This window comes from Schistocerca piceifrons, chromosome 5 (assembly GCF_021461385.2).
Source record: "Schistocerca piceifrons isolate TAMUIC-IGC-003096 chromosome 5, iqSchPice1.1, whole genome shotgun sequence".
In the NCBI taxonomy this organism is placed as follows: domain Eukaryota; kingdom Metazoa; phylum Arthropoda; class Insecta; order Orthoptera; family Acrididae; genus Schistocerca; species Schistocerca piceifrons.
In genome coordinates, this window is record NC_060142.1 from 450436764 (window position 1) to 450508852 (window position 72089).

The window sequence follows — 72089 nt, forward strand, 5'->3', positions numbered from 1 at the left end:
AGCTGTAAGTGGCTCTTCAACCGACACGGTCACCCGTCGCGGTGCAAACAGTGTTACCATGAACTACACAATTAATAAAACGCAAAACTGTAACTGATAAATTCACAAACATGCACGAAAATCAGAAATATAACTAAGGAACACAGGAGACATTCTTTGTATGTTTTGTTTTATGAGAAGTTGTGTCAACTCACAAACGAAATGGTGTGCTTCGGTGCTCTGCTGCTGTGACGAAAGTGACCACTCAAAGCTGAAGAGTGCGACCTCTGCGGAACGGTCGTTGCTAGGCATTTGAATCGCCTGGTCCTAATCCCATAGAGGTGCAGGGGATCTGATGTAGCAGTCAGCATACCCATAAATTGGTAGCTTTGCAAAAATTTAATCAGCTACTGTCTTCAACTGAATACAGGATACCTCAAGTAACTTGGGAATTCCCTTTCTTGCCGAACTGAGGCCATTATCAGGGTCAAATCTAGTATACACGGTATTAAGTGGTGTCTTCTGGAGGATGACTAATTCTGTATTGTGTGCGTTCATACAGCACTGAGCGCATCACCTGCGAGTGGGATTTTGTCTGATACAAGCATTACAACAAATTCTTCACACTTCTGTTACATTTAGGCGCTTTTGAATTCACTAATAGTGTCCCCAGTAAACGTCTATAAAATTAAAAGTAGATATCACAATCATGCTCTAGAAAGCTGATGCTAACCGAACAGCCCTGGAGGTCTGCGGCAGGTGTCTCCTGGGCGTTATGCAGTCCCGCGCCACACTCTCCTGCCGTCCGCATTAGGCGGCGCCAGTCGAGGCGACGGCGCTGCCTGTGTGCGGGAGGGCCGGGTAGAATTTAATAAGAGCGGCCGCCGCACGGCTATCGGCCATTACAATAAACAGCAGTTAGGATGCGCGGCCTAATCCCTCCGCCAGCGGAGCGGACCCGCATCAAATATTTAGGTGCGCAGTAATCCCGAAGCCGCGGCTCTTGCGAGGTCGGTGGCTGCCTTGATTCCCCGTCTAAGTGGCACTCAGCAAGCCTCCGCTCCGTGGACTTCTATGCCGGAGGGAATGTATACTCTCCCGTGCCACCGAATATCCGTACGCTTACACGTATGCATAGACGCATATGTGCAAGTTACATAAAAATAACAGAGTGTCGTTACAACTCCTCCCCCCCATGAACCATGGACCTTGCCGTTGGTGGGGAGGCTTGCGTGCCTCAGCGATACAGATAGCCGCACCGTAGGTACAACCACAACGGAGGGGTATCTGTTGAGAGGCCAGACAAACGTGTGGTTCCTGAACAGGGGCAGCAGCCTTTTCAGTAGTTGCAAGGGCAACAGTCTGGATGATTGACTGATCTGGCCTTGTAACAATAACCAAAACGGCTTTGCTGTGCTGGTACTGCGAACGGCTGAAAGCAAGGGAAAACTACGGCCGTAATTTTTCCCGAGGGCATGCAGCTTTACTGTATGATTAATTGATGATGGCGTCCTCTTGGGTAAAATATTCCGGAGGTAAAATAGTCCCCCATTCGGATCTCCGGGCGGGGACTACTCAAGAGGATGTCGTTATCAGGAGAAAGAAAACTGGCGTTCTACGGATCGGAGCGTGGAATGTCAGATCCCTTAATCGGGCAGGTAGGTTAGAAAATTTAAAAAGGGAAATGGATAGGTTAAAGTTAGATATAGTGGGAATTAGTGAAGTTCGGTGGCAGGAGGAACAGGACTTCTGGTCAGGTGACTACAGGGTTATAAACACAAAGTCCAATAGGGGTAATGCAGGAGTAGGTTTAATAATGAATAGGAAAATAGGAATGCGGGTAAGCTACTACAAACAGCATAGTGAACGCATTATTGTGGCCAAGATAGATACGAAGCCCACACCTACTACAGTAGTACAAGTTTATATGCCAGCTTGCTCTGCAGATGACGAAGAAATTGAAGAAATGTATGATGAAATGAAAGAAATTATTCAGATAGTGAAGGGAGACGAAAATTTAATAGTCATGGGTGACTGGAATTCGAGTGTAGGAAAAGGGAGAGAAGGAAACGTAGTAGGTGAATATGGATTGGGGCTAAGAAATGAAAGAGGAAGCCGCCTGATAGAATTTTGCACAGAGCACAACTTAATCATAGCTAACACTTGGTTTAAGAATCATGATAGAAGGTTGTATACATGGAAGAACCCTAGAGATACTAAAAGGTATCAGATAGATTATATAATGGTAAGACAGAGATTTAGGAACCAGGTTTTAAATTGTAAGACGTTTCCAGGGGCAGATGTGGACTCTGACCACAATCTATTGGTTATGACCTGTAGATTAAAACTGAAGAAACTGCAAAAATGTGGGAATTTAAGGAGATGGGACCTGGATAAACTGAAAGAACCAGAGGTTGTACAGAGTTTCAGGGAAAGCATAAGGGAACAATTGATAGGAATGGGGGAAAGAAATACAGTAGAAGAAGAATGGGTAGCTCTGAGGGATGAAGTAGTGAAGGCAGCAGACGATCAAGTAGGTAAAAAGAAGAGGGTTAGTAGAAATCCTTGGGTAACAGAAGAAATATTGAATTTAATTGATGAAAGGAGAAAATATAAAAATGCAGTAAATGAAGCAGGCAAAAAGGAATACAAACGTCTCAAAAATGAGATCGACAGGAAGTGCAAAATGGCTAAGCAGGGATGGCTAGAGGACAAATGTAAGGATGTAGAGGCTTATCTCACTAGGGGTAAGATAGATACTGCCTACAGGAAAATTAAAGAGACCTTTGGAGATAAGAGAACCACATGTATGAACATCAAGAGCTCAGATGGAAACCCAGTTCTAAGCAAAGAAGGGAAAGCAGAAAGGTGGAAGGAGTATATACAGGGTCTATACAAGGGCGATGCACTTGAGGACAATATTATGGAAATGGAAGAGGATGTAGATGAAGATGAAATGGGAGATACGATACTGCGTGCAGAGTTTGACAGAGCACTGAAGGACCTGAGTCGAAACAAGGCCCCCGGAGTAGACAACATTCCATTGGAACTACTGACGGCCTTGGGAGAGCCAGTCCTGACAAAACTCTACCATCTGGTGAGCAAGATGTATGAAACAGGCGAAATACCCTCAGACTTCAAGAAGAATATAATAATTACAATCCCAAAGAAAGCAGGTGTTGACAGATGTGAAAATTACCGAACAATCAGTTTAATAAGCCACAGCTGCAAAGTACTGACACGAATTCTTTACAGACGAATGGAAAAACTGGTAGAAGCCGACCTCGGGGAAGATCAGTTTGGATTCCGTAGAAATACTGGAACACGTGAGGCAATACTGACCTTACGACTTATCTTAGAAGAAAGATTAAGGAAAGGCAAACCTACGTTTCTAGCATTTGTAGACTTAGAGAAAGCTTTTGACAATGTTGACTGGAATACTCTCTTTCAAATTCTAAGGGTGGCAGGAGTAAAATACAGGGAGCGAAAGGCTATTTACAACTTGTACAGAAACCAGATGGCAGTTATAAGAGTTGAGGGACATGAAAGGGGAGCAGTGGTTGGGAAGGGAGTAAGACAGGGTTGTAGCCTCTCCCCGATGTTATTCAATCTCTATATTGAGCAAGCAGTAAAGGAAACAAAAGAAAAATTTGGAGTAGGTATTAAAATCCATGGAGAAGAAATAAAAACTTTGAGGTTCGCCGATGACATTGTAATTCTGGCAGAGACAGCAAAGGACTTGGAAGAGCAATTGAACGGAATGGATGGTGTCTTGAAGGGAGGATATAAGATGAACATCAACAAAAGCAAAACGAGGATAATGGAATGTAGTCGAGTTAAGTCGGGTGATGCAGAGGGTATTAGATTAGGAAATGAGACACTTAAAGTAGTAAAGGAGTTTTGCTATTTGGGGAGCAAAATAACTGATGATGGACGAAGTAGAGAGGATATAAAATGTAGACTGGCAATGGCAAGGAAAGCGTTTCTGAAGAAGAGAAATTCGTTAACATCGAGTATAGATTTAAGTGTCAGGAAGTTATTTCTGAAAGTATTTGTATGGAGTGTAGCCATTTATGGAAGTGAAACATGGACGGTAAATAGTTTGGACAAGAAGAGAAGCTTTTGAAATGTGGTACTACAGAAGAATGCTGAAGATTAGATGGGTAGATCACATAACTAATGAGGAAGTATTGAATAGGATTGGGGAGAAGAGAACTTTGTGGCACAACTTGACCAGAAGAAGGGATCGGTTGGTAGGACATGTTCTGAGGCATCAAGGGATCACCAATTTAGTATTGGAGGGCAGCGTGGAGGGTAAAAATCGTAGAGGGAGACCAAGAGATGAATACACTAAGCAGATTCAGAAGGATGTAGGTTGCAGTAGGTACTGGGAGATGAAGAAGCTTGCACAGGGTAGACTAGCATGGAGAGCTGCATCAAATCAGTCCCAGGACTGAAGACTACAACAACAACAATGTTACAACTGCACTGTAAGCCACCTAACAACGAGAGACGGCGGAATCTTTTGGCGCCACCGTAATTTTCCCAATTTTTGTTCAATTTGGCTGGTACCTCCATTATGGCCATTTAGCGAGATGAACATCGCAAAAGGTAACAGATTTTATATTTACGTTACATGGGGTGTTCAATATACGCCTATGATGTTCATCTCCAAGATGCGAGTACAAAGAAATTTTCAATCACATCAAGCGAACACTCGCAGATGTGTCAAAAAACTTGGAAACCACTCGCGGATTAGGCTTTAGGCCTATTCCGACTGGCCGTCTGAAGCCTGGAAGGCAGTACGTAGAGTGATTTCTGATCGCGCGACATGTGAACAGCGTGTCGCCAGTCCCTCTTGCTGTTGCTGCTAGTTGATCATTCCTGATGATGCCCCTGCTTTAAATAAACAGCTTTCTATTTGACACTCTTTGGTTTGCCTATTTAATTCCCTGGTTTTATTTTCTGATTTACTGTGGCAGCACATCTTGTACACAGGGTTTCTGCTTTAGTTACAGACAAAAATACTTCGAAAACGACGCACCGTACGAGAAAGATCTAGGTGAAAAGTTAATATTAGTAGACAGACACATTTCTGTCCGTCTTCTAACCATCCCTTCTAGCTGGGACGGGGGGGGGGGAGACAAATTAATATTTTCAAATGCAAACCCCCCTAGTTTTATTGTATATACGGTCTACTCAGACCATCATTTTCCATTGGGAGAGAGAGCAATGCAATCGACAAATATCAAATGAGTCTGTTTTTGCAATTTAGAACCGAAGCATTTGTTTCTACATTTCATTTACGATGTAAATGTAATAGTGATGATCAAATGTTACTTGATTGTTACAAATGTGATTGTACAGTAGACATAATATGGCGAGACATTGACATTTCTGGTAAATAAGCTATTTGCGTAGGATCTTTGATTATTAAGCAAAACGTCCTCGGTCCCGATTTGTAGCCACGGCACCTCTTAAAAGCTGAATAACAATCATCAGAAGTGGCGGTGGAAGACTTCCAGCATAAGAACTCACCTCCATTCATCTAACGGCCTTTTCAGAGAGGGCAATGGAGTGGACTGAGGTTCAGGGCATTCTCTTGCCCTTAGGGTAAGAAACCGCCCCTAAAGGTGGAAGAATCATCAATGATCAACGGCATGAGGGTCAGACTGCAGTTGAAACCAGTGCATTAAAGACATATAATGTGTATCCATTGGAAAAAGTGCCATGATTATCTCTCCAATAGCAAAAGACACCGGAATAGGTCATCATTCGGGATTCCGGGAGGGGACTGCCAAGAGCGATGTAATTATGAGAAAAAGACTGCACAATCAACGAAAGTTAACCTTCAACGAGTCGGGGAGTGGAATGTCAGAAGTTTAAACGTGGTACAGGAGCCAGAAAATCTGAAAAGCGAAACGCTAAGGTTCAATCTAGATATAGCGGCGGCCAGTGAAAAATGGGAAGAAGATAAGTATTTCTGGCCAGATGAGTATAGATTAATATCAACAGCAGCTGAAAATGGTATAACGGGAGTAGGATTCGTTACGAATAGGAAGGTAGGGCAGAGAATATGTTACTGTGAACAGTTTAGTGATAGGGTTGTTCTCATGAGAATCGACAGCAAACTAACACCGACAACGATAGCTCAGGTATACATGCCGACGCCGTAAGCCGAAGATGAAGAGATAGAGAAAGCGTATAAGGATATTGAATGCGTAATTCAATACGTACAGAGAGATGAAAATCTGACTGTCGTAGGGACTGGAATGCGATTGTAGGGGAAGGAGTAGAAGGAAGGGTTACAGGAGAATATGGACTTGGGACTAGGAATGAGAGAGGAGAAAGACAAATTGAGTTCTACAATAAATTTCAGCTAGAAATAGCGAATACTACGTTCAAGAATCGCAGGAGGAGAAGGCATATTTTTAAAAGACAGCTAGGTACGGGTAGATTTCAGTTAAATTACATCAAGGTCAGGCAGAGATTCCGAAATGAAGTATTAGATTGTAAGACCTACCCAAGGGGATATAGGCTCAGATCACAGTTTAGTAGCAATGAAGAATACACTGTAGTTCAAGAGACAAGTTAGGGAGATATGAATTATGGGCTCCATGTGGTTCCCAAGTTGTGCAGCGACCATAAACCATAAAATCACCAAATAAGCAGCAACCACTCGCAAAATTATGTTTTAGTTTTCACTTTTGCAGTGTGAATAAATAAAACATAATTTTGCGAATGGTTGCTGCTTATTTGGTGAAGTTAGGAAGAATCGATACGCAAAGAAGTGGGCTACGGAAATACTAAGGAATGAAGAGAAACGCTTGCAGTTCTCTGAGGCTATAGACAGAGCAATAACGAATAGTTCAGTAATCAGTTCAGTTGAACGCGAATGGACATCTCTAAAAAGGGCAATCATAAAAGTTGGAAAGAAACCCATATGTACAAAGGAGGTAACTTGCAAGAAACCATTGGTAACAGGAGAGATAGCTGATCGGTGAAAGGAGGAAGTATAAAAGTGTTGAGGGAAATTCAGGAGTACAGTAACACAGATCACTTATGAATGAAATAAATAGGTAGCTTAGGGAAGCAAAGGTGAAATGTCTGCATGGAAAATGTGGAGAAATTGAAAAAGAAATGATGATCGAAAGGGCTGATACATCATATAGAAAAGGGTAAATAGCTTTCGGTAATGTTAAGAATTCCTGTTAAATGCAGGGGAGAGAGCGGATGGAAGGAAAGAATACATTGAAGGCCACTATGAAGGGCGAACATGTCTGGTGGAATTACAGAGGAAAGGAAGTCGATAGGCAAAAGATAGGGATCCAGTATTAGAATCACAATTCAAAAGACGTTTAGAAGACTTAAAATCAAGTAAGGCAGAAGAGGTTGATAATATTGGATCAGAATTTCTGAAATCATTGCGGGAAGGGGCTACACAGCGACCATTCACATTGGTGTGCAGAATTTATGAGTCTGGGCATATAGATTTTCGAGAAACCTCATCCACACAATTCATAAGTATGCAACAGCCAACAAGTTCGACGATTAATGGCACAGCCAGCTTAACAGCTCATGCATTCAAGTTGCTGACATATACAGAAGACTGGAAAAGACAGTTGAGGACGTGTTAGATGAGTAGAAGCAAGACTAAGAGTAAATCAAGACGCGTTCATAGCATCTCACGACCTGGGAAAAGCGATTGACAATGTCACATGTGTCAAGAGGTTCGAAAGTCTGAGAAATGTAGGGTGAACTATAGGAAGGCGGGTAATATACAATATGTATAAACCAAGAGACTGATGATATTGCTATCCTCTGTAAAAGTGAAGAAGAATTACAGGATCTGCTGATTGGAAATAATTAATACAGAATTTGATTTGAGAGTAAATCTAAGAAAGACGAGAGTAATGAGAAGTAGCAGAAATGAGAACACCATGAAACTCAACATCAGAACTGGTGATAATGAAGTAGATAAAATTAAGGAATACTGCTACCTAGGCAGCAAAATAACTCATTATGGACGGTGCAAGGAGGACATATAAAGCAGAATAGCACTGGCAAAAAGGCATTCCTGGACAAGACAGGTCTACTACTATCAAACATAGGTCTTAATCTGAGAAAGAAATTTCTTAGAACGTATGTTTGGAGCACAGCATTGTATGGTAGTGAAACGCAGACTTTGGTAGTACCGGAAAAGAAGACAGTCGAAGCATTTGGGGTGTGATGTTATCAAAGAATGTTGAATATTAGGTGGACTGATAAGGTAAGGTTGAGGAGTTTCTCCGCAGGAATATATGGAAAACGCTGAGGAGAAGAAGGGACAGCATGATAGGACATCTGTCAGGACATCAGGTGGTACTAGAGGGAGCTATAGAGGGAAAAAAGCGTGGAGGAAGACAGGAGACTGGAACACATCATGCCAATAGCTGAGGACGTAGGCTGCAGCTGCTAATTCGAGATGAAGAAGTTGAACAGGAGAGTGTAACGCCGGAAATGCATATACTCCTATTTCCATCTATTGTACTATTATTTTTTTTCCTTGTTTTGTTACCTCAAGATATGACATTTCTGTCTCTTTATATATTGTAATTGTTTTACTGTTTGTATATATATATTTATGCACTCATGTCGATGTATAATTGGTTTGTTTCGTAAATATTATTTGTATTTTTACGCTGGGTCTTGCCTAGGGAAAACTGCTATCGAACGATTACATCGATAGGTCGTGTGAAGAATCAAAGTGTGTAGGATCTTTGGTAGTGTTAACTCTGCCGCGTGGAGCGCGGGCAGAACAGTCGGAGTCTGGCGGGAGTAGCGAGTGGAGCAGGTGTTGTGTGACGCTCCCGCGAGTTGCCGCGCTTTCGGGGTTTGGCAGCATGTAATTGCGCTCGACTCGCGATGATAGTTTCTGACATGGTGTCGCGGACGGGAAGCATTAGCTGGCGCACATCAAGAGCCCATTTCGCCTGGTGACCGTGTCGAGAAGAAGGCGCGCCAACATCCAGCTTCTGCAACAGCGACGGCCGACAATGAGTGACTGTCGCCACCTCCTCGATCGACGGCTTCAAACCTTCAATCAACCAACAAGGAAGACTAAAAGCACGTAAAGTTTCAGAACTGTATGGCAGACCTCAGCTTTTCAAATTGTCCATTTGCCTTGCAAAATTACAGCAACTTAGCATGAACCTTTGTTGCTCATTGTCCCAATTGCATTGCCAAGCAGGGTCCCTTCCTTTTCCGAAATGAACCCGAGTGTCGTTGAAATTCAAACGCCAGCATTAAAATAATATAATTAGATTTCACTGCTTTAATTTCAAATTCAGCTGGCTACAATATTTAGATTGCACAAGCACGAATTAAGAGTGCGAGCTTTGTTACCGTATTTTAGCTTACCTGTGACTGCAGCTCAGCTTGGTACGTACTAAATTTTACTATTGTTAATTGTTCAGAATCATTTAATTCAAGTTCAAAGTTAAATCTCTTCTTTCTAAATTGCGTAGATTCAAGTAGCTTTTGAAATGATTGTTGAGGTAGTCCAAGACTAACCGTATTTTACTGGATTTCGATGTGCTTCAGAAAGAAAGTTCACTATTAACTTCAGTCACTAAATTAACTTTCGATTTTCCGGTTTTATTAATTCTTTTGCTAAATTAAGTCAGAGTGTAGCGAAATTTATTACTTCTGACAAACTTTCAGTTTTCACACTACACGTGTCAACCTTCAGTTGCCACGCTTCTAGTGTTAATTATATGTGTAATAACCTTTCTTTTTCAGTTACTATAGTAATTGTCCTTAGGACTGGCGACCGTGATTTCCCCCAAATCTCAAATACCTAATTACCGCTAGTTAATTGTTAACGTAACGGCCGCACATTTACTTTCTTTATTAACTTTACCCCTTTTCAAAATTAATTTCCACCAGTTTCATTTGCATTTTTCCTTTCATTTAGATGTAACCCTTTCCTCCCTCTTTACCGATAGATTAACTTCGGTGACGATTGCTTTTCCCAAATTTCCATTAGGTACACGCGGTTTAACTTTTCACTGTCATTAAGGTCGATAAGTGAGGGGGGAGGTTACACGTGGCGACCTGGTGACAGGACAATCTTCAAATTTGAGGTTGTTCTGGACACGAATTTTGCATTGTGCAAATCTCGTAACAAAGTACTGGTTACGAAATGGTCGATACGTCAGCGAGAATATTCGTGTGAGGAATCCTAATTAGAGTTGAGATTTTGCATTTATATTGAAAATTATTAAAATGAGTGAAGGCAACAATTACCAAAATTTGGTAGACTTGGATACGGAACAATCGGTCGAACAGTGGGAAACGCGCACAGCGGTACCCATTGTTCCGGGGCAGGCGGCTAGCATGAAAGATGCGACCGCCGAAACGCAACAAAGAGCAGAAATGGAATTCCAGACTTTAGAAAATGTTTCGGAATCGGAAGTGAAAATCAAATCTGAATCCCTTGATGACGAATACGGGGGGACAATGAAAGAGGAAGCCGCTACGGAAGTAAAACCGGTGGTTTCCGGGAATTTAACTGATTTATTGAATGTTTTGATTAACGAAATTAAGAGTCAATCGGCAGAAATTAAAGATCAGGCTGCCAAGCAAGAAGCTCAGGCTGCCGAGCAAGCAGCTCAGGCTGCCAAGCAAGTAGCTCAGTCTGAAAAAATTGAACGAATGCTACACAATCAGAACAAAGCTATTAATGTTGTTAACAAAAATGTTGAAGTTGTTAACACAAAAGTTGATAAAATCAAAGACGATATTGTCGTGATTAATACCGAAATCGGTAACCTTAAACAGGAAATGATAGGCGTTCAGGCGGAAATTGCGAGCATAAATACTCGTTTTGATTCCGAAATTAGCAGAATCGAGAAAAGTGTAGGAGACGCAGTTGCTCCGATCATCGAGAATAAGGTGACGGAACAAATTCAATTAGTGAGAAAAGAGGATCAACAGAAGGTGGAAACTTTAAAGGCTTTAGTATCCGAAGTAGATACCAAAGTGACGAAGCAGGCTAACACCTGCGAAGAGAAAAAGAGGGAAGTGGAAACGCTTGCGACAACCACTTGCCAAGTGATTACGAGGGTGTCGGAATTAGAAAGGAAACTTGACGAAAAACAGAGCTATGTGCCAATCTGTGCACATAGTTCGGAGTTGTTGACGAAAGAGGAGCGGTTCGACCCCTTGAAAAAAGGCGGTATACACCCGACGGATTTCATTAAAAATTGTGAAAGAGTTTTACCCAGATCATGGACTAATGAGAGAAAAATTAATGCGGTTATTGATGTGTTGGCTGGTGATGCCAAGCGTTGGGGCCTAAACCTCAACATTACGAACCTGACTTTTGACGAGTTTAAAAATTTGTTTCTGGCTGAATACTGGTCAGAGCAAAAACAGCAAAGTGTCTGGCGCGAATTTGTCGTATCGAGGCCTTTCGATGCGAATTCGCGCGGCTCGATGAAGGAGTTTTGTGAGGGCTGGATCCGCAAGTTGGAATATTTGCGTGATCGCCGCACGGAATCCGAAATAGTCTGGGAACTCTACAAAAAGCTTCCAGATGATACAAAACGATACGTAGGAAGCAATTACAGGACAATCAATGATTTCCTGGAAAGAGTGGAGGACGAGGACAATTGGCGCAATAATCGCGACAGTGGCAGAGGCCGTGGTGACAACAACGGGTACCACAGCAACCACAACAACGATAACCACGGGAATAATGCATACCGCAACCATGGCAGCAATAACAATAATGGTTCGGACCGTAATAACAATCGGTACAATGCAAATAATAACAGGAATGACGGAAACCAGTATCATACTAACGTGATACGGGCTTCACGGAATAGTAATAACGCCAGAGGGTGTGATCAGCCGCCTCAGCAGCATCCGGGGAGCGTATCTGCTGGGACGAGACAGGGAAACCATTAGCCGCGCCGGTGAGGGGCCGACCGGGCGTGGAGAAATTTTGGCGGCCCAATAGCAGGAGAAAACCCAGGTGTCGTCGGTATGAAAATTCCGTGTGGAATAATCAACGGCGGGAGAGTGTGCCAGTGTTAAGAGAAAGGAGTGCGCCCACAAGTAGTAGATCAGCTGTATACACGGCAGTAGAAGGTACATTCACTGTCAGTGAGAACAATTTAAGTAGTGTTCCGGAAATCGATTATAAGGTGCCAGCTGTAATACCCACAGCGGAACTGGAGATTGAGTTTAAGAATGATTCGCAATTGTTGAGAGAAGATCAGATGTCGGATAAAACGTCCGTCATCGTGCGAGGGGATGCAGAGAGGGATGAGGTCTGGTTAAGGCAGTTCGGTCGCTTATACGACGAACTAAGAGATTATAGGGGCCTGTACGGGAGGAGTGTTTATAGGGAGCGCGGGCAGGATTTGCCGCGTCTCGTCCCACGGGAAGATAGTATTTGTGAAGTGATGGAAAGTTCTGGCCCTAACCGGCAGACTTTACCAGAAATAGTTGATGTTAATGGGGAGCACGAGCACGATTCGTCGTGTTTCGTCCCGCAGGAGTTAGATGTTGACGTAGTAACGGAAAGTTCTGGCCCTAACCGGCAGACTTTACCGAAAGTTATAGTGGTAGAAGTAGCCGACCCATCCGACGCAAACCTCCAGTTTAAACATTGCGAGAGTATTAAGGAGAAAGATTACGAAAATTTTAGTGATAGCCGGACACGATTGGTAGAAAAGCACATAGATTACAGCGTGTATGAGGTTAGAGCTGACATTATACAGTCAGACGATAGCAGTGTGGGTTGCGCAGATCCAGAGGAAGTAATTTCAGATGCTACTGGGCACATTCCTCCAGGTAGATTGGCAGATGAGATCAATCTGACCAAAGTGGAATCAACGAAGGTGACAATTTGTGAATTGATAGCAAAGCAACACTCACTAGTTGACGAGTTACAGGAAAAGGTTTCGGTATTGGAGGCGAAGCTAGAGACTAAGCCTCAGGACAAACGTGTTGAAATTAAAACTGTATGTGAACAGAGGCTGAAAAAGCCGCCAGATAAACCGGATTTAGGATCAAAGCCGGATGGTTTGTTCTGGAATGACCTGGATATAGACGAGGATTTACTGTGGGAAAATAAAGAAACAGTCGAGGACAAGTGTAGACAGATAGTAGTGTCTGTTAATATGCACGACCTACAACTAAACGTGTTGATTGACACCGGTGCAGAATTGAGTGCTGTATCTGGGAAAATATTTGAGTTACTGAAAGACAGACCTGGCATCGTAGTTATGCCAGTAACAGGAGTGAAAATTATCGGTGCTACTGGGAAGGCCAGTAAACCGGTCACAAAACAGACTTTTCTCAACTTCGAGATATGTGGGGCACGATTTGAACAAGAGTTTGTCGTCGTGCCAGACTTAACTACGGAAGTAATTATCGGGTTAGATTGGCTATTAAAGTACCGTGCAGTGATTAACTGCGAAAGCAAAACTTTGACATGTAAGTCACTAGATAAAACAATGATAGTTAGTTTTGACGAGGCAGGAGACGGTGTGCATAGGCAATACCAGCCTATACACATTGTTAACTGGCCGAATGACATTGACGTAGGAATGGGTTTGAACTGCCGTAACATGAGGAATTTCGGCATTGACAAAAGTGTAGAAAGTGAACTGGAAGAGATAATCAAATTCCCTCCACGAATTAACATTAGTATTGGTGTGAAAAAAGATCGTTTGCGAGAAGTAATGAAGCTTTAAGCCGATGCTCGCATACGTCGTCATGACGCTAAAGCGCGTTTTGCTAAGTTTGCGATCGGAGACTTAGTACTTGTAAAAGCTCATGAGAAATCGAGCGAGATAGACAATGAAATCTCTAAATTTAAGTTTGTTCATAATGGACCATATAAAGTCATTGGTATACCTCACCAATTTAAGGATGTGCCATGTTGCGATGCTTTTGCCTGACCAAGAGGACATTATAGAAGTTGTAATTAATAAGTAATTAATTTTGACTAAATGATTTAAGAGAAAGTGATTATTTATCAATTGAAAAATCCAAGCTGCTAGTTTAAGTTTTCAGCTGAGTCACAGTAGATTAAGGAATGTAAATATGATTTTGTAAATAGCTGTAAGATTCCATAAATATGTGATTTACTAGTCATTGCCGATGTACTTAGACGCTGTTTTAAGTTTCAGGCTAGTACATGCGTGTGATGATGGACAGTGTTGAGTTATCCACTGTGATAGTGTTTATGGACTCCTTGAGATTACTCGGGAGTGAGTTTTTCCGAAAGAATTCAGTGAAACGGACGTTCTGGAAATGCCGTTACACAGGCGAGTGAGATCAAGCGTGCCGCACAGGCGGGCGCAACAATACTGGCGAGGCGGTGCCGCTGCCGGCTCTTGTGCCGCTGTCGGCATTCTTTGTACTTGCGAGTACGGAAGGCGGAATTGTTTTTCTTCCTGGACAGCTGAAAGAATTCTACTGTCAATATTTATGTTTTTTTCGATCTGATGTGTGTTATTTTCTTGTTTAGCGTTTAATGGACTCCCATGACGAGAATATTAATTATGAAAAGGTTATATAAAATGTGTATTCTATTTAATTATTTATTTGCGTATTTTGATCCACCTGTTTTTATGACCATGCAATCTGATTAATTTGGTAAATAGTATTCCATTTCTTGATACTGTTAGGAATTTAGATTTTTAGAATAGCTAAACCATTTTCTATGTTTTCTATGAATTTTGATATGTTGTCAACCTGTTTTATTTTGTGCAAGATGACAGAGTGGAATACGATTAGGAGTGTCTCCACTCAATTATTATGGTCTAAAAATTGATTTATGGTTAATTAGACGAATGCTAAATTTTGTTGATGTTTTGAGCATATGCATTTCCGCTGTTTTTTTTTTTTGGGACATTTTCTGAGTCTGTTTACGTTACACGAACATCCTCAGACATAGTGGGGCACGTGTAACGCCGGAAATGCATATACTCCTATTTCCATCTATTGTACTATTATTTTTTTTCCTTGTTTTGTTACCTCAAGATATGACATTTCTGTCTCTTTATATATTGTAATTGTTTTACTGTTTGTATATATATATTTATGCACTCATGTCGATGTATAATTGGTTTGTTTCGTAAATATTATTTGTATTTTTACGCTGGGTCTTGCCTAGGGAAAACTGCTATCGAACGATTACATCGATAGGTCGTGTGAAGAATCAAAGTGTGTAGGATCTTTGGTAGTGTTAACTCTGCCGCGTGGAGCGCGGGCAGAACAGTCGGAGTCTGGCGGGAGTAGCGAGTGGAGCAGGTGTTGTGTGACGCTCCCGCGAGTTGCCGCGCTTTCGGGGTTTGGCAGCATGTAATTGCGCTCGACTCGCGATGATAGTTTCTGACATGGTGTCGCGGACGGGAAGCATTAGCTGGCGCACATCAAGAGCCCATTTCGCCTGGTGACCGTGTCGAGAAGAAGGCGCGCCAACATCCAGCTTCTGCAACAGCGACGGCCGACAATGAGTGACTGTCGCCACCTCCTCGATCGACGGCTTCAAACCTTCAATCAACCAACAAGGAAGACTAAAAGCACGTAAAGTTTCAGAACTGTATGGCAGACCTCAGCTTTTCAAATTGTCCATTTGCCTTGCAAAATTACAGCAACTTAGCATGAACCTTTGTTGCTCATTGTCCCAATTGCATTGCCAAGCAGGGTCCCTTCCTTTTCCGAAATGAACCCGAGTGTCGTTGAAATTCAAACGCCAGCATTAAAATAATATAATTAGATTTCACTGCTTTAATTTCAAATTCAGCTGGCTACAATATTTAGATTGCACAAGCACGAATTAAGAGTGCGAGCTTTGTTACCGTATTTTAGCTTACCTGTGACTGCAGCTCAGCTTGGTACGTACTAAATTTTACTATTGTTAATTGTTCAGAATCATTTAATTCAAGTTCAAAGTTAAATCTCTTCTTTCTAAATTGCGTAGATTCAAGTAGCTTTTGAAATGATTGTTGAGGTAGTCCAAGACTAACCGTATTTTACTGGATTTCGATGTGCTTCAGAAAGAAAGTTCACTATTAACTTCAGTCACTAAATTAACTTTCGATTTTCCGGTTTTATTAATTCTTTTGCTAAATTAAGTCAGAGTGTAGCGAAATTTATTACTTCTGACAAACTTTCAGTTTTCACACTACACGTGTCAACCTTCAGTTGCCACGCTTCTAGTGTTAATTATATGTGTAATAACCTTTCTTTTTCAGTTACTATAGTAATTGTCCTTAGGACTGGCGACCGTGATTTCCCCCAAATCTCAAATACCTAATTACCGCTAGTTAATTGTTAACGTAACGGCCGCACATTTACTTTCTTTATTAACTTTACCCCTTTTCAAAATTAATTTCCACCAGTTTCATTTGCATTTTTCCTTTCATTTAGATGTAACCCTTTCCTCCCTCTTTACCGATAGATTAACTTCGGTGACGATTGCTTTTCCCAAATTTCCATTAGGTACACGCGGTTTAACTTTTCACTGTCATTAAGGTCGATAAGTGAGGGGGGAGGTTACAAGAGGAATAAAAGGAATGTGGTAAAGTAGTTTTCTGTTTCCTTCTTTTGATTATGGAAAGTCTCCAAACTATCGGAATGGTTGATTTCGTTTGCCTCCTCGAATCCCGCCATCAGACTGTGTGATTTCAATATCCGTATCAGTCAAACCGCCTTATTCCTCGAGCTGGCCGCTACACGGCTACCGGCGAAATACAAACCACAACTATTGTAATAAGTATTATTCTTGAAGAATTAAGTTTGCCAGAACTAGTAATTCTTTGCATATTACCGGTTTCGACAGATCTACACTGTCATTAGCGGATTCTGTAACATTATCAGATATTGTAACATGTATTATCCGATGATGCCAGAGTAGATCTGTCGAAACCGGAAGTAGTAATAAAAAGAATTACTACAGCTCTTGGCAGGCCTGACTCTTCAAGAATAATGTAACCTTCAGATCGACCCCAATGATTGACGGAGTATCAATCAATTACAAGACTGTAATAAGGTAAAATGTCAGTGAAGTGGTATTGATATTCGAATCTGCGATGGATACATACATACTCACACGATCGCCCCATCGCTCTGCGTTCCATCACGCGGCACACCTCACTGCTGCACCTGGGACTTTAAAAGCACGAACATCGAACGTCTCCGGCACCAGTACTCTCTGGAGCCTGTCCTTCCATAGCAGGAGTAATGTTTGTTGTATCTGTTGCACAGAAAATAGAAATAATTTTAATACGTCGAGGCTGCAAGAAGCACCGCAATGGTGAGAGGCAAGAGGCCTCACCGAAATCAAGCACTCCAATGATGAGAGGCAAGGGGACTAACTGCATTAAAGCATCCCGAAGGGAACAGGCCATATCGTTGGTCGTGGATCACGCTAAACGTAGTTTCTAAAGATACACTGAAAAGGCTAACCATACTGTATTGTACTGTACAATAAAATTTGCAACACTAAAGTAGATTTCGAAAATAAATATCAACACAGAGGGATACGTCGGTTCGTAACTGTAAAAACAGGCACACATGATATTTGTCTATTACAGCGGCATCAACCACGAATGGAAAACAATGGTTTGAGTAAATCGTACTTTTTTTGGTGTAAAATCGAAGATACTATAAAAATGGTGGGTTCCATTTTGAAAATATAAAGCTGACCATGTCCACTCAGGGGGTGTGGTTGGGAAGTAGCCAGCTGTAGCATAGACATATGTTCCCTTCACTAATATTAACTTTTCATCTAGAAATTTTTTTCGTACTATGTGTCGTTTTCGAGATATTTAGTTGCCCCAAGTGAAAACAAACACCTTGTATACTCTCTTCATCATCTGCTGCTTAAGGTTTACAGGCGTGAACTGAACGTATATTTTTAATTTTATTCATGAAGTTGTTCACTAGAATATTGTTGATTTCAGTGTACACTTTTTTTCATTTTCTGGGCGAATTTCTGAAAATGGCTACTGTAAAGGCCTTAACCAGACAAACTCTAAAACAAATAAGAAATTGTACAATAAACGTCAGTGGCTGTTCTCCACGGACAGAGTAACGAGATTTTACGAAACACTCTCGTGTGAAGAATATTGGAAAGGATGTGAGAAAGTTGAAATCAAATGCCTCAGTATCTGTATTGGTGAATTTTTAAATGGCTAATGTTTCATTTGTTATTGTCAACAATATCATCTGTACTCTTTAGGCAGATCAACGTATAAACGTAGAATTTATCACAGCCTGACAACGCAAACTATAGAGTATTTATAAATTAGTTATACAAAAGTAACCATTAATTGTGAAAGGGTAAATAATTTACCGAAGTATTCGATGCAGCATTGAATGCAGTATATCTTCAAATTTTATTCAGGCCTAGCACTGTTAGTTCCCCACGTTCTCCCTGAGTGACATGCATGAATGAGTTATTCCTACAGTCATCATGAATCCGTGTAATGGTGCAGAGCGTGCGCAGTGTTACGGTTTCATAAATCAAAATCGGCTATTACAGTTCTGAGGCAATTAAAGACTAAAATTGTAAGTCACTAGCTCAAAGTTAAACTGTTGTTATTTGCTACTTTCGTTTTACCGAAACTGGCGGTGTATTGCATAGGATGCTGGGTCAGGGTCAGCAAGCAAGAAACTGATAACGCAAGGGGCATTTTTCGCGCTGAAAAAGGTAGCAAAACTGAACATTTGTAAATAAAACTTGAAGAGATAATACATTCAATGTTGTATGAAATATTTCAGTAAGTTATTTACCTTTTCCACATATAAAGGTTACTTTTGTTGAATTTATTTTTAAACACCATGCACGTTGTAGCAATACAGCATCTTTTCTGACAACTTCTGACGATCACACGTTACTCCACCACTCGGATTCGAAGTCTCAACCTCTCAGTTGAGTACCAAGGTCTCACACTAAACCTGGTTGCTTGATCGGATCTACAATTTTGAGAATGACGGCGGGGCGAGACCGTCCCTAGCGACACGCGTGTTTTCCTCGTGTCCAGTGCGAGACAGAAGAGGCACTTCAGGGAACGTCTGCCCGATGCAGCCGGCCAGAGCTGCATATAAAGCAGAGCGGGCACCGAGTCTGCGCCGCTTCCTGTCACTGCGACGGCTGGCCTCTGGCGCAGCGAATGTCAATCGAAAACCTTTCCTGCAAGTCAATTCTCCAGGCGTTTCCACTGGAAGAGCCAATACAATCTGACACATTACTTGCAGTCAGATATTCGTTGACTATCGGTGTCCTTCAGTTATTAAGGCGCTCAAACTGATAATCAGCAAATTCAGACGAGAAAAGGCACATTATTCGTATTAGGGAATAAACTTACGATCAAAACTATCCTGCTGCAGGTCGATACTAGAGAAACTCTCTCTAGCTGCCTTACAGTTACTTTGGAATGGTTGAATCGGTTATCAAACTTAATGGCAGTTTAAAACTTTGTGCCGGACCGAGACTCGAACTCGAGACCTTTGCCTTTCGCGGGAAAGTTTGGAAAGTAGGAGATGATGTACTGGCAGAATTGAAGCTGTGAGGACGGTTCGTGACTCGTGCTTGGGTAGCTCAGCTGGTAGAGCATTTTCCCGCTAAAGGCAAGGGTACCGAGTTCGAGACTCGGTCCGGCACAGTTTTAATATGCCAGGAAGATTCATATCAGCGCACACTCCACTGCAGAATAAAAATCTCATCTCCAGACGTTTATCCTTTATTACCGATTTCTGAGTTACGTGGAGCCACGTTCTTGCAAAATGAGTCGAACGGGATCGAAAATTACACACAATCAACAAAAAGATGGTTCAAATGGCTCTAAACACTATGGGACCTAACATATCAGGTCATCAGTCCACGAGACAAAGAACTACTTAAACCTAACTAGCGTAAGGACATCACACACATCCATGCCCGAGGCAGAATTCGAACCTGCGACCGTAGCAGCAGCGCGGTTCCGGACTGAAGAGCCTAGGACCGCTCGGCCACAGCGACCAGAGTACAATCATGAAAAAAAAGGCTACCAGCAAGTTACAATATGAAAATTCCTGTACAAGAACTGAGTACAGCTCAGTCGCAGTCCCTACCACTGACGACATGGTTCGTCGGAATCGTAACACAAACGAAAAACGAAGAACATCCGATATCTTTCTTTTTTTTGTGAGCGAAACAATTATGAACCTTTAAATTCCGTGTCTTGCAAGACAACATCACAGACCAAGGTCCTATGAAACTGTCAGGCAAAATTTCTCTGTGTTCCATTGAACTCAGACGAAGCCCTATCATCGTAAATAAAATTCCTTTGGAAAAGAGAATCAAAATTCTTAAGTGAAACATGATCTCTGAGTCACATGAACAAATACGCATTAGTTGACGTAGCACACTTAAGCATGCGATCAAGTGGCTGAATAAAAAGAGAAAAGAGAGCTGTGAACTATCAGCAATAGGAAATTGACCAAAATCCATAGATATTCAAACAGACAGTTGTGAAATCGTAACACCATCACAACCCCTTCAAACGAACTCTGTAAGCGCCTGCAGAAGACAGGCTGCTAGCCAAGCATGTTTCTGAATGCACTAAAGAAAAGATAATCTTGTCATACAGTAGCTGTCGCCTGTTCATAGATTTTTCAATGCCCACAATAGACTGTATGGTTTCTCGTAATACCTCAGAGAGAGAATAACCTTACTATCTTAGCATAATCCTATCACTAGTATAATAAATCAGAGGATGGTGAAAGTGATTCAGTAATTATTACCAAATGAAATCAGAAGTTTTGTATGAACTGGGAAGGAACAAATATCGGCGTACTGTTGAAATACCAGAAGAGCTTTTACAGACATCACTCTGGAAGTCGGAGTAAGAAGTATGCATGCGACTGAATGAAATACATATAACTGGGAAAGATTTTTGATAATACCGTAATTATTAAACTTCCCAAGGAAGCAAAGTAGTTGGGTTAAGCATAACCGCATAGTCAGAAACAGGGCTCCATTAAAGAATTGAATAGAAACTTTAAAATTATGAGCGAACAAGTTACGAGAAGTAGAAGCACTAGAGATGAAATGTAAGAACTGTGGACAGACATGGAAGGCAGAAGTGTGAAAAAAAGAAATTTGCACTGCACCTGAAGATTTGGGGAAGTATTTTGGTATCAATCAGATGAGCCATACGTTCCGTTCACGTGACGCAGACAAGAGTAGATAGAGTTAATCGAAGAGGCCAAAAATGAGGAGAGGTGTAAAGTTTGGTTCCCCGCTATCCCCGCTAGTGTATAATATCTACACTATTGGCCATTAAAATTGCAACACTAAGAAGGCCCCAAGCAATAAAAGCAATACTGGCATGAAACGTACTAAATGTTTGGATACGCAAACGTCCAGCATTTCACAGCAGTCGCAAAATATATGTGCGATTAACGACATACAGAGTCTGCATGTTGAATGTTATTTGTTCTTGAAAACTTTATCGATGCCTGCCATAACAGTGAGAAACGTCTACCAACACGAGAAGAGTTCGGCAGCAACCGTGTCGCGGCTACATCGCTGCTCGTATTGGTCGAGATCTTAAGACTGCCTTGCAAATATGGAATAAATGAGTTCAGAAGGACCGTAGTTAACATTACGCTGATCTCGACGATCTGGTCAGTACCCAGCTGGCCAGTCATATTGTTCGTTCAGCCGTGCACGACTACACAGCCCGTCACATACCTTGAGTCAGGAAATTAGCTTGTTTGCAACAAGTATCCACACAGAGAGTGCAATGACGTCTGGTGAATCATGGACTGTCGGTACGGTGACTGCTGTTGCAGCTTACCTTGACGCGGCAGCGAAGAGAGGCGCTCTGACAGTTTGTGCCCAACGACATCTCTGTACACGTGAATGACACCACGGGTCTGTCAAGCGATTCTCTGCCTCGTGATGACTGGGTGTTATGTACTGTCCTTAGGTTAGTTAGGTTTAAGTAGTTCTAAGTTCTAGGGGACTGACGACCATAGATGTTAAGTCCCATAGTGCTCAGAGCCATTTGAACCATTTTGTATTCAAGCGAGTTCTCGTTCTGCGTTCAGATCCCGATGGATGTACTCTCATGTGCAGACACGCACGAATGACGTCACGTTGTTTTTCAGTGAGTTCTGGTTTGTGATTCAGCATGACTATGGTCGTATTCATGTGTGCAGACGCCAAGAAAAATGAACATTCCTGCGCTACGATCGTCGTCATCTTAACATTGTATCTGCTTTGGGTAGCTGGTAATTTGGACAGCAGCCTTTGCATTTCTGATATGCCACGGCCGAGAGGCTGACATGGCACCACTCACCAGATGCTGAGTTTCGTGAGTTCTGTCACGGAGGAAAACCACGGTGGAACCCAGTTGACCCTGAACGTAAATAAACTAACATATTACTCATAGATAGGCAAAGAAATCCAATACAGCTACATTGTTGATGGAAAACCGCTGGAAACCCTACCGTAAAATATCTAAGAGTAACTCCCCAGAGCGACTGTAAGTGGACTGACCACATAAAACAAACAGCCAGAAAAACAGATGCCAGCCTTAATTTCATAGGATCAATGCTAAGGAAATGTAACTCATCCACGAAGGAAATGGTTTATGAGGCCATAGTTTGACCTGTTCTTAAGTACTATTCATCTATCTGGGGTCCCTACCAAGTAGGACAGCGAAGAGCGGCGTGTTTCGTCACGGGATCGTTTAGCCGGCGCGAGAGCATTACGGAGATGCTCAAGAAACAGACGTTATCAGAGAGGCGTTGTACATCACGGAGAGATTTGCTACTGAAATTTCTGGAGAGTACTTTCTGGGAAGTGTCGGACAACATATTATTCCTCCCCCCCAACATATGTCTCACTTAGTGGTAACGATGAGAAAATTCGAGAAATTAGAGCCTATACAGAGGCTTACCGACAATCACTCATCCCACGTGCTGTGCACCAGTGGAACAGGGTTGTAAGGCTCAGTGGCACAAAACGTACCCTCCGCCTCACGCCTTTAGGTGACTTGCATGTGACTTGACTGGCAGTCACCATTAACATTAGATGGAAACCTAATGAAATAGTAAATAAACTGAACTGCTGTTCCTTTATGACAATACATTGTTGGAGCTGCATATACACTTATTACTAATTATCAGTCTGGGTTCCTCGCATATAAGTTTCTCGCATACAAACGGTTCAGTCACGTTAAGGTGATCGCCGCAAATATTGGACGTCAGTGTGAAATAACCACTCACAGACGACAGGTGACAGTATTAGTCTCGGAGGGTATATGAAGCGTGTCCAGGCAACGCGGCAAATAGTGATGGCGTTATCGTATTGCGGAAGCACAGCGATTGATCTAAAGCACAAATGACCTTGATCATTGACCAAGTGTGAAAACATTACCGAAACGGCTGAGTCTGTAAACTGTTAATTAAAGATTTAATCGAGTGTTTCTGATGTACTGTGGACACAGAAAATGGCCTTATTGAGAAGCCAGTATCTCTATGTAGGACTTCTTTGATACGGTCGGATGCGTAATGTAGTTGCCTGATGACATAATAGTCACCAAAAGGAAAACTGAATTGATCTGGAATCTTAAAGAAACTGAGCCTGTGCTGCCCAACAAACGCAATGTGAAAGAAGGAATGATTACAGTGAAAAAGTGAACAAATACTAAAAAGATCAAAAATTAGAAAAGAAGAGAAAATCATGAAGAAATTCATTCACGTTTTCCACACATGATCAAATTCGAAGGAAGAAGATGTCAGACAGATTATCAAATGTGCAGAATGGAGCATCTATGCTGAAATGAAGAAGACTGCTAGCAGTACACTGCATAGAGGACTGTACAAAACTAGCATGTAAGATTGGTGACCGAATCACCAGCACCAAAAACGTCGAGTTTCACAATCGAGACGATTTTCGTAGCAGGGAAAAATCTGCTCAAGTACCACTGCCACCAGTGAATTCTGAAAGGGTTTAAATCCAGAGAGTTTGGTGGCCAGGTACTCTCCGAACTACGTAAGAACACCGGGAGCTGTGTGACGTATTGCATTGTCCTTCTGGAGGATACCATCGTGTAGAGGGAAAACGAACGTAGGGGTGTACATAGTTCCATGCTTTTGTTGATCCAATGTGCTTTCAAGAATGATGAGTACACAAAGGGAATGCCACAAAAACATTCCCCATGCCATAACGGTCCTTCCTTATGCTCCATCGCAGTGCGATGGAGCATAAAACATGGTTCAAATGGCTCTGAGCAATATGGTACTTAACATCTATGGTCATCAGTCCCCTAGAACTTAGAACTACTTAAACCCAACTAACCTAAGGACATCACACAACACCCAGTCATCACGAGGCAGAGAAAATCCCTGACCTCGCCGGGAATCGAACCCGGGAACCCGGGCGCGGGAAGCGAGAACGCTACCATAAAACATGATTCATCTGAAACTGTCACCTGTTGCCACTCAGTGTACGTCCACTTGTGGTTCTGGTGAGAAAATTACAGCTGTCTTCGACGATGAGCAGCTGTCTGCTTGGGTCCACCAATGAGGTGCTCGCAGCGGAGGCCCATAGGTAGCAACTCTCGCTGAACAGTAGTTGAGAAGACACTACTGGTAGCCTCTTACTTCATCTATGCGGTCACCTGCTCTATCTCCGCAGTCGTCATTCACTGCTGTCATCTGTGTCCCGTGGTACACCACAGTTGCCCAAGAGCCAGTTTTGGATAATGCCATTTTGCATTGCACGGTACCGAGCGGGGTGGCGCAGTGGTTAGACACTGGACTCGCATTAGGGAGCACGACGGTTCAATCCCGCGTCCGGCCATCCTGATTTAGGTTTTCCGTGACTTCCCTAAATCACTCCAGGCAAATGCCGGGATGGTTCCTCTGAAACGGCACGGCCGACTTCCTTCCCAATCCTTCCCTAATCCGATGAGACCGATGACCACGCTGTCTGGTCTCCTTCCCCCAACCAACCAACCAACCATTGCACGGTACACCTTAATCTCGGCGGCATGCGAACAGTTTGCAGACTCAGCCGTTTCGGTAATGTTTCCACACTTTCAATGATCAAGGTCGTTTGTACGTTAGATCAATCGCTGTGCTTCCACAATACGATAACGGCACCACTATTTGCCGCGTTCTATTGAAACGCTTCATATACCCAGTCACCTGTCGTCTGTGAGTGATTATTTCACACTGACGTCCAACATCTGCGGCCGTCACATTAACGTGACTCAACCGTTTGTATGCGAGAAACTTATATGCGAGGAACCCAGACTGATAATTAGTAATAAGTGTATATGCAGCCCCAAAAATGTATTGTCATAAAGGACCAGCAACTCAGTTTATTTACTATTTCATTACGTTGCCATCTAATGTTAATGGTGACCAGTTCAGAAAGCTTAACGTTCATTTTCAGTCCATTAGCTACATCAAAAGATATAATATTACATATTCCAGCATAAAATGGTTCAAATGGCTCTGAGCACTATGCGACTTAACTTCTGAGGTCATCAGTCACCTAGAACTTAGAACTAATTAAACCTAACTAACCGAAGGACATAACACACATCCATGCCCGAGGCAGGATTCGAACCTGCGACCGTAGCGGTCGCTCAGTTCCAGACTGCAACGATATGGCCATCGCCCACGTCTTTGCGTGGGAGTACTAGGAGTGGAAGGCATGTAAAGCGTGTCCTGAAGGCGCGAAAATCATTGCACTAGTGGTCATAATGCGGTAACGAAGCGATTTATCCGACGTCCATAAGGACATAATTATTGTCTTTCAGGCCAAGTTTGGACGCTTTACCGAAAGGCTATGTTGCAAATTGTTGATGTGCCCCCGTGGATAAAGTATACCGTGCATGGCAAAATGGCGCTATCGACAACCGCCGTCGAGGCTCTTTCGTGCACCATGGGCATAGATAATAGGTGAACGACGGCTATGGATATGTGTATGGGCGATCAGACGTGCAATTGCTGAGCAGCTTACCACCTTGATGAACCCAAAGCGTTACCAACAGTGATTCCTCAAAGACCATACAGCGAACGTTGTTGCGTTTGGGGCACGTGTTCATGCATCCACGCTGACTACCGTCCGACAGCGACGAAGCCCGGAATTTAGACGCCAATAGCGCACCTGAACGTCCACTGAGCGGCGGCAGATGGCCTTTTTAGATGAATCACGTTTTATGTTACATTGGACAGATGACCGTGAGCGTGTAAGGAGTGAAATGTCTGGAAGCAAACACGTAGCAACAATCATCAGAACGGACCAGGCCGGAGGGTATTCCCTAGGTGATCTCATCATACTGGAAGGCACAATAGACCAACACAAGTATGCATCTATCCTTGCATGCAATATTTTTTCTCATCACGATGGCAGCAAGACAGTCCAACGTGTCACACAAAAATGGTACAAATGGATCTGAGCATTATGGGACTTAACTTCTGAGGTCATCAGTCCCCTAGAACTTAGACTTACTTAAACCTAACTAACCTAAGGACATCACACACATCCATGCACGAGGCAGGATTAGAACCTGCGACCGTAGCGGTCGCGCGGTTCCAGACTGTAGCGCCTAGAACCACTCGGCCACCCTGCCGGCCGTGTCACACAGCTTGCAGCATATGACATGCTTTGAAGAGCACCAGCAGGATTTTAGCGTACTCCCTGGCCATAAAATTCCCAGGAGTTAAACGCAGTCGAGGATTAGTCGGACGACCTCGATTGGGTGTTCAAAAATGTTCAAATGTGTGTGAAATCTTAAAGGACTTAACTGCTAAGGTCATCAGTCCCTAAGCTTACACACTACTTAACCTAAATTATCCTACGGACAAACAAACACACCCATGCCCAAAGGAGGACTCGAACCTCCGCCGGAACCAGCCGCACAGTCTATGACTGCAGCGCTTTAGACCGCTCGGCTACTCCCGCGCGGCTCGATTGGGTTGTTTGTGGCATGGATATTCAACCGAGATGCTTAGCGCAGCTGGACACGGCACAGGAGACAGCATGGCCGAAACATCACTTTTGATACCTGCCAGCCGGCCGCTGTGGTCGAGCGGTTCTAGGCGCTTCATTCCGGAACCACGCGGCTGCTACGGTCGCAGGTTCGAATCCCACCTTGGGCATGGATGTGTGTGATGTCCTTAGGTTAGTTACGTTTATACAGTTCTAAGTCTATGGGACTGATGACCTCAAATGTTAAGTCCCATAGTGCTAAGAACCATTTGAAACATTTTTTGATATCTGCCAGAACCTCATTTATTCTCTTCCTGCAGGCCTCGCAGTGGTTCGCGAAGCAAAACGTAGTTATTTAGGCTTTTGACAGATGGTCATATAAAGAAGACGAGACAGAGTAATAAAACTATAAAATACTAAATTTTAGAATACAGATGTAGTTAACCAAAATGTAGTAAGTATAAATTACAATAGTGTAATTCGTCGGTTATGACATTCTCACCTCTTTAAAACTTGACTGTAACAGAATGTCAATGGAACGCTCAAAAATTTTTCCGATACCCCTGGTCAACAATAAACATGGTTTCACAGTAACATGATTCCAATGACCCTCTAAGACATAAAAGATAGCGAATAGAACAATGAGTCTGCAGTCATCAGGCAGCTGTCGTCAGAACATTTTAAAGCTGTTACTGCATTTTTATTATTTTAACCAAATATGTGTGACACCATATTTGTGCAGTTAGAATGAGTACAGAAAAGTCAAAATAGGAATTCTAAAATTGTAAATGCAGCATCTACTGATATATTTTAACATTCTGCATTTTATATTTTCATTAATATTGTGTTTCCTGATTTAGATAACGGTTCGAAAATGAACGTTAGCGTTTGAAACTAGTCACCATTAAAATTGTTATATAACTTTGACGGAAACCTAAATAAATAATAAACTACTAATAGACAATAGAATCACAGAGAGAAGATGGGTGAAAATGTCCAAAAGCAGTATCTTTCATTCATTTAATAGGGATGTTAATGCGAACGACGTGTGTGTAAAAATAGTTGTGTATGTGATATTGAATGTCCACGTAGGCCGTATCGCAAAGCTGGTGGCAGACTTGGTTTCATTGGCAGGATACTGGGAAAATGCAGTCAGTCTACAAACGAGGCTGCTAACAACACTGTTACGCATCGCATCTTAAAATACTGCTCAAGTATGAGGCCACACTAGATGGGATTAGCACGGGGTGTTACACGTGTTGTGTGATGTCCTTAGGTTAGTTAGGTTAAAGTAGTTCCAAGTTCTAGGGGACTGATGACCTCAGAAGTTAAGTCTAATAGTGCTCAGAGCCATTTGAACCATTTGTTACACGTGTTCAAAGAATGAACCACGAATGGTCATACTCTTCCTTTCTCTCACGGGACAGCGTGACGCTATCGCTGACACACCTGTATTGGCAGACGCGTTATTGTTACAGCATCTAAGGCTGGTATGGTTCACCTAAGTTTTCTACTATAAGATTCCTCGCATTTGCGCTAGTGACAATTCAAAGACAAAAGTCTAACAACAGAAGAAAACTCCGCGGACTTCATTCATGTGTATCTCTAGCAGTACAGCAGCAAGTAAGACAATGAGTAACGTAGTTTGAGTCGAAATTTCATTTAATTGCAGCTCTACTTGATAAAATTTTGTTTGTAGCTCCACCTTGTTTTAGGCTACCTCCATGGGACACGAAATTCACCCCCACAATCTCTACAGTGCAGACAGCGTCTTGTACGGCGTGGCAAGTCTGCTGCACCTTCATTATACCGCCATTCGAAGCGAACGTAACGAAGAGCAAACCCAAGTGTCGGTCGTCGCTACTTCGTTACGACCGACGCAGTGAGCGGTAGACACTGGCGATGAGCTCTTGCGGCATTTCCCGGTTTGCCTGGAAATCGCACTGCCTTCTGGAAGGCCACGCACTGGAGTGTAATCATTGCATGTTGATTATTCTAAAGCTCTATATTTTCAGGCAATACTGTTTATTCTGTACTCATCAACGAGTCAGAGAAGTATACGTCAGACTAGACAAAGCGTTCGACAACGTAAAATGGTCGCTGAAATTCTTAGAAAAATAGGTGTACACTGTAGAGAAAGACTGGTATGTAATGCACAGTTTGATTCAGCTAAACTGTTCGTCCGAGATATTTCACCGTTTAATGTATTGTAATTCTGCTTTCTCCCAAATAAATTGTGAAAGAGTCATTACTAAATGACGTATAGTATCTTTTCACAGCTACATTAGTCACAAAGAAATCGTTATCAATTTCGCTTGTCACATGGAAATAGAGTAATCTCTTATTTTTGACGCACCTTTTTTTTATGCTACTATCATAAGTGGTTTCGGTCTTCAGGATAGCAGATAACATGAAAACATGAATGGAGTAATAAATATGAGAAATATGGGCTTCTAAAAATCATCAAGCCGTCAATATAAGGAAAACTATATCGTCCAGACAGATAGGTCATTTGACTTGACATTCAAAGAACGCATCTACGCCAACTGTAAAACAGCATTAAGTTCACACATGCAAAAGGATGGACATGATATTGGTAGCACTGATCAAAAGCTAAAAATTTTACAAACTACTGAATAAATTGTAGAAGAACTTAAACTAATGTCACGAAACGCAATGAACCAGATGAACTCCTTAATGAACAAAATGAGTTTGCAACTAATGTATAATTTAATGTTCATGATGATTTACTTAGCTGAAGTAGTCGCTGCTTTCTGCATAGATTCTCCAGCTGATCATAGGCGTTCTTGTAAGCGAGTGCAGCATTGTGCTGTTCGGCCGCGTCTGCGTTTCCTAACATCTACTCAGCCCAAGTAAACACCTCGCAGCCGGAAGAATTGTGCCAGCGAGCTGCAACAATGAATTCCCCTGGTCGTCCATTGCATATCTCACAAGCTTACGTGCAATGGTGTAAACATCTGCCAGTCTAAAGTACAACTCCACAGGCCACCGACAAGTGTAACGCAATGATTGCTACTCCGTCTCTTTTATTGTCAAGAACTCACTTTGTTTTAAACTGGTTTGCTGTTTTACCTACCGGTATTTACTCTCACATTTGAAGAATAGGTGTCTTAAATATTATTGCAATAATTGTGGTATTTTAAGGTTTTTATGTTTACCGAGCCATGTGGCGCACTGGTTAACACACTGAACTTTCATTCTGGAGGACGACGGTTCAAACCCGTGTCCGGCCATTCTGATTTAGGTTTCCCATGATTTCCCTAAATCGCTTCAGGTAAATTCTGGGATGGTTCCTTTGAAAGGGCACGGCCGAATTCCTTCCCCGTACTTCCCTAATCCTATGGGAGCAGCGATGACCTTACTGTTTTATCCCCTCTCCCGAATGAGCCAACAGAGACGCGCTTCTGGCACAAAAAGCAGAGAAGAAAAAGTACAGTTAGTGGGTGTGTATAATACCCTGATTTCTGATTTTCTCTTTGGTTTGCAACGCATGAGCACTTTTTCATTAAAATTAAATACCCCCCCGCCCATGGTATGAACCATATGAGTGTCAATAGCACTTAAATAAGCTCACGAGTAGATCTAGTGAAAATAATTACACTTGTTTCAGGCCTTAATGTAATTCGTTAGAATAAATCAGACAACGTCCCCGCAAAGGTAACGTCGGTTTTCCCAAATTAATCTTTGCTGCTAATACAGTAATTCTAAGAGAAACGAATTCAATAGCGTGTCTGTCTTCAAAACCTGATTAGCAGTTTCGGGGAAATTACAGTAATTAAAAGTTAGGATTTATCTGTTTTAAACAGAAACTGATTACTGAATAATACGAAAGTTTGTGTTATTATACGAATTGTCACATCAGGTTGATTGGATGCTCCAGCTGAGAGTGACCAGTGACAAATGTGGAACACTTTCTTCCGTGAGCGCTTACAAATGTTTCGATGAAGTTTCGTTGTCCTATGATTACTCGTTTTCCATTGGAGTAACGTGGTAGCGAATCTTAATTGCACCCTTTCACCCTGTATATCAGGGTATGGAATCACCAGCTATTGCATAGACAGCAATCGGTTTCATGTTTAGACCAGATATATTCTAACTTCTAAACACAGTACTTACTACGATTTTCAAGGTCATATCTTTTAGAATTAGGGTACTAGCAGCATTTATTACTCTATTTACATCAGAAAACGCGAAGCTGATAACGATATCTGTATCTTTGTTATAACTAACGAAAGAGAGTTGTCTTCACTTCTTTTAGTGAGATTTTGTCATAATTTTGGTGAGTGAAAACAAAATTACGATATCATAACCTTTCCGGAAATTTTTGAAGTGAACAACAAAGCTGTATCACTCCGTATAGAAGAACTACAAGAAAACAGACAGAATCGAAGATTTTGTGATTAAAAAGAGCTTAAGACCGGTAGATGATGATCAATTTGGCTTTAGGAAAGACGTAGGTACTACCAGAAAGGCAGTTCTGACACTGGGGTTTCTACTGGAATCAAGGCTCAAGAAAATTCGACACACGATCAAAGTATTCTTCGACCTACAAAAAGCGATCTGCAGTAGACAGTGTTACCCTCGAAGCAGATAACGATTGACGGACGAAGGAATGAGGACATGAAAAGCACACTGTCAGAGGCAAAGAGTGCATTGATTGATAGGGAATAGTGAGCAGTGACAAAACCGGAACAGATGAGAATGCGGCGTTTGAGATGTGGTATTGCATAAGAATGTTGGGAGCTAGGTGGACTGGTAAAACAAATAATGAAGAGGTGCTCCTTAAAATCGGCGAATAAAGTAACGTATGGAAAACACTGGCAAGAAGAAGGTACGGGATGATAGGACATTTGTTACATCAGGAAATAATCTCCATGCTATCCGGGGAAGCTGTGGAAGGTAAAACCCGTAGTGGAAGACAGAGATTGGAATACAATAACTGAGGCCGTAGGTTGCAAGTGCTACTCTGAGGTTAAGGGATTAGCACAGGATAAGAATTCGTAGTAGGCTGCATCAGACCTGTCAGAGGACTGGTGACTTAAAAAAATAAAAAAAGATACAGATGTATTTGAAATGAGAAGTTAACTTTTCTGTAGAGTCCTCACACGGCTGGTTTCAGCGATGAAGTTAATCCAGATACTGGTCATGAGATATCACATGAGCAAAGTTTCTCATAGATCGTGTGGTCACCGTCTTCTTCGGTCACATGTTCTTCTAAAGAAGTTGAGCCGGTCGGAGTGGCCGTGCGGTTCTAGGCGCTACAGTCTGGAACCGAGCGACCGCTACGGTCGCAGGTTCGAATCCTGCCTAGGGCATGGATGTGTGTGATGTCCTTAGGTTAGTTAGGTTTAATTAGTTCTAGGTGACTGATGACCTCAGAAGTTAAGTCGCATAGTGCTCAAAGCCATTTGAACCATTTTGAAAGAAGTTGAACTATGTGGCTACGTTACCTCAGGGCTCATTCTGCCTGGGGACACGTCGGGAGGAGTTGACGCGATAGAAGAACTGGAACGGAAGTTGTGCAGTCTTGTCAAGATGGTACGAAAATGTATGGAAGAATTCTTATCTCACTAGAGAAACGAGTACCGTACTGTGTGCAAACACGACGTCGCCATGTGGATCACCACATTTAACAGGTACGAGAGTGCAGTAAATGGTGGCAAGTGATGAAGTAATATCATACTACTTGTTAACGTAGCCATGCCTGTAATCGATAATTACATCGGGACTTAAACGAAAACTAATCGAAAATGTAACACATCAAAAAAAAAATTTAGAAATTGGGGTAACATTCCTTACTGAAGTTAGTGGCGGCTTGTAAACACACATTCGCCGTTACCTCTCAAACTACTCGTTTGCGAATCCATATTTATCAGAATTTTTGTGCTTCTATTATCATATAGTTATGTTATGTTAACCGGGGACCTAGAAACGATGGAGAGGCTCCTTCCCCGCTGCAGCCGCAGTGGCGCGCAACCCCACGACGACTATCGCAGTCCACTTCGCCCCTCCGCCATGCCACACCGAACCCGGGGTTATTGTGCGGTTCGACCCCCGGTGGACCCCCCAGGGAACGTCTCACACCAGACGAGTGTAACCCCTATGTTGGCGTGGAAGAGTCATGGTGGTGTACGCGTACGTGGAGAACTTGTTTGCGTAACAATCGCCGACATAGTGTAGCTGAGGCGGAATAAGGGGAACCAGCCCGCATTTGCCGAGGCAGATGGAAAACCGCCTAAAAACCATCCATAAACTGGCCGGCTCACCGGACCTCGACACAACTCCGCCGGGCGGATTCGTGCCGGGGACCAGCCGCTCCTTCCCGCCCGGAAAGCCGTGCGTTAGACCGCACGGCCAACCGGGCGGGCTCTCATATAGTTCATCAGTGTCAATTATTCGCTATTAATTATGATAGCCTCTGCATATCAATTCCACAGTAGCCGTAAGATACAGAGTGCAAAGTGTTTCTGTTTTTATAGGTGCACTAAGTAAATTTAGCAGGTTTCAACGAAAATAAGCAAAGTTTAATGAGCGAAGCGCCAACCGAGCTAGTAAACACCAGCCTTCCAACTGCTATAAGCATCTGCATCAGTGGGGCTACGAGGCTCATAAGGGACTGGTCCAGTCCGACATGTCGAAATCTACCCTGAAATTTTTCATACAGGAAGAAAACATCGAAATAAATGCACTCTCAATATGCACAATTCCCTTTACAAATCACGATCTCGTTGTGCTGCGTTATCTGTTTGCCGGTGTGCCATCAATCAAGAACGATATGTGCACCGCAAGTTGTGCATGTGCTTACAGCTACAGCCACGGCAGAGGTGTACATTTCTCCAGCGGCCTGGCGAGCTGCAAATTTGACACACTTCAATTTTTTTTTCAAAAAAATACGTTCAGGGTTACTTAGCTGCCATGAGCTTGGCATACAGTTTATTCCGTTGTATTCTTCCTTGATAAACAATTTCAGAGCTGGTTTCTACATGTCAAATAGGACCGTTCCCTTGTGAGAGGCACATGGCTCCTCAGTGATCTCAAATACTGAGTTAAGAACTGTTGATCGACGTATTTAACGAGATCGAACTGGTGGTCCTCGTTAATGATTCCTGGGTGTTGATATTCCCCAAAATCATTAATGGTGTGCTGCATGGAAACGGGATTCACCAGCCACTGAATTAAAATCATGACCCAAGTGAATCTATTATAGCCCTTCTCAAGTTGCCCATGTCAGTCAGTGACATTAATATGGATCTTCACTAAGCACACTGCAAAAGTGGCGTCTAATTAAAACAAAAGAATGAGATAAAACTAGCGTTTCTTAACTATGCAAAATTTCGGACCAGATTCATGGTCCAGAATGAATTACCATCCTAAAAATCCATTAAAACATGCAACTGGTCCTGCTCGCCTGGTCGTGGATGAATTTAATAATAATAAAAAAACTAAACTCCTCCCGACCGGGCCATGAAGGCTTAACGGCACTGACCGGCCGCCGTGTCGCCCTCAGTTCGCAGGCATCACTAGATGCGGATATGGAGGGGTATATGGTCAGCACACCGCTCTCCCGGCCATACGTGAGTTTCCGAGACCGGAGCAGCTACTTCTCAATCAAGTAGCTCCTCAGTTGGCCTGACAAGGGTTGAGTGCACCCCGCTTGCCAACAGCGCCCGGCAGACCGGATGGTCAAAGTGCTAGCCCAGCCAGACAGCTCTTAACTTCGGTGATCTGACGGGAACCGGTGTTACCACTGCGATAAGGCCGTTGGCACATGAATTTAATAAAGAGTCTAAAATTGCCATTTTTCACTTCTTCCTAACCAGCCGATGCTCCCAGATAATATCAACGTAAACGTTGTGTAAGAATCGAGGCCGGAAACGGTACAAGTAGCTGCCACTACTAAAAAAAAAAAAAAAAAAAAAAAAAAAAAAAAAAAAAAAAAAAAAAAAAAAGGGTTCAAATGGTTCTGAGCACTATGGGACTTAACTGCTGTGATCATCAGTCACTTAGAACTACTTAAACCTAACTAACCTAAGGACATCACACACATCCATGCCCGAGGCAGGATTCGAACCTGCGACCGTAGCGGTCACGCGGTTCCAGACTGCAGTGCCTAGAACCGCACGGCCACACCGGCCGGCTCTCGCTGCTGCAACCTGTCCTGTAAGTCTGAAGGGCCTTCTGTCTCAACATTGAACATCTCTGCTAAGAGCAGAGTTGGCGCCACAAACAGAATCGTCAAATGAAAAAGGTTCGGCAATCTCTGGCCAATGACGTAACTGCTGAGGTGCTGTATGTTCTCCCACCAAGGACTCTGCGAAAAATGTTGTCCAATCGTCCGTCTTCACACCGACGTCGTTTCTAGGGCACTCTGTGTTACGTTCCTGCAATGTGTAATAAAATTAAGGAATCATTTTTTCGTAACCCTGTAACGCCGGAAATGCATATCCTCCTATTTCCATCTATTGTACTATTATTTTTTTTTCCTTGTTTTGTTACCTCAAGATATGACATTTCTGTCTCTTTATATATTGTAATTGTTTTACTGTTTGTATATATATATTTATGCACTTATGTCGATGTATAATTGGTTTGTTTCGTAAATATTATTTGTATTTTTACGCTGGGTCTTGCCTAGGGAAAACTGCTATCGAACGATTACGTCGATAGGTCGTGTGAAGAATCAAAGTGTGTAGGATCTTTGGTAGTGTTAACTCTGCCGCGTGGAGCGCGGGCTGAGCAGAGAGAGTCGGAGTCTGGCTGGAGTAGCGAGTGGAGCAGGTGTGTTGTGTGACGCTCCCGCGAGTTGCCGCGCTTTCGGGGTTTGGCAGCATGTAATTGCGCTCGACTCGCGATGATAGTTTCTGACATGGTGTCGCGGACGGGAAGCATTAGCTAGCGCACATCAAGAGCCCGTTTCGCCTGGTGACCGTGTCGAGAAGAAGGCGCGCCAACATCCAGCTTCTGCAACAGCGACGGCCGACAATGAGTGACTGTCGCCACCTCCTCGATCGACGGCTTCGAACCTTCAATCAACCAACAAGGAAGACTGGAAGCACGTAAAGTTTTAGAACTGTATGGCAGACCTCAGCTTTTAATCTTGTTCCATTTGCCTCGCAAAATTACAGCAACTTAGCATGAACCTTTGTTGCTCATTGTCCCAATTGCATTACCAAGCAGGGTCCCTTCCTTTTCCGGAATGAACCCGAGTGTCGTTGAAATTCAGACGCCAGCATTAAAGTAACATCATTTCACTGCTTTAATCTCAAAGGTATTCATAGCTGGCTTCAATATTCAGATTACACAAGCACAAATTAAGAGTGCGAGTTTTGTTACCGTATTTTAGTTACCTGTGACTGCAGCTCAGCTTGGTACGTACTAAATTTTACTATTGTTAATTGTTCAGAATCATTTAATTCAAGTTCAAAGTTAAATCTCTTCTTTCTAAATTGCGTAGATTCAAGTAGCTTTTGAAATGATTGTTGAGGTAGTCCAAGACTAACCGTATTTTACTGAATTTCGATGTGCTTCAGAAAGAAAGCTCACTATTAACTTCAGTCACTAAATTAACTTTCGATTTTCCGGTTTTAGTAATTCTTTTGCTAAATTAAGTCAGGGTGTAGCGAAATTTATTACTTCTGACAAACTTTCAGTTTTCACACTACACGTGTCAACCTTCAGTTGCCACGCTTCTAGTGTTAATTATATGTGTAATAACCTTTCTTTTTCAGTTACTATAGTAATTGTCCTTAGGACTGGCGACCGTGATTTCCCCCAAATCTCAAATATCTAATTACCGCTAGTTAATTGTTAACGTAACGGCCGCACATTTACTTTCTTTATTAACTTTACCCCTTTTCAAAATTAATTTCCACCAGTTTCATTAGCACATTTCCTTTCATTTAGATGTAACCCTTTCCTCCCTCTTTACCGACAGGTTAACTTCGGGGACGATTGCTTTTCCAAAACTCCCATTAGGTACACGCGGTTTCATTTTTCACTGTCATTAAGGTCGGTAAGTGAGGGGGGAGGTTACAACCCCTTGCCTGTCTGTCATTCATATGCATATGTTTTAAATTTGGCTCAAAGTTGCCTGCAACCCACCTCTGCAGTAGTGCAAAAGCGAGACGCCCTCAGTTGTCACCCTCGACGAAAAGAAAAGAAAAAGCTTCTCAGAAGTTCACGTGAGGGTAACGAGGGTTAACGATGTTACATTGGCTCTAAATTCCACAACAATTCTGTCCAACATCAGCACACACATGTGATACAATAGGCAGGCCGTCACACTATCTCTTAACCATTTTTCCTACCTCTTTTAAACGCCTCGGCTATTGAAGGTTAGAACCGTGACAACCAGAGTTGAAATCACACGGTTTTCTTAAGGGAGGCTGAGAAAAACATTTCAGACACATCATCGCTCAAAATTGACATGAAAACGTCTCCTGGGAACATAATGAAACCTCCTCTTTGCTTGGAGCGTCTGATTCTCACATACGACAGTTCACAAAGCGATGAACAACATGTTCGAGACTGCTGCCAACCTCTGCAGCCACACTGAACGTGATCTGATATCTTTGGAGTGAAGCGTGATCGCAATTTTTGCTGTGTTGTACAGCTTGGAATCGCTCGGAACTGTTAAAAAGCATTCGACGGAATATGGACATGATGCGAAAAAGCAATGGATTCATATGCTTTTTCATTCCTTCTGTTTCGCACCCTCCCTTGCGTGAAAGGGGGGGAGGGGGAGGAGATGGAGGCAACATTAAGATGTGCTTGAATAGAACGGCAAAGGATCCCTCTACGAATTCCCCCTCCCCCCTCGCCCAGTTCGGCAATAACGTGGGTGCAACCCAAGCAGCTCAGTAGAGCATTTTACAAATGCACATATTAGAAGCTTCGACAAACATTCAGTCATACCTTAGGTAGTGTTTGCCTGCTTTCATACGGGTTAGAGCAGCCGCAAGGGAAAATTTTTGTAGAATTTTTTATCAGTTACATTTGTAAAGCACAACTAAGGTGTGTGGATGGCCCATAGGGTATCACCGAACATGTTGAGACGGGGGAGGGGGGGGGGGGGCGGGGGCAGTTTTACGTTCAATAGGGATGCAGCCCCATGATGTCCTCATAGTAGGATTGAAACGTTCAGAGGTGTCAGCAAAGTTTTCAAGAACGTCTTCCTATTGCTTATCGCACTGCGAACTTTCGTTTTCGACTAAGAAACGTGTGTGAATAATGGTCCCGGGCGAAGGGTGTTTAATTGACCTCCTTTATGCCATCTTCTGGGGCGTTTTCGCCGCGATTCGGAGCGTCTATGAGTGTGAAATCTTTTCCTCGACTACACATAAAAACCGCGTTTTTAACGCTGGGTTTCGCGGTTCTGACCTGCATTCGAGAGGCGTCAAAAGAATGGGTCAAATGTGGGTGAGGGGGAGTGACGACCTTCCCTATAGTGTGACATGTAACATGTGCATGGTGCCGTTGGGCAGAACTGTGGTGAAATCTGGTGTAAACGTGATGCCATTAACTCGACTTATGGGCTGTGTAATAACCGGTTTCTTTCTTAGTCCGCCAATGCGCGACTTCCTTCGAACAAATTTTCCACATATTCAGCTCCTACCTTCGCACTCGGTACTATTTTTCAAGAACGTCAAATTAGCTCATCTCCCACCTTTGGAGGAAGAATCCTCCACTCCACTGGGATGACGTCTTTTCGCTTTCGTTGGGAGACAATAAACGCATGAAACACGGCTGAAGAGCGTCGCTTCCTTCGAGCGGGCAGGAGATAAGGATCTGTTCAAACTGGTAGCCGCTTCATTTGCCTTCCGGGAAATCACTGGGCTGAGTACAATGCTCTCTGCAGAGCGCACTTTGACCGACCTGTGCCTGATAATAAAACACCATATTTCAGCGAAAAAGGCGATTGTACAAAAAACTAACTAAATGCTTAGTAATAATGCAAGAGAGCTATACGTGTTACTAATGCCCTTTCTATGACATATGTTTTACTCAGTTTATTTACTTATTTTGTACTACGCAATGCTTTCATAATTAAAGTTAACCGTAATTTAAGTCCTGTTATGAAACAAACTGATTGCAACAGCAGAAAAATATACTCTGATCTTCCCTTAATCCTCATGTGCCACTTTGTTTGTTATTAATCAGCCCCAGCCATTATTCATAATGCTGCTACATTATACAATATAGATAATTAACATTTAATGAATTGTGGGTGAATTATTTACTTCATAACTGACTAAAACATATTAACTTAATCAGCATAAAAGTTTGCATCTTCTTTAGTACAGCAGTATATAGACCTAAAGAGCGAGTCAGAGATTAGTCTCTTGCTGAAGGCGAAAATGCACCGCAAGCACGTGCCGCACTTTGTTAGTTACTTGCAGCACTCTGTAAAGCCCGCAGCCGCACAGCAAAATTCAAGTACCTCTTGTTCTATGGAGCTGGTAGGCGACAAAATATTAGCAGTTTGCTTACCCTGTTTAACCACGAAGTTTTCTGGAACAATATTTCGGATTAATGTATTTACGTCTGTCGATGACGTTTCCCGTTCAAACGTTTTTTTGGTTAGCACTGGAGTTAACTTCTTGAGTGCTACCCTACGCAGTGCAGCTAGGCTACGTTGGCGACGTTAACAGACTGTAGAACTTCCATCTCAAGTCACACCATCTAACTGGAATTTAGCTCCTGTTAAGGATATCGACAGTGTAAATTTGTACTTGAACACATTCCGAGGCTTAAAACAATTAAAAGCAAGACCAGAGTGCACGCCGAAACTGTGAATTCCGTCACTCGATTCGGTTCTGGTTTAGAATTTTTCGGGTATGTACCTTCAACTCATATATAGTTATCGTAGTTGAGCCATTAATTTAGTTCGAGATTTTTCGGAAATTTCCAGATTTTTCGAGTGCGGCCACCGAAATCTTGTCAGTGTGTTAGTAACTGACAGAAATTTTATTTATTTGTGGCTTGTCTAAGAGTGATTTACTTTGAGCACCAGCTCTCAGAATTTGTATAGTTTTAAGTGCAATGTATAGGAGTTCACAAATCAATCTACAGATTTAACTTCTTTTCAAACACACTTCGTAAAGGACTTCTTAGTTGAAGGGCCGGCTCGAGAACAGTTTTCCACACAAGCGACCTAAGATTTGCTGCCCCTTTACCCTCCCCATGTCAGTCTTCGCCACTAATTGTAACAAGGACGGGATACAAATCTTGCAATATGGCTTCCATGGTACCCAAAGCGGCGGCTTGTGACGATTTGGCTATAAACAGCTCTGAGTAGTTGCATTTGGCCTGAGCTGGCATCAAGTACAGGCTCTTATACATAACTCACTGGCCAATACGATGGTTTTCTAAATGTAATTTCAGTTTCCGCACATCTGATAATTATCACTTACAGTAGCTGCTTCATCAGTTAGAAGGGATTTCGAGAGACTGTGTAATAACAGAACTAACAGTGAAGAATGAGACCGTCCGCTGGGCGACGAAGAGTCAAGAACTAACTGTGGTCGCATTTTTCTCCAAAAAGCGATCTGTATGGTAGAATTTCAGTCAACGTAAGTTAAACTCTATGTGACTTAGTAATTTTCCAATTTAAATTATTGGCGTCACAGTATGTTGAGAGTAAGTGTTACTCTGACATGAAGATACAACCACTCAGAAGGCTGCAGACAACATATACATACATATACACTACAATGTGTCAGACAGGGAGGCTTCCAAGTCGTGCACCAGGCGGTTTGTAACTGATCCGACATTCTTTTTCAACGTCTTTTCCTAGAAAAAGGAGTTCTTTTAGCTCTTTCAGTCTCCCTAGCCCACTTTTACACTGAAAGTTAGTTACTCTTATTCTACCACTTTTCTTCATTCTTTCTGAGAACATCATCAAACGGTGCAGATATTACCTAGCACACTCTCTCCTCCACCTCTCCCTACCCCCCTTAATCAGCATTAACACGTAACAAACTTTAGAGTGAAATCGATTTTTTGAACACTTTTATTTTAAAATGACAAAAGATAAGTGATATGTAGTTTTCGTAGTCCTTCATTTATCCACAAACTAATGACACCATTGGTACTGTATATTCCGAACAACATTATTTTGTAAACAAATAAAGGAAAGCATCGCGAGTGTTATCTACATGTCCTCCTCAGTAAAGAAAATTATCTACCCAAATTCAGGGTAGTTACTTCTTACAAAACATTCTTCTTCTGCACGCTCCTCTCTCTCTAGCGACACTAATTTCACCCACATCCTGAACCCCATTTAAAAATCAACCAAGTTAACATGTAAATAATTTGATTGCTGGACTCCTTACTTCTGAACTGTCAGGAACTGGAAGACATCAGGCTACCAATGCTTTGTGTACAACCTCTACCTCTAATAACAATAACAACACAGTGGAAACCCTACAGAAACGTAGTTGCCATTATGCAATTATTGTTGTCCTATCCTCAATTAGTTTCTTTACCTACTGCAAAGTAAATAGTCAAGCAGTTTTTGGTCCATTGCAGGCTCAACCAGCAACAACGAGAATCCCTTTTTCTAAGATATTTCAGGATATTTGGGTATGTGTGTTTCAAATTTACTATCACAGATCCACGCCACAGAGTACAAAGTATGTACGTAATAGTTGGAGCACGTGATGAAGAAGTTGTTCATACGATTACATTAGTTCCGCAAGCTGTAACCTCCACCATATTCTGTCACGTGTGAATTAAAAAAAAATGGTAACTTACCGTGTAACGAACATTGCAATTTCAAGGAATAACGATAACAGTAATGACATTTAAAACATAATTTGGATTTGTGAGCGAAACGCTAGCAAACCCTTTTGTTTTTATCTCTCAGAAAAGTTCATTTTACTTCTCAGGCCGTAATTACCTCCAGGTTGAGAGACACTGTAACAGAACACATGGTCACTCACCATTTTTCTATTTTTCTCTCTAGGACCGATTATTTAAATAAAATCCAGCACGATTCCTTGGCTACAATTTTGTTAGCTTATCTGGAACAGACAACATGTAATGCCCTCGTCGGAATGTCAGTGTCCACCACAATGGACGTCGTTCTTGGCTTCATGTTGGAAGGAGTCTCGAAATTAGACCTTACCCAGTCTGCGAAGTGGTGGGAGCCTCTAATGCAGTCTAGAGCGTGCGTGATGTTTACCGTTTGCGGGGCTTTAATTACCTTAGAAATCGATGCGGCAGGAAGATGAGCTGGCGGCCCGCAGTTTGCAGCTGCACGACGCGGTGCTCCCGCCAGTCGCCGGGTTAGCTAACGTCCTGCCACGTGACACTGCCGTCTCTCACCGCATGCAGTTCTGTCTCTCGCTCGTCTAAATCCAACAGGGCCTTTTCTGAAGCTCTGATTACATTCATTTTGTATCCTGTTCTAAAAGTCTTTACTAGTCTGTGATTTCTGATGATCTATACTAGAGCACAACGTATCTCCAACAGAGTACGGTATCTTTCAGTTACCGGTTCCATCTTGAGTTTAGCACAATGTTATGATTGTTGTACATGTTTATTCTTGCTCTGATTATCCAAAATAACATACTGCTTGATTCACGCCTCTGACAACCTCTATATCTACATATATATTCCGGAAGACATCTTACTGTGTGTGGCGGAAATCAATTTCGTACGAGGCGTTTTTTCTGAAGGTAAGCAAAACCTTGAAATTCCGCCGCTGCAGTGACGAGGTCGCAATTTGACGCATGCACGCTGTTGGCAAAAACAACAGGTGCCATTACACATTCGGTGTGTTTCTGAGTATTTTAAATACCTCCTCTGGTTCAAAATCCTGCCAACTGCGAAATATGCACTGCGATTCGTTCTATTAGCGCTAAAGTCGTGAAAATGGCTGAAATTCATCGACACATCCGTGACGTTTGTGGAGAAAACATTATGAGTGATGGGATGGTACAGAAGGGGGTGAGAGCTTTTAAAGACGTCTGTATGATTGTGTATGATGAGCGACAACCTACAGTCATTACTGATGACTTCTTGCAGCAAGCTGATGAAAAAGTGAGAGATAATAGTCACTTTAAGATTCCGACATTGTTTGCCGAGTTCCTTCAGGTGTCAAAAAGCGAGCTTTATGCAACTGTTACTCCACTCGAACTGGCCATGAAGGCCTAACGGTACTGACCGGCCGCCGTGTCGTCCTCAGGCCAAATGCGTCACTGGATGCAGACACGGAGGGGCATGTGGCCAGTATACCGCTGTACCGACCGTACGTCTGTTTACGGGACTGGAGCCACTACTTCTCAATCAAGTATCTCCTCATTTTGCCTCATAAGGAATGATTGCATCCGCTTGCCAACAGCTCTCGGCAAACCGAATGATCTGCCATCCACCTGCTAGCCAGTCCGATAGCGCTTAACTTCAGTGATCTGACTGGAACCAGTGTTACCACTACGGTAAGGCTGTTGGCTAGGCAGCTGTTACAGAGCGTTTAGATTATCAGGCAGCCGATTTCTGTGAGGCCAGTATGCAAAAGTTGGTCGTATGATAACTGGCTTAGTAATGCTAGGAATTACGTAGAAATGTAGGTTGATGTGAAGGTTTCGTGTAAAAATAAAATCGCTAGTATAATTTCACTTGCTTCTATTTCGAAATGGGCAACGGCCTTGCCGCAGTGGCTACATCGGTTCCCGTGAGCTCACCGAAGTTAAGCGCTGTCGGACGTGGTCGGCGCTTGGATGGGTGACCCTCCAGGCCGCCATAAGCTGTTGCCATTTTTCGGCGTCCACTCAGCATCGTGATGCCCATTGAGGAGCTGCTCGACCGAATGGTTGCAGCTTCGGTCAAGAAAACCATCATAGCTACCGGCAGAGCGGTGTTCTGATTCTACGCCCCTCCTATCCGCATCCTCCACTGAGGATGACGCGGCGGTCGGATGGTCTCGGCAGGCCACTCGTGGCCTGAAGACGGAGTGCTTTTTATATATTTCGAAACCACAGTTACTTTAAAAAATGCTTAATAACGCTGTCAATATCCACCTTACCTGTACCAGTCGAAAATGAAATGCGGGAAGAACGATTGCTGGTAAGCCTCAGCGCAAGCTCGAATCTGTCTAATCTTGCCAGCATGACGGCTTCTTAGGAGAAAACGATATTTTACTCTTCCAGAAACTTATTGTCTCAGAATTTTTTAGCCGGCCGCTGTGGCCGAGTGGTTCTAAGCGCTTCAGTCCGGTCCGCGCGACTGCTACGGTCGCAGGTTCGAATCCTGCCTCGGGCACGGATGTTTGTGACGTCCTTAGGTCAGTTAGTTAGGTTTAAGTAGTTCTAAGTTCTAGGGAATGATGACCTCAGATGTTAAGTCCCATAGTGCTCAGAGCCATCTCTCAGAATTTCAACAACAAGAAACCCCGTCATGCATAATGTATTTCTTCTAGAGCCCACCAAATGCGTTGCTCTCCTTTGAATCATACAAGCACTATCAGTCCTATCAAGGGTCCAAGTCTATCGATCGCTACTCGAATGTTGGTCAAATGGAGAATAATTACTCTCCCAGACTGCTGTCCACGTTAACGTGCCCTGCCTAGGGCGGGGAGGTGAACTGTCCCCTAGTCGAAACGGCCTGGTGGATTAACGACAGTGTTGGTGTGGTGGCCAGCCTGGATGCGGTTTTTAGGAGGTTTCTCATATCCCACTAAGTTAATGACCCTTCTGTAGCACAAGTGTGAGAAAAATACCTTATACCAGCAATGGTAGCTACAAGCGATTTAGCCAATTAACCCCTTCTTCAGATAGCCCGGCTATGTTTCCCTTGCTATGCAATGACGATTGCCCACCAATGGAAGCCACTGAAATTTTACCCAGTAATCACAGTTCTTCAGCAGAACCGAGGGAAAGCAGCCCTGGTTTCTGACAGTGCTCAGCCTACAGTGGACATCACAAGATCCTGAAGAAGACCCATCTGAAGGGTTTGAAGGAACACGACGTGGCCTAACAACCAGGAATATTTTAACCTCAATGACGACGGCCACGAAAGCCTATAGATACGTTTGGAAAACTTTCGCTTACTTTCACACATATACTAATACACGCAGAGAGTTTGGGGTACACATATTCCATCCCTGCAGGCAACAATGGTGACAGAAAGGGCATATTTCCGGGTTTGTCGTGGACGTAGCTGTTTGTCAATCGTTTAGTAACACAATAACGGTAATATCCGCCTATTTGTGCACAAAGGTTTACGCTTGTTTACGTTTAATGTCAATTGCCGGTCCCTTTAGCAAACGTCGATCAAATGAGTTCGAGTATGAAGCCTCCGAGTTTACTAGTAATGAAATTGCTTTCCATCGATTCTGCCATAGCCTTGTAGCATGCCCTGCCAGCCTGGCGCTCTGTAGCTAAGCTTGTTGAGTGAAGTTCAGCCGATCACTGCAAAGTTCAAACTGCCAACTGGCACCTTTCGATTTATCGGTCTGGAGTGAAAAAACTTTTGTTTCTCATAAACTTCTGTAGGAATGGAAGCTATCTGCTTCAGCACAACTGCCAAAAAACATTTACACACAAGGGCAGTAAGAACTATTAATTGCTTTCCCCAGTGTCACAACAAAAATATGCTGCTTTTCCTAGGTCTGGAAATATATATATATATTTCCAACAGTTTTCATGCACCATAAGTTTACAAGTACCGGTGCGGGAGAGCGCTTGCCACAAAACTGGCACTGCATTTAGCTACTTTGCGAAGGGCACTGATGGATAACACATGATGTTTCCTCTGACGTCTCGGAGTTGAGTGGAGATTTATGGAAATTGCTTGAAATCAGATATTTGAGGTTGATCTGGATATTTCCTTTAGTTCTTTCATTACGACATATCCTCATACGTAGGTCAATAATAAAAGCTTAACAGTATTAAGCTGTGTATCAATTCTTAATTAGAATTTATCGGTTCTTTGTTAGGGTCTTTTATTTGAAAATATTTATTTAGCAAAAACTTAAATTTTACTTCTCTAAGAATATAATATAATTTTGAAGTCTGCTGGGGATGCTGCCTGTTTTCAGACTCTTTATTTTGGAACTATATTTATAATCTGTCTCGGTAAAATGTCGACCGCAAACCACTGGTGATTTTGAAAGCTTATTTGGGGCCACATTTTCAGGAGAAGTCACTCGTACCTACGTATTTCTTGGGTCATTATCACCCAGAAAATCTTAGTAAATTATGCCACTAGTTTTTCCTTTTTCATTCTTACAGACCGACACACAATAACATTCAGTACTAATATTCAACACTATCAGCAACATTCACAACTTCAGTACGAATGAAAAAACCACAACAATATTTTCGACACTGTATGCTTTCTGTATTGCTTATCTTCTTTAAGAGTTGACTGCAGTTAGAAGATAAGCTTCAAACACAACGAATCTAGCAAATCATATATTACATATTCACTATTCACAGGCTAAACAAGGAAATGTGGTTTTAACAGATCCGCAGTCCAGGAATGTGTGGCGTCGCCGGCCGGGGTGGTCGAGCGGTTCTAGTCGCTGCAGTCTGGAACCGCAGGACTGCTACGGTCGCAGGTTCGAATCCTGCCTCGGGCATGGATGTGTGTCATGTCCTTAGGTTACTTAGGTTTAAGTAGTTCTAAGTTCTAGGGGACTGATGACCTCAGAAGTTAAGTCCCATAGTGCTCAGAGCCATTTGAACCATTTTTTTAATTTTTTTTTTTTGTATTGCGTCCGGTGCGGGGGCACTTCATCGATCGCTTACCCCAGTATGATCACGGAAAACGCCGAGGCCATTAGAACATACTAGTTGGCTATTGTTTCACTGTGTAGAGAAACTGAAGAGCCACTTAAGTACACCGCCGTTGTATCAGTAGAACCCACGCTGTACAGTAAACAGATATGACTGCTGGAAAAGCTCACGAGATATATGCTCACATGTGAAAAATGTAATCTTGTATGTGATGAAGTGTTTCGAGATTTCCAGAAGTAATATTTTTTCAGCCTGAAGCGCAGATATCAGGCTGGACTTTGGACCGGCTAACTTGTGGCTCCGTTTTTGTATCTTGGACCAGCGTCTCCAGGGAGGACGAAGCGGCTGTGCCTCTGGGCAGCAGCTAACAGCGCATACTGTACTCCCGGGTCATTATGGGCATCTAATCACGGCATCTCATCACTGCTCGGGGATACCAGCTAATGATACATAATTAAACACGTCGACGCCCGTGATTTATTTACAATTGTGCTGCTGAGGGGCAGCCAAGAATAAAGACGTGGCCCTGGGCTACTACCGAAGCGACCTTATCTCTGGCATCGCACGCTATCGTGCCGTTGGAGATTAATGTGGAGCGGTGTAAACGGGGAGTAGCTTTCCAACGTGGAATAAAAAATGGATTTTTTTCCTTGTAAAAATAAGAAGATAAACTACGAGGCCAGGAGCGTGTTACAGTCTGGACACCATCTTACACGGTACGGTCACCGTGAGAAAGAAGCACTACACCGTAATCGCCAAATCGCCACGTCGTAAACATAGTCGTTTCAGAAACGTAATTAAAAAAACAGAGTTAGTATTACACCTGTAATCCCACGATGAGGTGCATTTAAATTACCAACTTATAATGTAAGGGAAACAGGAGATCTTCGTCTGATAACTGCCATGTTTTAGTATCAAACGAAGTCATTCTTTCCAAGGGCAGAAGCTGTTGACCCTGAAAGTACGTTCACTCTGCGGTTCTTCGCGGATGTTCTGCAGCAAATGTGCATTTTAAAAACAAACGAAGAGGCGCAACTCCTAGACTCATAAACCACGACGACTTGTGTTGGTCATTCCCCAGTGAGAAAGGTGACATGTAACACGGACAGAAGACAACCAACCGACACAACGTTCATCTTTTCAGATTAGTGTTACTTGAATGTCGTTGTGTATGCAGTAATAGTACTCATTCACTGAATCACAAATCGTGTTCCGTAACGAAGGAAGGTCTTCTGGAAGGTGAAACGAGACAAGTTAAACGTTAATTGCAGCCTACTTTCGTAAGTTACACCAACGTCATATTATGACTAGAGCTAATGTACTCACACTAATTATGGGAATTAATTCTGAATTAGTTTGTACCTATTTGAGCATGTTGGAAGAAGAAAAGGTGGCCTGAAAAATGGCCCTGCTTCTTCTCTCCTACTACGTACCTATTTGAGCATGTTGGAAGAAGAACAGGTGGCTTGAAAAATGGCCCTGCTTCATCTCTCCTACTACGTTGCTGCTGTTTTTATCTATTACTTCAAAGAAGCGTTTGAATAACACTATATACAGATCGTGTACCTCTCTGTAAAATGGAAAAGTCAAAACATGTTCCATATGAGCATTAGAGAAATGCGAAATGTACATTTCTCAGAGAGTGTATTTCAAGAAGCTGCAGGGTTAGTTTTTTTAATTTATTTTACAATATCTGGGGTCTTTCAGTTTCCTCTCTGATATCTGCCTGGCAACTTGATGAGGAAGTTTATACCGTAAAATAAAACTTCACTCTGAACCCTGTTCTGGACCATTGATCGTGACCGGGCCAATAAGCGTCTAACGAAAAAACTACAAAGAACGAAACTTGTCTAGCTAGAAGGGGGAAACAAGATGGCGCTAGGGTTGGCCCGCTAGATGGCGCTGCCATAGGTCAAGCGGATATCAACTGCGTTTCTTTAAATAGGAACCCCCATTTTTTTATTACATATTAGTGTAGTACGTAAAGAAATATGAATGTTTTAGTTGGACCATTTTTTTCACTTTGTGATAAATGGCGCTCTAATAGTCACAAACATATGGCTCACAATTTTAGACGAACAGTTGCTGACAGGTAGGTTTTTTAAATTAAAATACAGAACCTAGGTATGTTTGAACATTTTATTTCGGTTGTTCCAATGTGATACATGTACCTTTGTGAACTTATCATTTCTGAGAACGCATACTGTTACAGCGTGATTACTGTAAATACCACATTAATGCAATAAATGTACAAAATGATGTCGGTCGACCTCAATGGATTTGGCAATACGTGTAACGACATTCCTCTCAACAGCGAGTAGTTCGCCTTCCGTAATGTGTGCACATGCATTGACAATGCGCTGACGCATGTTGTCAGGCGTTGTCGGTGGATCACAATAGCAAATATCCTTCAACCTTCCCCACAGAAAGAAATCCGGGGACGTCAGATCCGTTGAACGTGCGGGCCATGGTACGGTGCTTCTACGACGAATCCACCTGTCATGAAATATGCTATTCAATACCGCTTCAACCGCACGCGAACTATGTGCCGGACATCCATCATGTTTGAAGTACATCGCCATTCTGTCATGCAGTGAAACACCTTGTAGTAACATCGATACAACACTACGTAGGAAATCAGCATACATCGCACCATTTAGATTGCCATCGATAAAATGGGGGCCAATTATCCTTCCTCCCATAATGCCGCACCATACATTAATCCGCCAAGGTCGCTGATGTTCCACTTGTCGCAGCCATCGTGGATTTTCCGTTGCCCAATAGTGCATATTATGCCGGTTTACGTTACCGCTGTTGGCGAATGACGCTTCGTCGCTAAATAGAACGCGTGCAAAAAATCTGTCATCGTCTCGTAATTTCTCTTGTGCCCAGTATCAGAACTGTACACGACGTTCAAAGTCGTCGCCATGCAATTCCTGGTGCTTAGAAATATGGTACGGGTGCAATCGATGTTGATGGAGCATTCTCAACACCGACGTTTTTGAGATTCCCGATTGTCACGCAGTTTGTCTGCTACTGATGTGCGGATTAGCCGCGACAGCAGCTAAAACATCTACTTGGGCATCATCATTTGTTGCAGGTCGTGGTTGACGTTTCACACGTGGCTGAACACTTCCTCTTTCCTTAAATAACGTAACTATCCGGGAAACCGTCCGGACACTTGGATGATGTCGTCCAGGATACCGAGCAGCACACATAGCACACGCCCGTTGGACATTTTGATCACAGTAGCCATACATCAACACGATTGGTAAACGGTCCATTTTAACACGGATAATGTATCACGGAGAAGATACCGTCCGCACTGACGGAATGTTACGTGACACCACGTACTTATTCGTTTGTGACTATTACAGCGCCATCTATCACAAAGCGAAAAAAGTGGTCCAACTGAAACATTCGTTTTTCTTTACGTACTACACGAATATGTAACAAAAATGTGGGTTCCCCGTTTGACTTATGGCAGCGCCATGTAGCAGGCCAACCATAGCGCCATCTGGTTTCCCCCTTCAAGCTAGACGAGTTTCGTTCTTTGTAGTTTCTTCGTTTGATACTTATTTAGTGAGATATTTGGCCCGGTCACTATGAATGGAGCACCCTTTAGATATAATTTATACAGGGTGTCCAGAGATGGAGTCCCGGGTTTCGAAATTAAATGTGTCAAAACTGTTATTGATGGACGAGCGCTACAAAAGTTATTTTTCTTGTTTTTGTTTCTACAGCTTTCTTTTGTTGCACTCGTTTGTAAATCTTAGTCTTCAAGATACTTACTTCTAAAATATGGAACTCCTTTGCTAACACTCCGTACTTCTGTATAGTGTCTAAGAATTTGGCTGTCCGTCCTCAATTTCCTAGGTCCTAGGAGATCCTTCTGTAATACATTTGGCTGTCAACTTTACGCAATATTCTTGTCGCGTCCTTCTACAGAATAAATACCTTTCTGACTTAGCTGCGTTCCCCCGGCTGTACTATGTCATTACCGAATGGAAATATGCAAAGAGTGCTCGTGATCCCTAATGCAGGTCAGTGCAATGAGAGAGATTTGTAAGTGCAACGCAGGTCGAACTCTGGTTACTGGTTAACGTACCCACTTGTTTGCGCCGCAATTGAATACCTAGCTTCCGTAAAAGATTGGCTCGCATCACCTGCACGGCACATTCTGCATTACCATTAGACAGTGTATTACGCCCGGAATGGCAGGACAGCTAAGTGGTACGTCGTTCACTTCGTGTCTTACGTACCCACCATTTCAGTAACACAAACAACAATAATTAGTGATTATTTCATCAACGCTTGTTATTGAAAATCTAGTTGCAACAGATATATAAAGAATTTTTCTGCAATTTTCTGGCTCTCTCTCTCTGTAATGCAGACTGAGGTTCCCTTACAGACACCTTTTTACTCTTCTAGAAGAGACCGGTTGTCTTTCTTTTTCGCAAGAGAAGTTTTTACTATCCTCGTCAAGAGCCTTCTTAGTGTTTCCTGTTCACAAGGTGTTTTTATTGTTTCTTGAATAGGAGCCGCTATTCGTTTTTAGAAGAGCTTTCTTTCTTGTTGCCTTCCAGAGCAATTTGTTATATAGTTTTCTAACTTCAAGAGATAATTTATTTATTTTTGTTTCCACGAAGAGCATTTTTGTTCGTTCTACATAAACAAGTACTCTCCCTGCTTTTCACGAAGAAGTTCCGCTTCTGTCAAGACGAGTTATTTAAGGAGTCTGGAGGACATCTCAGGAGAAATCTCACGAATAAAATATCGTATCGAGTTATTAGCCCAAGCCGATTGAGGCGTTATTTTATAGTGAGGGTAACGTGGAGCGAAAGGTGAGGATGAAGAACCTTACAAAAATGTGATCTAAGAGAAGCGTCTCAACATAGCAGTCATAACATTTTGGATCCGCGATCGATCTCCGCCACTATTTCATTTCTGAATAAAACTCATCAGCAGAGGCGGCCGTACAGTAGCCTTGGTGAAAAGGGTGCAGGAAGGGACAAGCTTACGTCGTAGACTTCCACCGTAGATTTTTACACTTTGAATATGATCAATGGCATGATGAAGCGGAAGGCAGTGCAAACCATTACATTAAGTACACTTAATGTGCGCCCACAGCGTACGTGGCCTGTAATTGAAAAAGTATGATGATGTCTCCACAGTCAAAAAGATTTCGGACTGGACCCCTCTTCAGACCTTCGGGAGGGGACTGCCAAGGAGCAGGCAGGCATGATAGAAGTCTACATGTATGTGTGAAACAAGAAAATGTGAAAAGGAAAATGCAATGACTCAGTCCACATACCGAAATTAGAAAGAAGGTAAGGATTTCTGGTCAGACGAACATAGGATAATATCAACAACGGCAGAAAGTGATATAATGGGAGTAGGATTCACTATGAATATGGAGGTTGCGCGAAGAGTGAAAGTTGTCATCTGAACAGGCAGCAAACCAAAGCTAACAACAACAGTGCAGGTACACATGCCGACGTCACAGACAGTTGATGAAATGGAGAAAGTATATCAGGAAAATAAACGGGTAGTTCATTATGCAAACGGAAATGAAAATGTAATTGTCATTGGCGTCTTGGTAACTGTATTATGTTCAGAGATGCCAAAGCGAAGTGGCTGCAGAAAAGAGGTGAAGAAATTGGAAGAGAAGTGGTTGTCTGACGGACTGATAGAAGAAAAAGTTACGTTAGAATAGGGGCTTGATATTTCGAATGAAAGAGAACACAATTTTCTTACAACAAATATCAGCTATTTATAATGAGTGCACTGTTAAAAATTCGCAATAGGAGGAAGTATAATTACTAAAGATCTCGAGGCATTTGAAGGTTGCTGCTGTATCACATCATGGTAGAGAGATATTCAGAAATCTAAAGTGTCCCCAGAAGCGAATGTAATTTCAAATCACAAATACGTAGCTGCGGAAAGTAGACTGAAAAGAAAATGGACTGGAAGAATCAGTGTCGGAAGAAGTGGAATACTGAAGTGCTTAAGGAAGATTGGACGTTTTGAAATTATCTAAGGATGTAGATACAGCATTGACGAATGCCAATCAGGGGGATATCAAACACGGCAGTCACGCAGTCTGGAGGGGCAAATATATGTTCAATGAACAGAAGAAATACTTCAACTGATCGACGATAGGAGGATGTACAAATATGTTCAGGGAAGGACAACAATATATGTAAGTCAATTATGAATGAAACAAATAGTATGCACGGGGAAGCCAAGGCGAAATGACTGCAGAAAAGATGTGAAGAAATTGGAAGAGAAGTGGTCGTCGGAAGGACTGATAGAAAAGTCAGGAAATTAAGAGCAAGGACGTCAACAATAAGGACGCAGGGGAGGCAGCGGTCAGGTGTAGAGTACACTGAAGGTCCTTACAAGGGGAATGGTTGATCTGATGTGACAAAAGACGAAACGAGAGCCATTTGGAAGACGTAAGTGATCCAGTTTCAAAGTCGTAATGTAACAGAATCATGGCATGCTTGAGCTCAAATACAGAAGAAGAGATGAACAACATTCCTTCGGAATTTCTGAAATGATAGGGGAAACTGGATCCAAACGACTATTGAAGTTAATGCGTAGACTCTTTGAGACTGGAGACATACTTTCGGAAAAAATCATCCGCACAATTCCAAAGGTAGCAAGGACAGATAAGTGTGAAATGTGTCACACAAACATAGATCAGAGATGCTAAGTAGAATAATATACGGAAGAATGGAAAAGCAGATTGAGGAACTATTAAGCGACGATCAATTCTGCTTAACAGAGGGAGCCCTGACAGTGCAGTTAATAGTGAAAGTAAGGTTTAAGAAACATCACCCTGTATTTATGGGATCTGGCGATCTACGAAAAATGTCTCGCAATGTAAAATGGCGTAAGATGGGAAAGACGGGTAATATACAATATGTACAAGAATGCGGAGGGAAGAACAAGGCCAAGAATAAAGTGCTCACATTGAAACGATTCTAAGACAGGGATGCCGCCTTTCGCTCTTTTCCAATCTGTATATCGACAAGTCAATGATGGAAATGTCCGCCCCCGGTAGCTGAGTGGTTAGCGCGACAGACTGTCCATCCAAAGGGCCCGGGTTCGATTCCCGGCTGGGTCGGAGATTTTCTCCGCTCAGGGACTGGGTGTTGTGTTGTCCTAATCATCATCATTTCATCCCCATCGACGCGCAAGTCGCCGAAGTGGCGTCAAATCGAAAGACCTGCACCAGGTGAACGGTCCACCCGACGGGAGGCCCTCGTCACACGACATTTCAATGATGGAAATAACAGGTTAAATACCGGCCTTAAAATTCAGGCTGAAAGAATTTCACTGATAAGATTTGCTGATAACATTATTATCCTCAGTGAAAGTGAGGGAGAACAGCAGGGGCTGTTGACGGAACAGTGTAATGAGTAGACACTATGAACTAAACCGAAGGAAGACAAAAGTAATGAGAAGTAGCAGAAATGAGATTAGCTGTTATCTTATCATCAAAAGCGTTGGCCACAAACAGACAAAAGTTAAGGAAATCTCCAGCCTTGCAAGCATGTTAATAAACGATAGCTGAAGCATGAAGATATAAAAGCAGATTAGCACAAGAAAAGAGGGCATAAAACGTCGGTATTGGTTTGAGGAAGAAATTTCTGAGAATGAACATTTCATTTGAAGCACAGCATTGTACAGTAGTGAATCATGTACTGTGGGCAAACCGGAAAAGAAGAGAACAGTAGCATTTAAGATGTGGTGTTGCAGCAGAATATTGTAAGTATGGGGGCTGACAAGATAAGGGATGAGTGAATAACCGCCACGGTAGTGTAGGGACTGTAGAAAATAAAAAGTGGGAGGAATGACAAAGTCTGGAAATAATCGAGAATGTAGGGAGCAAATGCTGTTATGAGATGAAGAGAGTGGCACAAGGGAGCAAGACAGGAACTAGAGGTGCGCTGTACAAACCCACCCGCAAAAAAGGCCGACCTCTCTGATTCTGACGCGAAATCATAGTATGATGGGATATCTATCCGTTAAAAGACACAAAAACCTATACACACTTTCAAAAAAGTTTTGCATCACCTCGGTTCCGAGAGTTCCGGAACCTGTACAGAAACGTGGAATAGAGATCAACATAAACATCATTTCCGCCATTTTTATTGCTCAGAGTGGCTGGAGGGGGGGGGGGGGTCACGTCGACCATAAACATCCCCTTTCAATGTATCCCAGGCATGTTCGTTCGATAGGGTTCATGTCTGGAGAACATGCTGGCAACTCTAGTCGAGCGATGTCGTTATCCTGAATGAATTCACAAGATATGCACGATGGGGGCGCGAACTGTCGTCCATGAGGACGAATACCTCGCCCCAATATACTGCCGATATAGTTGCGCTATCGGTGGAGGATGGCATTCACGTATTGTACAGCCATTACGGCGCCTTCCATGACCACCAGCGACGTACGTCGGCCCCACATAATGCCACCCCAAATCATCAGGGAACCTCCACCTTGCTGCACTCGCTGGACGGCGTGTCTAAGGCGTTCAGCCTGACCAGGTTGCCTCCAAACAAATCTCCAACCTTTGTCTGGTTGAAGGCGTATTCGACACTCATCGCTGAATAGAACTTGATGCCAATCCTGAGCGGTCCATTCGGCATGTTGTTGGGTCCATCTGTTCCACGATGCGTGGTGTCGTGGTTGAAAAGTGTACCTTGCGCATCATGCAGCCTATTGCGCACAGTTTGAGTCATAACACGACGTACTGTGGCTGCACGAAAAGCATTATTCAACATGATGGCCTTGCTGTCAGGGTTCCTCAGATCCACAATCCGTAGGTAGCGGTCATCCACCGCAGCAGTAGCCCATGGGCGGCCTGAGCGAGGCATGTCATCGACAGTTCCTGTCTCTCTGTATCTCCTCCATGTTGGAACAACATCGCTTTGGTTCACGCGGAGAGGCCTGGACACTTCCCTTGTTGAGAGACCTTCCTGGCACAAAGTAACAATGCGGACACGATCGAACCGCGGTATTGACCGTCTAGGCATGCTTGAACTACATACAACACGAGCCGTGTACCTCCTTCTTGGTGGAATGACTGGAACTGATCGACTGTCGGACCGCCTCCGTCTAATAGGGTCGTGCATGGTTGTTTACACCTTTGGTCGGTTTAGTGACACCTCTGAACAGTCAAACGGACTGTGTCTGTGATACAATATCCACAGTCAACTCCATCTTCAGGAGTTCTGAGAACCGGGGTGATGGAAAACTTATATATATCAAAAGTAAGTGAATTTCCGAATTTTTTAAGCTTATTTACTCACTTTTTATGCACAAACCTTCTATCCCATTCAAAGTACTCTCCACTTGCGCTGATAAACGGGTCTAATCTCTTATTCCCTCTTTCAAATCATTGTTTAAATTTACCATTTTTGCATTCCAATAAACAAAAAGGTCTCACGGTGCAAGATGGAGTAAGCATAGGTGGTGAGGAACAAGGGTCATACCATTCTTCTTTAGAAACTGTCGTAGAGACTGGTCTGCGTGAGCAGGGACATTGTCTAAATGGAAAAACCAGCCACCGAACGCCACAAATCAGCCACTTACGCTGCAATTTGTTACGCAATTTTTTGAAAAACTTCAAAGTGGGAAGCCTGTTTAACTGTCTGCCCCTGCGGAACCAACTTTAAACGGACAACTCCTCTCACGTCAAATGCCTAAAAGAACGAGGTTCGTCATCAACTAACACTTCACCGTTTTCGTTACGGGAAAACCACTCAGACACTCAAGTTTCCCCGTAAAGTCCTCCTTATACGCTGTTTTTAATATTCTAAGAATTTCTGTTACACTTTTACCAAGCATAAGGTAGAATTTCACCACCGCACGCTAACCACGAAACACAGACGCTGGAGAAACGACAATCAAAAACAATTGTCACTACAAACATTCCCGAAACTAGCCGTGACCTTCTACAGTGAGGGCACTCGCCTTCCTGACTCTGGAATATTCGCTCTATGCGCTTCTAGCGGCAAGGCGGTACTACAAAAGCTCCGCCTACCAAAAAATGTTTTCGGTTTCTTTCGTGTACCCCTTCACCATGCTACGTGCCTTGCCGTCGTCAGTAACGTCTTGAGTATTATGAAGAACAAATGCTAACAAGTGAAATATATACCGTAACTTGAGATGTCGAACACAGCTGACCAATAATGAACATCAAGAGGAAGTATCGTTCACAATCACCCTGAAAATGTAGAACCAGGCATGTCCTGTTCATTTGTTTCTCTTATCTTGGCACCTACTGCATTTTCAGTACATTTCTACCTATCTACATATATACCATGGTATATCTATTGCAGCAGAGCTTTACGAAAAAGGACGACCATCAATGAGTGGCCACCGTGCATCATGTTTCAAGTGCCAAGACCATTCATTATCCCTTTTAAAAACAAATAGTATTAATAAAATTAACGAACAAGTCTTATTTCATCGTAAATAAGGAATGCCGTGTCCTTTCTTTTCCAGCTCCTAGCTCTTAAGACCTTGTACGAGCAACCGCGGATCAAATGCTGATACGACTTCTTGAGTCTAGAGGTGGCACAGCCCGATAATTTCGAACAAAAGAAACGACTCTCATCCTACCATCAGCGTACCTTGCGATAAGGTGAGTGATGACCGGCTATCCAAACATCTTACGAAAAAGGAGACTATCAGGAACAGAGGGCTGCAGGGGAAACGCGACATGAAAGGGATTCAAGTAAAATACTTCGAAATTTGGGATTGGAATATGAAACGAAGCGAGGTTAACACTAAACATACCTCAAGAGGGAATCTAAACCTTTACGCTCATACGGGTTCATAAAAATTACGAATGAGAAAATTGAAATATTGTTTAAGGAATACTGGGGAGTGAGGGATTTTAACGGGCGATTACTGTACATGTCAAGCCTTGTAGAACTGAGAGACACAGAAAGAAAAAGATTCAGGATACGAGAAAGCAGCTGCAAGGCAGTTGCAGTATCTTACTGTGTACTGGTTAATGATGAAAGAATACTGCTGTGCAAATAATGATTGTTAGGTGTATTTGGTGAAAGCAGAAGATCTGTGGAAATAGTTATAAAAGTAAGTGACTATTCCATTTCGAGTAATTAAAACCGATATGTGAGGTTCTGATCGGCTCAAGAGTGAAAAAAGCGAAGTTGTTTGAGCCGGTTTCAGAGAATTTCTCAGGGAAAATGCAAACAAGGAAGAGTCACTATTCAAGAGGAGACTATAGTAAAACTTTTCAGCCCCACACTTCACAATTACATCCCTCATTGACGGTGATGCTAAAGAAATAAGGGCTAATGACAATTCGTCCTTTTCGGCTTTTTGGGAAGAGTTCAGACAAAATGAAAATGCTACTAAAGCCTGCTCCACAAAAAGGTTTCAAAAGTAAGCCTGATATGAAGAAATGTCATTGAACATAACAAAACGCATATCGTTACATTTGATTTGCAGCAATGTCTCCCAACTCCTTTACTGAAAAATTCAATATGGTTTTACAAACGGATGTTATGGACGTAAATTCTAGCGCTATACGACTGTTTGAAGGGATGACATCCTGTTATTTATGGCATGAGTTTGAAGCTCCAAGAAGAGCTAATGAACTGGGATCCTGCTTGTATAGATTCATTCAAGATATCAAACCAGAAGTGAAAAAATTTATAATGTATTCCAGTAGCTATCAAGGTCAAAATAAGAACATGTGTATCTTGCAGTGATGGACATGTTTGCTCTTCAGAAGTTCTCAACATTGGCAATAATCGATCATAAATGTATTATTCCTGGACACGCCCACATGGAGTGTGGTTAATTGCACAGTTTGATAGAGCAGAACAGGGAAACATTCAACGGACCTATTGAACAGCCACACGACTGGACACAACTGATTAGACAAACTAGAGAAAAAAAGAGTTTCACTGCAATCGAAATGCAGAGAAACGATTTTCTTAATGAAGCACCCTTCTTGAAAACTCAAGTACAAAATCGCACCAAAAACAACAACGAAAATGGTTCAAATGGCTCTGAGCACTATGGGACTTCACATCTGATGTCATCAGAACTTAGAACTACTTAAACCTAAGTAACCTAAGGACATCACACGCATCCATGCCCGAGAACGGATTCGAATCTGCAACTGTAGCGGTCTCGCGGTTCCAGACTGAAGCGCCTAGAACAGCTCGACCACAGGGGCCGGCCAAACAACAACGGTACATCGTACCAGTGGAGGCAGATCTGGTGGCTTCAGTTCACAAAAGGTCAGTCAGGGATTTTTTTATAATACATCACTGGAAAAACAAGAACCGTTTAAAGCTATGAGCTTCAGCAGGCGGGGAGAATATCAAGCACTGAAACGTTTGATGTATTCCGAACCATGCACCATTTCACCTGAGAAAAAAAATTGATGGGTCTATTACCTTTTATTTCTCCCGTGTTCCATAACTTTTACATAACTACAACTTTTGTCAACTGCATTTTTTCAGTATTTGTATAGAATAAATGATTAAGTTCCTGAATGTCTATGCTTCATTTATTAATTTATTAATCACTCATAAGAGCCTAGAGAACCACATTTTCTGAAGTTAACATCGGAGCTCAAACGCAGAATAAAGAACTTCATGCTTTTACAATGGGAGAAGTCCATAACTTTTAATGGACGCTAACTTTAATGTTCAACATCAATAATTCAATTTCATTTTAAATGGAAAAGAAGTTTATGCCGATGAGACGGTTATTTTGGGAATACAAGAAGCAACAAAACAGTTTTTTGCTACCTTATAAGATTTTGCATTAGTTTTCAAACTAATGTTGTGCTGATCAGATTAGAAGATATTAGTACTTGTTCCATAGATCATGAATACGACACTTCGTAATGATGTGGAACGTGTCAGGTTAATAAAAGGTGTCCATACAAGATATTACATTACACAAAATATTACATGGCACTTAATTTTTTTTTTTTTTTTTTTTGGTTGGGGAGTGGGGAAATTACCCACTCACTATATAGAAAAATTTATCTAATGAGTAAAAGGAGTTGCCACTTAGAAATTCTTTTAATTTCCTTTTAAATGCTATATGGCTGTCTGTCAGACTTTTGATGCTATTAGGTAAGTGACCAAAGACTTTTGTGGCAGCATAATTTACCCCCATCTGAGCCAAAGCTAGATTTAACCTTGAGTAGTGAAGATCATCCTTTCTCTTAGTGTTGTAGCCATGTACACAGCTATTACTTTTGAATTCGTTCGGATTATTAATAACAAATTTCATAAGTGAATATATATATTGTTAGGTTACAGTGAAGATCCCTAGCTCTTCAAATAAGTGTCTGCAGGATGATCTTGGATGAGCTACAGCAACTATTCTGATTACACGCTTTTGTGCAACGAACACTCTTTCACTCAATGATGAGTTACCCCAGAATATGATGCCATACGAAAGCAGAGAATGAAAATAGGCGTGGTAAGCTAATTTACTGAGATGTATATCGTCAAAATTTGCAATGATCCTAATAGCATAAGTAGCTGAACTCAAACGTTTCAGCAGATCTTCAGTTATGTTTTTCCAGTTCAACACCTCATCTGCACATACACCTAGAAATTTTGAATATTCTACCTTAGCTACCGATTTCTGATCGAAGTATATATTTATTAATGATGTCATTCCAGTTACTGTGTGGAACTGTGTACACTGGGTTTGCCAAAGTTACTTAATGATTTTCTGAAAACCATCGTTTACAATTTCATCAGTTAGTTCTTGTCTGTTGGATGTAATAGCTACACTTGTATCATCGGCAAAAAGTACCAGCTTTGCATCTTCGTGAATATAGAATGACAAGTCATTAATATATATTAAGAACAGCAGAGGACTCAAGAGCGAACCTTGCGGCACCGCATTCTTGATTGTTCCCTAGTTTGAGAAATCACCAGTTTTTTGCATGTTATGTGAACTTTCAACTTTCAACTTTCTGCACTCTTCCTGTTAGGTATGATTTAAACCACATGAGCGCTGTCCCATTCATACCAAATTACTTGAGCTTATCTAGAAGTATTCCATGATTTACACAGTCAAAAGCCTTTGAGAGATCACAAAAAATCCCGACGGGTGACTTCCGGTTACTCAGAGCATTTAATATTTCACTAGTGAAAGTATATATAGCATTTTCCGTTGAAAAACCTTTCTGGAAACCAAACTGACAATTTGTTAAAACTTTATTTACAAAGGTGTGAAGCTACTGCACAACACATTAACTTTTCAAGAATTTTGGATAAGGCAGTCAGAAGAGAGATTGGGCGGTAGCTGTTGACATCAGACGAATCCCCTTTTTTAAGCAGTGGTTTAACAATGCCATATTTCAGTCTATCTGTGAAAATACCCTGCTTCAGAGAGCTATTACATATGTGGCTAAGAATTCCACTTATCTCCTGGGAAAAAGCTTTTATTATCCTGCTGGAAATGCCATCAATTCCATGTGAGCTTTTATTCTTGAGAGAGTTTATTATCTTCCTAATTTCAGAAGGAGAGGTGGGTGGAATTTCAATTGTAACAATCTGTGTGGGTAAAGCCTCTTCCATTAACTGCCTTACTTCTTCTAATGCTGAGAAATATCTATATAAGATGAACTTAAATGAAACCGACAAACTACAGGGAACGATTTCTGAATGAAAATTGGGGCAAAAAAGGGTACTATGGACGTGTGTCCAGTAATGCATGGTTGCCAAGATAGATGATGCTGACGAATGAAAGTTCCTCCGACCATGTGCCGTGTGTTCTTTGTGTGTTGCAATCTGAGTGATTGACGTAGAGTACTGTAAGCAGCGGAATAGTCTGGTTTTCATGTCGGAACCAGCCGTGATTGTGTTTGCGTACGGCCAAGTAGATGCAAACGGCCGAGTGGCACCGCGCTTACACCAAAACAAGTACCAACACAGACACCAACCACATCACTCAACATTTCGAGCCCTTTTTTGGGCGTTTGTGTGATTATGGTTCATTTCAGGCAGACGAACGTGCCGGTAGGCATCGTACTCCGCCTACCCCAGATCCGGCGGACCGGGTCCTACAGGATACTGAGAAACTCCAAGCAAGTGGTCTGCCAACATGGTGGACTCCAAAGTACGATTATGTGTATCCTTCATGAAAACTGCCACTATCCCTATCACCTGCAAGTGCAAAGATTGTCAGCAGTGGATTTCCCTCCATGGGAAGGATTTAGTCATGGTATTTGAACCAGACCATCACGCTTATGGGATTTCTGTCATCAGTCCCATTTACTGGCGAAGCAGCCTTTAGCAGAACTGGCATCACCAATCTGCACAGTCTCATTTGTGGGTTGCAAATAATCCTCGGGGAATGGTTTGCAGAACTGGCATCATCAATCTGCATAATCTAATTTGTGGGTTGCAGATAATCAAATCGACACCCAAGCTGCAAACAGGCGATAATGTACATCATTGGGGAGATGTTGAAAATGTGTGCCCCGATCGGGACTCGAACCAGTATCTCTTGCTTAGCTGGCCGACGCTGTATCCATCTGAGCCACCGAGTGCACAGAGGAAAGACACCTACAGGGACATGTTGGGAATGTGAGTCTCACGGGGACCGTGCACGGGATAAGTCCCTTCATATATTGCAGATAATCCTCGGGGAATGGTTGAGTCGTCTCATAACCATTGGTTCAGCAGAGATTCTTGGCGACCACATACTTGGACCGGTTATTATTCGTCAACATCTCAACGGAGGAACGTACCTCTACTTGGTGCTGATTTTTCGCCTGGGCTGCTTGAGAATGTGCCTTTGTCAATACGACAGGTTATGTGGTTTCTGCATGTCGGAATACAACCACTCATTACAGTTCACCGACTTCTCAAAAACATTTTTCCCGGATGGTGCATAGAGCGCAGAGGCCAAGGTGCTTGGCTTAGCCCAAGGTGCTTGGCCTTCTAGATCACCGGACTTAAATTCCATGGATTTTTACCTATGGGGCCATCTGAAAAGCGTTGTGTCTGCTGAAGCAGTCCCTGATGTTGGCACCCATCAAGAGCATAGGCACGACGCCTGTGACGCTATTCGGAGAGAGGACAGAGCTTGCGAAAGGTGCGCCAGTCCACGGTGCGACGTGTGAACGTGGGCACTGCATCCCATGGAGGCCACTTTGACATCTGTTGTGATGTGGATGCGATGCAACTATACACATGTTCGTATGACCGTTTTTCCTTCATTTCCAGTCAGGAAAATATCCATGCAGTTGCTCGGGTTTATTATGGTTCACCTTACAGGGAATATGTACACAGGGTGCTCAGAAACACTCTGAAAAGTTTGTAAGGGTGTTCCAGGGTATGTGATGCTGAGAAATAATTGTTAAGAAAAAAATTCAATACTTTGTGCAGATTCAGTGGTAACTAGCATTAAAGTAAGCTGATTAGGCAGATGTACGCTCAAATTCAAACTGCCCACCAGATACAATCAGTGTCAGTTTTTCTCTTAACGTAGATCATAGAGCAGGAGTCTGCTCAGCCTTTGGCTCGGTTTCGATCGTTACTGTCGTCCCATGTCCAACGTTTATATCGTTCTCTTTTTCTGTTTTAGCTTTCGGCGACACCGTCTCTGGCAGGCCTCTTGAATTTCCACGCAACGGCCTGATTGACTACCTTCTATGATAATTAACTGTCAAACGGCGCAACATACCGAACTTTTTCTTAACAACTATTGTTCAGCACAACCAACCCTGCAACCATCTTATACAACCTTTCTCCACTGTTTCTGACTACCCTGTGTGTACAGCCCGTAATGGTTATAAGTAAGGATATTTTTATGTGTGGTACCTTAATTTGTACACACGTAAGTGTGGTTGTTGTTATTTTCTCTGCATCTAACAGTTTTTCCACTACCATGTCACATATTTTATGACCGGATGTTCTCTGCTTGACTGTAGCTGTAACAGTGAAGGGACTACGGTTAGTACAGACAAACCGTTTTGCGCCCATGTGTACGCTTCAACACGTGACTTGCTGCCCAATGGAAAATAAGCATTAATAGCTTCCTCTACCTCACATACTTGGGCGTACTAACTAACCTAAGAACATATGACTTGTAATTGCAATAATTATTAGTCTGAAAATGATGTAAATACCGATGTAAGGTTGCTCAGTACACCGTCCTATATCACAAACAGAAATATCTGCACTTACACCTATTACAACCTGTACATACAAGGTGATTCCGTGATGATAGCACAAATTTTCAAGGATGATGAAGAAGGGTAAATATACCTATTTGAGGTAACGGACCCTGGACCGGAAACGACTGAGTCGAAAGTTATAAGCGAAAATAGTTCTGACAGTGGACTTATCTGCCGCAAGATCTTTACTTTCCATGTTCTGCAAGGAGTTATTATGGACCAAACCGACCAAAACTTATTTAGTAAACATGGTCACTGAAATGCCTCCCTTAAGTGCTGCGAGCTATTATTCAGTAGCACAGAAAAAACCTGGGATAAATTATTATGGGACCAAACTGCCTAGGTCATCGGCCCACAGGCTTACACACTACTTAATCTAACCAAAACTAACTTACGATAAAGCGCCACAGACCGTGCGGCGTCTTGCGACTGTCGACGCAGCTCCTCCCGTCCGAGGTTCGAGTGCTCCCTCGGGCGTGGGTGTGTTCAAAAATGGTTCAAATGGCTCTGAGCACTATGGGACTTAACATCTGAGGCCATCAGTCCCCTAGAACTACTTAAACCTAACTAACCTAAGGACATCACACACATCCATGCCCGAGGCAGGATTCGAACCTGCGACTGTAGCGGTCGCGCGGTTCCAGACTGAAGCGCCTTTAACCGCGTGGCCACACTGGCCGGCCGTGGGTGTGTGTTTTCTCCTTAGCATAAGTTAGTTTAAGGTGTACGTCTACGGACCGATGACCTCAGCAGTTAAGTCCGTAAGTAATTCACACACATTTGAACCGTGTGGCTCAGTAGCAGAGATGTACTTCATAAGGGAAAAGATGTACGTGTGCGTGACGTTCTTAAGGTATGCCCTTTAGAGCCTATGTTTAGCAAAGTTTTGTTTTCTTCTTTTGGTCCCTACTATCTCCTCCAAAACATATGGAAACCAAAGAGTTTGCAGTAGAAGATATGTGTTTAGCAGTACCGAAGATAAACAACTGGTCATAGTTCTTGAAGTATGCATTTCAGATCCCATGTTCACTAGACATTTTTCTCTTGCTTCGTTAAGATACTATCATCTCTGAAGTTGCCTACCCTATAATCTCAGCAACAACATCCCAGTATTACACACTCTGAGGTCTCTGTAACTTTCGACTCTATCGTTTCCGGCCCGGAGACCTTCACTTTACATTAAAAAATTTACCTCTCCCCATCATCCCAAAATGTTTCTAACATCGTTACGGAATTATCTTGTATACAAACAAAAACCAGAATGGTCATAATGATGAAGGCTAGCTGAAGTGGCAACCGAAACGATTGTGGTTTTACCACACATCACTCGTTCACACACTCAGAAGAGCATAAACTCACAGCAACTGTTCTGAATATAAACGAATATAATATAATTTAATCATTTAAGCGGCACAGTAGGTGTTTTCGACGAAGCCTGTATACACAACCAAGAAGTATACTATTAGCAGATATAACAGATACTAAATACGCCAAACTTCTGTTTCCCCTCTCTCACCTCGTGTTTGTCCCCTACTTTCATTTCAAACAGATTATATTAACTCCCGACGGCAGAGAACGCTCGGATCGCTACGGACAAAGTGACAAGAAACGCTGTAATTGTATTTACGCCGGGGCGGCAGCGCAAGTTGCCTTACGGAGGCAAAATTTCTTCGTCTCATTCAGTCCCGGTAACGAACTTTAACGAAGCTCATTAAATTTTAATTGAAGGTGTAAGTCGAGAGAAGTCAACAGGCGAGAACATGGAGGTGAATGTCGAGGAGGCGTGGGTCCCGCGGGGCGCTGCGTGTTAATAGGCTGGGGTCCGAGCGCCGGAGAAGGGCCCATAATCCAGAATCCGCCGAGGACACGCTTCACTGACCGTCCTAACAGCTAGCGCCGGTCGGCCTTATTACCCGCGTAATAACGGTCCCTGGGAAAATTGTTTCTATAGAGAGAAAATCCTGCTTTTAATGTTGGGAAGTCTATAGGTGCCATCTCAGTGCACTCGGTAAAATGCATGCTTTACAAAAAATGTATGGCGTATTGCTTGTGCTGTCGTTAAATCAGCTCCGTCTGATAAATCTGACCAAAAGTGACGTTGCAATTTGCGTCACTAATGAATAAATTTCATTTAATGGCCTGGAGAACCATTACATGGCAAAGGGACTAGGGCGATAAGAACACTGGAGACTGTGTTTGTTACCTGCTTCGAGACATGGTAAACATAAAGTAAGTGCCTTATATGAATCATAGTAGGAAAATGATTTATTTCATTGCATCGAATGGTCGAAAAAGTCGGTATAAGTCACTCAGAAACAGACGACCATGTAAGTGCGAGACCATATTCCATTAGTATGTTCTATAAATGCAAACATGCTGCAGGCTTGTGACTATGCTTTGTATTCAAAACTCTGGACTCCTGGGCAGCATAAATAACTAACAATCATAAATCCGTTAGAGATCTGTTAGATTTCGGCCAAAAAAATAAAGCAAGTAACTCAAGCATCAACAACTCCTCACAGCCCCGACGCTACAGTCTCGTGATATTTCAGTTTCCTGCATCGATACTTTTGTGTTAAATGCAGTTATTATTCCATTATACTTTGAAGATGTATGTTTAGCAGATGCTTCGGCATTTCTACTGCTATTGTTTGTTACTGGAGCTGATATTCCGTAAATTGTTAACACTGATATCTGCTGGTACCTAATAATTTATGTGTTCTTAATAATTTTCGTTCGCATTGTACATCATAAAGTTAAACTACTGACAACTTTCGTGGTACGTCGTGACTCGAATTCTACGGAGTTCCACAAACCTATTGCGTTCCGTTTACAGAACGGTAACATCAGTCTGAAGACTGGTTAAGTTCAGCTCTCCACACTGGAGTATCCAATGCAAGACTCCATTTGAATCTGTTTACAGTAGTCAAACCTTTGTCAGCTTTTAGCACTCAAACTGACCTTCATTACCAAACCTTCTTGACGCCTCATGTAACTTGTCAACCTATTCTCTCATTCAGTAAGAGTTTGACACAAACATCCTTCTTTCTCATTTCAACTGTGTACCCTCTCATCATTTACACGTTCGACCTATCTAATCTCCAGTAGTCTGTAGCACCGCACGTCAAAAGCTTCTACTCTCTTTTTCTTTGAACTGTGGAACGTCTACGATTCACTTCAGTGCAAGGCTATACTCCAAAAATATGCTTTTATAAAAAGCTTCCTACCATTTATATTTATTTTCGATGTTAATAAGATTCTATTTTACGTACGTGTTTTTCTTCCTACTGTCAGTTTACATTTTACTTCTTCTCTAGTTTGGTCTTCTTTAGTAGAACTTCTCGTCCACCTCCTGTATCCGTAGTCGTAAGCTATTCTGTTCTAAGCATGACCTGATATTATTCGGGAACTCTCCTTTACCCTTACACCAACGTGGAAAATGCCATGGGATAGCTCCTAATATCGTGTTGGACCTCCTTTTGCAGGGTGTAATGCAGAAACTTGACGTGACACGGACTCAACATGTAGTTAGAAGTCCCCTGCAGAATTATTGAGCCATACTGCTCCTATAGCCGTCCATAATTGAGAAAGTGGTGCCGGTGCAGGATCTTGTGCACAAACTGACCCCTCGATTATTCCCATAAAATTCGTTGTGGTTCTTGTCGGGCGATCTACGTGACCAAATCATTCGCCCCAGTTCTCCAGTATGTTCTTCAGACCAGTCGCCAACAACTTTGGCCCAGTGACGTGGTACATTGTCATCCATAAAATTTCCATCTTTGTTTTGGAACTTGGAGTCCATGAATGGCTGCAAATGGTCTTCAAGCAGCCGCACATAACCATTTCCAGGCAATGATCATTTGGAGCAGAGGACCCAGTCCATTACATAAACACAGTCCACACCATTATGGAGCCACCATCAACTTTCACAGTGCACGGTTGCCAAATTAAGTCCATGGATTCGTGGGTGGCATCTACGCCACATGCGAACCCTACCATCAGCTCATACCAGCTCAAATCATTCCACGGGTTTCTATTCGTCTGGGGTCCAACCGATATGGTTACGACCTCTGAAGAGCTCTGAGCAAAGGCACTCGCGTCAGTCGTCTGCTGCCATAGCCCATTAAAGCCAAATTTCTAATGGATACGATCGTGGTAGGTCCCACATTGATAGCTACGGTTTATTCACGCAGTGTTCCTTGTCCGTTAGCACTGACAGCTCGACGCAAACGCCACTGCTCTCGGTTGTTAAGTGAAGGCAGTCGGCCACTGCGTTGTCAATGGTAAGAGGTAATACCTGAAATCTGGCATTCTTGGTACATTCTTGACAGTGTGGATAGCGGAACATTCTATTCCCGAACGATTTCCGAAATGTAATGTCCCTTGCGTCTGACCCAACTTCTATTCCGCGTTAAAGTCAGATAATTCCCGTCGCGCATCCATAATCACATTGGAAGTCTTTTCACATGAATCGTCCAAGTGCAAATGACAGCTTTGCCAATACACTGCCCTTTTAATACCTTGTGTACACGATACTGCTGCCATCTGTATATGTGCATATCACTACGCCATGACTTTAGTTACTTCAGTGTATACTGAGGAATAACAAGAAATTGTACTAAAAAGGCTAGAAATCTGAAAATATTCTTATCATTTTACATAATAAATTACCCTTTGAAAACATTATTTTTATTGTCCTGTCTATGAAATTTATGCTGTGGGTATGTTTCTCCTGTGATAAATCATCTTTATTTTGTAGACAGTAAATTTACTTTCTAAATAATAATTAGTATTTCTCTACGTATGAAATTTGTGCTACGGTTATTGGTTGTCGTAAAATAGAATCATCAGACTTTGGAGTTTGTTATTTAACTTACAACAAATGACTATCTCTTTGAAACGTCAGAAAAATCATTAGATGAACCTCGGCCGAAGAACCCGAGACAGAAGCCAATAGGCAGTTTGTCAACAAGTGGCCACGAAAGCCTGAACAATTTTGAATATCTCTTTGTTAAACATCAACTCGGCGTGTACGTACACGAGCGTACACGCCTTCACGGAGATAACAAAATGTTAAAGAAAAAGTACAATATCATAGTATTAAAGTGCCTCCGTGTGATAAAATATTATGTAAATAAATATGCTAACAATCTTACTTGTGACTGACGTAAATTTTTGATAATAGACTCCTTTAATAAGTTACGTTTCCATTCCCTTTCCCTTGTTATTATCATTTGCGGTGTGTTCTTCCCCATTTGAGATAAATATGATTCTCCTTCGTACTTGGAAATGATTGGAGTTTATAACCACTCACTTTTACTTTCTGGAACATTTTTCCCATTCTCTATCAAATAATTATTGATCGATATCAGCGAGACGCCTAGGTGAAACTGTGAATATTTCTACGTTAACAAAAAGTACTTTCTGTTCGCAATGAATTAAAGTTCACAATGTTTCGAAACATTTTTCCATTCTGATTAACTAATGCTTTACTATTTATTTCAATTATTTCCTCTAGTTATTTTGGGTCTGTGTGTTACAGTTCTTTTATTTAGCTAATTGTAAGATGGTATCCTGGTCCGTCATTTCTCATTGCTGATGTTCTATTTTCAGTAGCTTCTCTTAAAAATTGGTATTCTTTATGGGCAAGGCCATGTAGATTCAAGGCTTCTACACTGGTGTCCAAAATTAAAACAACAAACCGATATTTCCTCTTCATGAGTCTAATTCACCGAATAATCATACAGCCTCTCAACAGGTGTCGTATGACCGTGTTCTGCACAGAAGATAGTATTCCGGTCAACGGACAACTACGCCAGCAATGACGTCAGGGCACCCATCAAACGGGGTTGTTTTTGCAGTGTAGTCCCTCATCCACAATCGCTGTGTACACAGTCACAGACGGTGCAGTATGGCACAGAGAAGACGCCTACCGGAATCTCTGCAGTGGAAAGCCGTAGGAAGAATGTAAGCAGGACAGTTGCAAAGTGATGCGGCCCGGTGGCTTAATGTGAATCGTTCTGTTGTTTCTCGGATGTGGCGACAATTTATAGAGACCTTACCTGTATCCCAAAGACCAGGACAGGGCCGACCACGTGTCATTTTTGAAGAGAGGACCGTTATTCTGCAGCAATGGCACGACTGTACCGGCTTAGTACTGCACGCCAACTGGCATCTGACCTCGTAGCATCCACTGGACGTGTTGTATCGAATCAAAGTTGTACAGAATTATTCTGCAGAGTGGCTTTTACTGTCGGAGACTTGCTGTATGTGTAACTCTGATGCGTCTTCACAGAAAGGATCGTCTATAGTGGAGAGACATCGCCACCTGGACGATCGAACGGAGGGCCAATGTTCTTCTCACAGATGAGTCCCGAATTGGTCTGGAGAGTGATTCTTGAAGTATTCTTTGGAGAGAACTTGGAACACGATTTCTGGACCCAAACATTGTGGAAAGAGACCGGTATAGAGGAGTATCCCTAACTTTGTGTGCAGGAATTATGTTGACCCTCGAACGGTACTTCATAAAGCTGTACGGGTGGATCGGCAAGGTGTAACTGCTGTCAGGGATCTGGTATGCGGTTGACGCGAGGTGCTGTGGGCCCAGACTTCGTATTGTTGAACAATAATGCTTGACCTCATAGAGTGCGGATGGTTGATGTTTTCTTGGAAACAGGAGACATAGCACGCATGACGTGGCCTGCTCGCTCTTCCAATTTGAGTCCCATTAGAGCATGTCTGGGATGCACTATGGAGACGGACTGCATAACGTCAGCATCCACCATCCACTCTTCAAGACTTTCGAGCAGCTCTGCAGGAAAAACTGGCGTTATTGCCTCAACGTGAGATTGACGACATCGTTCACAGCATGACCCTGACGTTGTCAGACCTGTATTGCTGACAGAGGTGGTCACACCTCATACTGAGCACAGTACTCAGTTGTCGGCATATGTGTGCAAATTCCTTAAGTTAGAAAAAACGAAGAACGTTTTTGTCCACCGTTACGCACGTTGCAATTGTTTAAGTTCTATACTCTTTACATTGTTTCTTCTTTACAATCACTTGTATATACTGTTCTGTGGCAAAATAAAAGCAACCTTGCAATATTTCCTTTTGTTGCTTTAATTATGGGTATCAGTGTATATTTACATGTTCTGATATACCAAGTTGTTTGCCCTTTGCCTTTGCGGATATCGTTACCCAATTTTCCGTATGGTTTCCGAGGTTAATCTGAAGTTCACGAGTAACTTAATTTCTGCCTGCGCAAGGGTTAGCTCAGTGTGCGGCTGTCACTTTACTCCTTCAGGTACAGCAGGACATTTTTCCAGCGTTGGCGTCCTTAGGCCTGTGTCGCCCTACCTGACTGAAGCACACTTCGACTGGCTTCTCTATCAAGGATTCTCCGGCTTGCATCCGAAGCAATTTAGAACTGAAATCCCTGATTAGCAGAAACCGTATCGTCTCGGTTTTTAACCTATGACATATAACAAAGATGATGACGAACTTGGATGTTACTCCGCACGACTGGTACAGTTCGGCAGAAAATGTTGCAGCCATGTCCACGAAGTCTTCCACTTGTGTGCTGGTCGTTCAGAATATTTAGAACATATTTTCACAGAATATGAAACGTACATTTGTGTAGTCGCTGGTTCTAACGAGCCTCCACTACTGCACGAGAAATGAAAGCCCTATCAGAGCTATCCATAAACTTCCACCTGTTTGAGCGTGTCAGTGATTTACAGGAACAGTTGGCATAGTACTGACCAGACACGGTGTTTAGTACCATATAACACCATATGCTATTTGTATTTCGTCGGCTTTTCAACTCCTCCCCCCCCCCCCCCCCCCCCATCGAACTCCAACCCTTTGCAGTACCTCGTGGCACACAGAAAGTATCTGTCATAACATCAGAATCACAATATCTCGTTCATAGATTATTCCTTTCCCCTCTCCCTGTGTTTTCGTTCCGCATCTTCCTTTACAAAGTCTTTAGATCAGACATTTCGATCCTCTTTCGCAATTCTTCGGCAACTGGTTGCACGCTTTGGTGCACTGACAAACTTTTGTAAATTTAAGGGGAGTATTCTATTAACTTAATTTTTCATACTGGGATCGTGAAGACGTGTAA